The sequence below is a fragment of the Lissotriton helveticus genome, chromosome 7 (assembly GCF_964261635.1).
Source record: "Lissotriton helveticus chromosome 7, aLisHel1.1, whole genome shotgun sequence".
Taxonomy (NCBI): Eukaryota; Metazoa; Chordata; class Amphibia; order Caudata; family Salamandridae; genus Lissotriton; species Lissotriton helveticus.
The window spans coordinates 1,242,175,894-1,242,247,982 of record NC_136068.1 but is presented as its reverse complement, the minus strand read 5'-3'; positions in this window follow the sequence as shown (position 1 = coordinate 1,242,247,982).

Here is a 72,089-nt window from a genome sequence, read left to right as displayed (position 1 = left end):
GTCCATGGCAAGGCACAGAACAGGTACATCTGAGGCAGCACATGAGAGGGGCTAAGTGCATCAACAGTCCATGGCACAGAGCAGGTACATCACAGGCAGCACATGAGAGGGGCTAAGTGCATCAGCAATCCATGGCAAGGCACAGAACAGGTACATCTGAGGTAGCATATGAGAGGGGCACAGAGCATCAACAGTCCAAGGCACAGAGCAGGTACTTCTGAGGCAGCACATGAGAGGGGCACAGAGCATCAACAGTCCATGGCAAGGCACAGGTACATCTGAGGCAGCACATGAGAGGGGCTAAGTGCATCAACAGTCCATGGCACAGAGCAGGTACATCAGAGGCAGCACATGAGAGGGGCTAAGTGCATCAGCAGTGCATGGGAAGGCACAGAACAGGTACAACTGAGGAAGCACATGAGAGGGGCTGAGTGTATCAACAGTCCATGGCACAGAGCAGGTACATCAGAGGCAGCACATGAGAGGGGCTAAGTGCATCAGCAGTCCATGGCAAGGCACGGAATAGGTACATCTGAGGCAGTACATGAAAGTGGTTAAGTGCATCAACAGTCCATGGCAAGGCACAGAACAGGTACATCTGAGGCAGCACATGAGAGGGGCTAAGTGTATCAACAGTCCATGGCACAGAGCAGGTACATCTGGGGCAGCACATAAGAGGGCACAATGCAGTATCATAACAGCAACAGGGCAGTGTTCATAACAGAACAGGTACATCTGAGGCAGCACATGAGAGGGGCACAGAGCATCAACAGTCCAAGGCACAGAGCAGGTACTTCTAAGGCAGCACATGAGAGGGGCTAAGTGCATCAACAGTCCATGGCAAGGCACAGAACAGGTACATCTGAGGCAGCACATGAGAGGGGCTAAGTGCATCAACAGTTCATGGCACAGAGCAGGTACATCTGGGGCAGCACATGAGAGGGCACAATGCAGTATCATAACAGCAACAGGGCAGTGTTTATAACAGAACAGGTACACCTGAGGCAGCATATGAGAGGGCTAAGTGCATCAACGGTCCATGGCACAGAGCAGGTACATCTGAGGCAGCACATGAGTGGGCACAATGCAGTATCATAACAGCAACAGTGCAGTGTTCATAACAGAACAGGTACATCTGAGGCAGCACATGAGAGGGGCACAGAGTATCAACAGTCCAAGGCACAGAGCAGGTACTTCTGAGGCAGCACATGAGAGGGGCTAAGTGAATCAACAGTCCATGGCAAGGCACAGAACAGGTACATCTGAGGCAGCACATGAGAGGGGCTAAGTGCATCCACAGTCCATGGCACAGAGCAGGTACATCACAAGCAGCACATGAGAGGGGCTAAGTGCATCAGCAATCCATGGCAAGGCTCAGAACAGGTACATCTGAGGCAGCATATGAGAGGGGCACAGAGCATCAAAAGTCCAAGGCACAGAACAGGTACTTCTGAGGCAGCACATGAGAGGGGCAAAGGGCATCAACAGTCCATGGCAAGGCACAGGTACATCTGAGGCAGCACATGAGAGGGGCTAAGTGCATCAACAGTCCATGGCACAGAGCAGGTACATCAGAGGCAGCACATGAGAGGGGCTAAGTGCATCAGCAGTGCATGGGAAGGCACAGAACAGGTACATCTGAGGAAGCACATGAGAGGGGCTAAGCGTATCAACAGTCCGTGGCACAGAGCAGGTACATCAGAGGCAGCACATGAGAGGGGCTAAGTGCATCAGCAGTCCATGGCAAGGCACAGAACAGGTACATCTGAGGCAGCACATGAGAGGGGCTAAGTGCATCAACAGTCCATGGCAAGGCACAGAACAGGTACATCAGAGGCAGCACATGAGAGGGGCTAAGCGTATCAACAGTCCATGGCACAGAGCAGGTACATCAGAGGCAGCACATGAGAGGGGCTAAGTGCATCAGCAGTCCATGGCAAGGCACAGAATAGGTACATCTGAGGCAGTACATGAAAGGGGTTAAGTGCATCAACTGTCCATGGCAAGGCACAGAACAGGTACATCTGAGGCAGCACATGAGAGGGGCACAGAGCATCAACAGTCCAAGGCACAGAGCAGGTACTTCTAAGGCAGCACATGAGAGGGGCTAAGTGCATCAACAGTCCATGGCAAGGCACAGAACAGGTACATCTGAGGCAGCACATGAGAGGGGCTAAGTGCATCAACAGTTCATGGCACAGAGCAGGTACATCTGGGGCAGCACATGAGAGGGCACAATGCAGTATCATTACAGCAACAGGGCAGTGTTTATAACAGAACAGGTACACCTGAGGCAGCACATGAGAGGGGCTAAGTGCATCAACGGTCCATGGCACAGAGCAGGTACATCTGAGGCAGCACATGAGAGGGCACAATGCAGTATCATAACAGCAACAGTGCAGTGTTCATAACAGAACAGGTACACCTGAGGCAGCATATGAGAGGGCTAAGTGCATCAACGGTCCATGGCACAGAGCAGGTACATCTGAGGCAGCACATGAGAGGGCACAATGCAGTATCATAACAGCAACAGTGCAGTGTTCATGACAGAACAGGTACATCTGAGGCAGCACATGAGAGGGGCACAGAGCATCAACAGTCCAAGGCACAGAGCAGGTACTTCTGAGGCAGCACATGAGAGGGGCCAAGTGAATCAACAGTCCATGGCAAGGCACCGAACAGGTACAACTGAGGCAGCACATGAGAGGGGCTAAGTGCATCAACAGTCCATGGCACAGAGCAGGTACATCACAGGCAGCACATGAGAGGGGCTAAGTGCATCAGCAATCCATGGCAAGGCACAGAACAGGTACATCTGAGGCAGCATATGAGAGGGGCACAGAGCATCAACAGTCCAAGGCACAGAGCAGGTACTTCTGAGGCAGCACATGAGAGGGGCACAGAGCATCAACAGTCCATGGCAAGGCACAGGTACATCTGAGGCAGCACATGAGAGGGGCTAAGTGCATCAACAGTCCATGGCACAGAGCAGGTACATCAGAGGCAGCACATGAGAGGGGCTAAGTGCATCAGCAGTGCATGGGAAGGCACAGAACAGGTACATCTGAGGAAGCACATGAGAGGGGCTAAGCGTATCAACAGTCCATGGCACAGAGCAGGTACATCAGAGGCAGCACATGAGAGGGGCTAAGTGCATCAGCAGTCCATGGCAAGGCACGGAATAGGTACATCTGAGGCAGTACATGAAAGGGGTTAAGTGCATCAACAGTCCATGGCAAGGCACAGAACAGGTACATTTGAGGCAGCACATGAGAGGGTCTAAGTGCATCAACAGTCCATGGCACAGAGCAGGTACATCTGAGGCAGCACATGAGAGGGGCACAGAGCATCAACTGTCCATGGCAAGGCACAGGTACATCGGAGGCAGCACATGAGAGGGGCTAAGTGTATCAACAGTCCATGGCACAGAGCAGGTACATCTGGGGCAGCACATAAGAGGGCACAATGCAGTATCATAACAGCAACAGGGCAGTGTTCATAACAGAACAGGTACATCTGAGGCAGCACATGAGAGGGGCACAGAGCATCAACAGTCCAAGGCACAGAGCAGGTACTTCTGAGGCAGCACATGAGAGGGGCTAAGTGAATCAACAGTCCATGGCAAGGCACAGAACATGTACATCTGAGGCAGCACATGAGAGGGCACAATGCAGTATCATAACAGCAACAGGCAGTGTTCATAACAGAACAGGTACATCTGAGGCAGCACAAGGACGTGTGTCAAGCGCCCCGTCCCATGGACATTAATAATGCAAGGGTGGTTACAATGGACAATCTAGACACCAAGTACAATGACATGTGAGTGATGGGAACTACACCTCACAGCACAGAATCTGGTGGACTGCTTGACCTAGTAGCCTCGGACACATGGCACGATCTGATACAGGACATGGGAGATACAGCCACAGCTCTAGTGACTGACACATGAGCCATAGACTCAGACACACTGCCAGCACCAGATACAGGAGTGTGAGACACAGCCACAGCTCTAGTGACTGACACATGAGCCATAGACCCAGATACAGGAGTGTGAGACACAGCCACAGCTCTAGTGACTGACACATGAGGCATAGACCCAGACACACTGCCAGGACATGTCACTGTACAGTGACCAACAAATACCATGCCAGCATCTGAGACATGAGAGTGGCGGACACACACAGTGGCAGTACCTGAAACAGGAGAGGGCACAACTGACACAGTGCTACTACATGAGGCATGATAGCAAACAACAGACACAGTGCCACTATCTGACACATGAGAGTGAACTGCAGCTGACCCACTAGGACCAATGAAATGATGAGCCAAAGGGCTGTATGGGCCAGGAGGCAGGGTGGCTCTGGGAGCTGGTGACAGCTGTACTGGAGCGACATTTGGGTGGTCAGGTGTCACTGGTGTGTGCCTCTGTTTCTTTGGGATATGTAAGGGCACACTGGACATGACTGGACTGGTAAGTGGTGTGGCCTCATCAGAAACATCACCCATCAAAGGTGGATCATATGCTGGTGGGAGTCTGCTCTCTGGGGACGTGCTGGACCCTGCTTGACGTTGGCTGTGGCCCTGCCTTCTGCCCTCTGCATCATGTGTAATGGGGGACGCAACAACAGTGTACTCCTTCCTCTGCTTCAGCGGGGTGTGGATAGGAGTAGAGGTATGGGGGGACTCCACCACTGACACATGTGTTTTATGTTCCTTTACCAACACCAGCCTCAGGGGACGCAGGGGTGATGTATGCCTGGCCTTGATGGAGCTCGTGTCCATGGGAGAACCCTTGGCCCTGGGAGGTGCCTTGGCCATAGGAGGTATCCTGTCTATGGAATGTGCCTTATCCGTGGGCGGTGCTCTGTCCCTCGGAGGTGCCCTGTCCTTTGAAGTGTCCTTGTCACTGGGAGTGTCCCTGGGCTTGGGAGGTGCCCTGTCCTTTGAAGTGCCCTTGTCCCTGGGAGTGTCCCTGGCCTTGGGAGGTGCCCTGTCCTTTGAAGTGTCCTTGTCCCTGGGAGTGTCCCTGGCCTTGGGAGGTGCACTGTCCTTTGAAGTGTCCTTGTCCTAGGGAGTGTCCCTGGCCTTGGGAGGTGCCCTGTCCTTTGAAGTGTCCTTATCCTTGGGAGTGTACCGGGCCTTGGGAGGTGCCCTTTCCTTTGAAGTGTCCTTGTCCTTGGGAGTGTCCCTGGCCTTGGGGGGTGCCCTTTCCTTTGTAGTGTCCTTGTCCTTGGGAGTGTCCCTGGCCTTGGGAGGTGCCCTTTCCTTTTAAGGGTCCTTGTCTTTGGGAGTGTCCCTGGCCTTGGGAGGTGCCCTTTCCTTTGAAGTGTCCTAGTCCTTGGCAGTGTCCCTGTCCTTGGGAGGTGCCCTTTCCTTTGAAGTGTCCTTGTCCTTGGGAGTGTCCCTCACCTTGGGGGTACCTTTTGAGAGGGATGCCTGTGTTACATGTGATCCCTGTCCCCCAACACCCCTTGATGATCCTGTGTGTCAACTCCAGGGTAGCTGATGTTGTGTTCTGAGAAAGATTTCCCTGTCCTAGGGGATGGTGTCTGTGCCCTCAGTGCCCCGCCTTGCTGCCTGTGGCTGCTTCTAGTGTAATACCCAGAAATGAGACCTGGTCAGAAATGTCACTCTCCCCTGAGACATCAAGTGGTGTGGATGGGGGAACTGAAGTAGAACCTTGTCCATGCGACTGTTGAATGGCTGCAGACACTGTGTTGGATAATGACTGAACTGTTCTGTGGGGACCAGCAACATCACCATGCATCCCCTCCATGAATGCTACCACCTGCCCCAACTTCCTATCGTGGTCTAGGAAAGCATTGATCATGTTGGTCTGCCCTACACACAGCTGTCGCAGCAGATCAACCGCCTCAGCAGAAATGGCACTTTGTGTCACAGGGACAGGAGCAGCGGTGCCTGCACCGAAGGCCACTCTGCTCCCCCTACTCTGGCGAGCATGAGCAGTACTTGTTGCAGTTGGTGGCAGTGTGGGCCCTGTGTGCTGTGTACCGACTGAAGGTGTAGATTGCCCACTCCCTGTGTCTACCAACAGTGCTGACTCACCATCACTGTCTGATGATGAGGACGATGGTGTCTCCACATGTGAGTCCTCAGGGACAGTTCTGTCCCCCTCTCCGGGGCTGCTCTCTTCAGTCTCAGTCTGCGTGTGTGTGATCTCGGATCCGGATGCATTGCCACCACTGAGCTCTGTCGTGGGTCAGTGCCCTCGGCCAAAGCTGAAAGAGAGAGAAAAGAGGTATACCTAAGTGCCACACTCACGTACTGAAAGTAACTAAATCAAAACTTCCTTGACTGCTGACCAACATGTAGCACCCATCCTGAACACGAAGCACCCCTACCAGACATCCTCATGTCAAAGAACCGGGGGTGCCTGTGAAACATGTACATCAAACAAACAGGACAAGTGCATGCAGACCACCACACATGTGATGCCATAGGGCCACAGACCTCAATGGCATGTCCTGGGCCCCTGCACTACAATGCAACTGGTATGTCCACCTGGCTGACATGGATGCTAACGCTCACTCCCCTAATGGCACCAACATGCAATTGCAGCACAACATACACACCACGGATGTCACTACTGTGTCTGAGCAGCAATACATGCATGCACTCACAAGTCACAAACACATTCAGTGTGCTTACCGCTAGTTTGCTGCTGCTCCCCTCTCAACCGGGTGGACAGGTCAGGATGCGTCACAGCTATGATACGGAGCATTAGAGGGGTCATGGTGCGTCGTTCAAGCCGGGATGATCTTGGAATCAGCCCCAGTGTCATCTCTGCCACATTCTTGCCGAATGACCGGTCAATACACAGGCCGGTCACCCACCGCTGGGTTTGGGCGGTGGGTGACCGCCCTGTGTATTGATGTTACCCTGGCATGGATGGCCATGGCCGGTCACCCACCGCTGGGTGCGGGCGGTGGGTGACCGCCCTGTGTATTGATGTTACCCTGGCATGGATGGCCATGGCCGGTCACCCACCGCCGGGTGCTGGCGTTGGGAGACCGCCCTGTGTATTGATGTTACCCTGGTTTGATGGCCATGGTCGGTCACCCACCGCCGGCCATGGTCGGTCACCCACTGCCGGCCATGGCCGGTCACCCACCGCCGGCCATGGCCAGCCACCCACCGCCGGCTATGACCGGTCACCCACTGCCTGCACCCGGTGGTGGGTGACCGGCCAGTGCCAGCGGTGGGTGACCGGCCATGGCTGGTGGTGGGTGACCGGCCATGGCCGGCGGTGGGTGACCGGCCATGGCCAGCGTTGGGTGACCAGCCATGGCCATCCATGCCAGGGTAACATCAATACACAGGGTGGTCACCCACCGCCAGCACCCGGCGGTGGGTGACCGCCAGCACCCGGCGGTGGGTGACCGCCTGCACCCAGCTGTGGGTGACCGGCCATGGCCATCCATGCCAGGGTAACATCAATACACAGGGCGGTCACCCACCGCCCGCACCCAGCGGTGGTTGACCGGCCATGGCCATCCATGCCTGGGTAACATCAATACACAGGGCGGTCACCCACTGCCAGCACCCGGCGGTGGGTGACCGGCGATGGCAATCCACAACTATGATACGGAGCATTAGAGGGGTCATGGTCCATCGTGCAAGCCGGGATGATCTTGGAATTAGCCCCAGTGTCATCTCCGTCACATTCTTGCTGAGCCCGGAGATGTCGTCCCAGCGATTGTGGCAGTGTGTGTGTCGTCTACTGCACACCCGCACTGCCCGTACATCATGTGCTATGGTCCTCCACACGGCCTTGCGAAGGTGCAGCTTGACCTACCATGATGGGAGACAAGAGTGGAAAGTCAGTGGACAGTTGGCCATTCACACAGATAGGAGCAACACGTATCTTTCAGCAGCCATGCACAGTACAACACATGTGAAGGTTCCACAGCACACCGCCAAGATTGCAGAAGCCAGGAGTCAGTGACCACCTCATGCACATGAACATGTCCCCCACTGCACTTACCACCTGTCCGGGGGCACCGTAGAGCGGTTCATAGTGGCAGAGCACACCGTCCACAAGGACATCCAGCTCCGCTGCGATGAAGGGACGAGACCGGATATCTCGCACTCTCGGCATGGCAAGGTCCATGACTGTGGCACAACAGCAGCAGTTGGTGGATTGCTCAGCAGCAGCAGGTAGAGGTGATGGGTGCAGGCAGCAGTTGGTGGATTGCTCAGCAGCAGGTTGAGGTGATGGGTGCAGGCAGCAGTGGCTGGAAGCAGTGGATGTGTGCTGCTGAAATTCACACATTTATAGGGCCCTGAGCTGATATCAGTGGCACACATCTGCAGCAATTGGTTTTCCCGGGCTGCCTCATTCAAAATGAGCCAATGACTGACTGTGGCGCTGCACGGCTTCCGCTATTTTTTAAATCGCTTACGTGCCCCACGTTACCTGTTTCCATTGGCTACATGTGCAAGGACCATAACGGTCACACACCGGCAACCACATGTGCGCGCTACCGCGATGGTGCATCATTTGAAATTAATCACTCACTGGCGTTGCAATGGCAGAGCACGCATTCGGCGGGGGCGGGGCAGGCTAACGCATACATGTGAATGTGCAAGTGGAAATGGCAGTTGGTACCCCCCCTTACAGTCACATTGCAGCACCCACCGCAGACCGCCAGGTGCGGGCGGTCACCCACAGCCGGCCATGGCCGGTCACCCACCGCCGGCCCCGGCCGGTCACCCTCCGCTGTGTGCGGGTGGTGGGTGACCGCCCTGTGTATTGATGTTACCCTGGCATGGATGGCCATGGCCAGTCACCCAACGCTGGGTGCGGGTGGTGGGTGACCGCCCTGTGTATTGATGTTACCCTGGCATGGATGGCCCTTGCCAGTCAACCACCACCGGGTGCAGCCGGTCACCCACTGCCGGCCATGGCTGGTCACCCACCGCCGGCCCTGGTCGGTCACCCACCGCTGGGTGCGGGCGGTGGGTGACCGCCCTGTGTGTTGATGTTACCCTGGCATGGATGGCCATGGCCGGTCACCCACCGCTGGGTGCGGGCGGTGTGTGACCACCCTGTGTATTGATGTTACCCTGGCATGGATGGCCATGGCCGGTCACCCACCGCTGGGTGTGGGCGGTCACCCACCTCCGGGTGCTGGCGGTGGGAGACCGCCCTGTGAATTGATGTTACCCTGGCATGGATGGCCATGGCCGGTCGCCCACCGCTGGCCATGACCGGTCAACCACCGCCCGCACCCGGCGGTGGGTGACCGGCCATGGCCAGCGGTGGGTGACCAGCCATGGCCATCCATGCCAGGGTAACATCAATACACAGGGCGGTCACCCACCGCCAGCACCTAGTGGTGGGTGACCTCCCGCACCCAGCGGTGGATGACCGGCCATGGCCATCCATGCCAGGGTAACATCAATACACAGGGCGGTCACCCATCGGCTGCACCCGGCAGTGGGTGACCAGCCATGGCCATCCATGCCAGGGTAACATCAATACACAGGGCGGTCACCCAACGCCAGCACCCGGCGGTGGGTGACCGGCCAGGGCCATCCATGCCAGGGTAACATCAATACACAGGGCGGTCACCGACCGCCCGCACCCAGCAGTGGGTGACCGGCCATGGCCGGCAGTGGGTGACCAGCCATGGCTGGCGGTGGGTCACCGGCCATGGCCATCCTTGCCAGGGTAACATCAATACACAGGGCGGTCACTCACTGCCCGCACCCGGTGGTGGCTGACCGCCCGCACCCGGCGGTGGGTGACCGCCCACACCCAGTGGCCTGCGGTGGGTGCTGCTATGTGACTGAAAGGGGGGATACCAACTGCCATTTCAACTTGCACATTCAAATGTATGTGTTAGCCTGCCCTACCCCTGTGGAATGCGTGCTCCGCCATTGCGATGCCAGTGAGTGACGATTTTCAAAAGATGCACCGTTGCGGTAGTGCGCACATGCGGTTGGCGGGGTGTGACCGTGATGGTCCTTGACCATGCAGCAAATGGTATGCACAATTGCAGTATCAAGGATCATCTTCTGTGTTGGGAGAAGGCATACCTGGATGGCGTGTGTACACACACTGCATGTCTCCGCACACATGTAATGTTCATAGTTGTACATGTGTGTCAGGACATGTCCGGAATGCGTCAAGAATGATTATGTAATGTCAATGGCCCGTGTAAACGTGTCTCATTTATGTCCATTAGTTGCATGTCTGGTCATACTATTGACCTTGCCAGTGGTTAACAAAGGCCAGTGATGTGAGCCCAAGTTGCGTCAGATGTCCATGGCTATGTGTTGACGTCTTGGTTTTGAGGTCACACATTTCTATTTGTACACATCTACACAGTACATCAAGGCTGTGTACCCACATTCTGAAGATGTCGTGTGTGGTGTATGTGTGCAAGTAGCAATGATGGGGGTATACATGCATTCTGTGTATGCATATGTGTGTCGCCTGTTGTATGCCCATGCCTGTCATGTGAGGATGCACAGCATTGTAGGTGGGGTCATGGGTGCATGAAGACAAGGAGGGTGTGTTCCATGTTTGTTTTTTGTGTGCACGTCCATGTGTGTCTGTGGGTACGCTTGTCCACACTTGGGCCCTCAGTCATGTGATGTTGGCTGTTCTTTCAACATGTGTGCACGTAACATTGGACATGTTTGCACACAGGATGTTGTTTGTGGGTGAACATTGTGTGTGTAGTTAGCTGTAGTGCCTTATATTTCGGTCACGTCACACATACAATCAGTGTCTGCAACATGTATTATTTGTATTCTGTTGGTCATGATGTGATAGTGCGGTACAGCTGTGCGGTGTTGGTCAATTGACATCTGCTCCCATCTACTCCCACACAGGAGGGCTTCAAATGTGCATCGACCATACACTGTGCTGGAGGACATGGTTGAAGAGAAGGTAATCCGCAAATTCCGGCTTGACCGACGGAGATTGCAGGACCTTATAGCCCAATTGACACCTCATCTGCAGCCACGCAGGCCATATCCAGGAGCTTTTACACCCACAGAAAAGGTGATGGCAGCACTTCACTTCTTCGCAACAGGCACTTTTCAGTACACAGTGGGTCATGCCGGGGGGATGTCCCAATCCATGTTCAGCATGGTACTGTGGGATGTGCTGGATCCCATGATGCGTTACAAGGATGATTACATCCATTTTCTACATCCGGCAGAGCTGGCTGCAGTGAAAGGTGACTTCTATGCCCTGGGCCAGATCCCACACGAAGTGGGTTCCATTGATGGCACACATATTGGTTTGATTCCACCCCAGGCACGTGAATCCGTCTATCGCAATCGGAACCACTAACATTCTAGCAATGTGCAAGTGGTGTGCCTGGCTGACAACATCATCTCCCATGTGTGTGCCAGATTTCCTGGGTCCGCACATGACTCCCACATCCTGCAGAGCAGCATTGTCCCCCAACTGATGGCTAATCTGCGTCAAGAACGTGCGTGGCTTGTAGGTGAGTGTGCTGTGATGACTACTGTGTTGTCTGTGTGCCATGCTGTTCCCACCAATCCTGGTAATGATGTATGTGTCTGTCATACCCCCACCTAGGCGACTCTGCGTACCCAAACCACCCGTGGCTGCTAAGCCTCCTACGGAATCCTACTACCCCAGGTGAAATGCGTTATAATGAGGCCCATGGGAGGACACGTCGGGTGGTGGAACGTACATTTGGACTGCTGAAGTCTAAGTTTCGCTCCCTGGATAAAACCGGAGGGGCCCTGCCATACTCACCCGGCAAAGTATGCAAAATAGTGATTGCCTGCTGCATGCTCCACAACCTGGCCTTACGCAATAATATTGAACTGATCATGGACCTTGCAGACCAACAGGTTGCTCCGCCTCCCATACCACCCATGTCCAGTGATGAGGATAGTGGGGAGAAAGAAGGCGTCAGCTCATTGCTTGCTACTTTCCTTGAATGTGAGTAACTACCTCTTGTGCTGCTGGTCAATGCCTGATGTATGTTTGCTGGTGATGTGTGGATGTGGTGTGTGAATGCTGCCTGTTCTGGTATGTTCTGTTCGCAAATGGGTGTGGGAGATGGTGTACATGCAATGCTCCCTGATATGTGCCCTATGATCCGCTTAATTAGTGATGAGTGTGGTTTGTGGGATGTTGCAGTACGGTGTGGTGTGATGGGTGTGATTCAGTTTCCTGACCTGTGCTTGTTGTTCTCTCATCATCCCTAGGTCAATCCCAGAGAGGCATGATTCTCAAGAACATTGATCCCTGCACCTGGTAATGACAACTACTAAGACAAACCTGTGTTTAAAACATGGAGGTCACACAGCATTGAGTGTTTAGATGGTGTTTATTTACAGGGTGTGCATATTTACAAATAGGTGTTGGGGGAGTGAGAGTTGAAGGTCATGTCAGATGAAAACACTGTGGGGACACCACATTGTGTGATGTACACCCAGTCCAACAGACGTGTGCCAATGCTTGGCATTGTGGGGCAAGATAATTCGCAGAGTGAATGCCAGGCTCAAGGAAGGGTGAAGTCAGTGGCGGCCCCTCTTCGAGCGGGTGGATGGTGCATTACCACTGCTCTCAGCTGGATCCAGCCTCGGACGGCCCCTCCATTTTGGAGCTGGAGGGGAGCCAGCTGGAGGGGCAGGTTGTTCAGGGACGACCTCCCTGTCAGTGGCCTCAGGTGATGGTGGTGATGGTATTGGTGCCCTGTCCCGCTGGGCAGTTGGGGGAGGGGGAGGTGGTGTGGCGCGGGATAACCACTCCCTCCAAAGAGCTGTTTGCTGCCCCATGAGGTCAACAATTTGGCCCATGCGGGTGTCGATGGACCGCAACAGCTGGCAGTTCTGTAGCGAGTCTTGGTGTGTCCGATCTGCCTGTGCCTGCGACCGCTCATAGGAGGCTTGGACTCTGGCGATGGCATCCAAGGTCTCTGTCCCAGGATGAGCTGTGGCCTCACCTGTGTCCTCCCCCGTCCACTCTCCCTGCTAGACTGAGATGTCGATGGCCCATCATCGGATGATGGGTCAGGCAGGGTGGCACAGGCAGGAGTGGTGGTGGTGGTGGTGGTAGCTGCATAGCTCACAATGGCAGGTGTTGGTGTTGTGACACTGGCCAAGGTGGTGGAGGCAGGGATGTCCTGGGAGCCTGATGACCCTGGGAGTGTGCTTGGGCCAGCATCGTCCTCTGCACCCGAGGTGTCCATGGAATCTTCACTGGAGAGTCCTGGCTTTGAGGGGGGGCGACTGGTGCTGGCGTTTGCTGGTTTCGCCTGTCAAGTTGCGATCACCTGAGGGACAAGAATTTAAGAATCAATGCTGTGTACATGACAGGTTAGTTGTTGTTACATAACAAATTACTATGGAATCAGGACATGGTTGTTAGTGTCATCATGTTGGTGTGGTAGACAGTACTAGGCATTATGGTGGTGTGGAGGTGGGGAGACAATACTTGGATATGTGTGGTCCGGTCCTGCTATTGGATGCTGCCCATGTGAAAATGGCTACCTACCTGTAGGTTTGAAGGAGGAGATGCACTGGTCAGCAAATGGTGGGCGGACTCCATCTTGCCCTGGGATGGGACATGGGGGCCTGTTGGGAGTTGTAGTGCTGATCTCTCACCCACCCACACACCCCCACCCTCCCTGTAGACATGGGGGCCTGTTGGGAGTTGTAGTGCTGGACCCCCCCCACCTACCCCCACCCTCCCTGTAGACATGGGGGCCTGTTGGGAGTTGTAGTGCTGGAGACACCCCACCCTCCCTGTAGACATGGGGGCCTGTTGGGAGTTGTAGTGCTGGAGCTACCCTCCCTGTAGACGTGGGGGCCTGTTGGGAGTTGTAGTGCTGGTCTGTCACCCTCCCACCGACCCCCACCCTCCCTGTAGACATGGGGGCCTGTTGGGAGTTGTAGTGCTGGACCCACCCCCCACCCACCCCCACCCTCCCTGTAGACATGGGGGCCTGTTGGGAGTTGTAGTGCTGGTCTCTCACCCACCACCACCCTCCCCATAGACATGGGGGCCTGTTGGGAGCTGTCGTGCTGGTCTCTCACCCCCCCACCCGCCCCCACCCTCCCTGTAGACATGGGGGCCTGTTGGGAGTTGTAGTGCTGGACCCAACCACCCTCCCTGTAGACATGGGGGCCTGTTGGGAGTTGTAGTGCTGGACCCAAGTCCCCACCCACCCCCACCCTCCCTGTAGACATGGGGGCCTGTTGGGAGTTGTAGTGCTGGTCTCTCACCCACCCCCACCCTCCCCGTAGACATGGGGGCCTGTTGGGAGCTGTCGTGCTGGTCTCTCACCCCCCACCCGCCCCCACCCTCCCTGTAGACATGGGTGCCTGTTGGGAGTTGTAGTGCTGGACCCAACCACCCTCCCTGTAGACATGGGGGCCTGTTGGGAGTTGTAGTTCTGGACCCAACCACCCTCCCTGTAGACATGGGGGCCTGTTGGGAGTTGTAGTGCTGGTCTCTCACCCCCCCACCCACCCCACCCTCCCTGTAGACATGGGGGCCTGTTGGGAGTTGTAGTGCTGGTCTCTCACACCCCCACCCACCCCCACCCTCCCTCTAGACATGGGGGCCTGTTGGGAGTTATAGTGCTGGTCTCTGACCGCTCCCACCCACCCCCACCCTCCCTGTAGACATGGGGGCCTGTTGGGAGTTGTAATGATGGACCCACCCCCCACCTACCCCTACCCTCCCTGTAAACATGGGGCCTGTTGGGAGTTGTAGTGCTGGTCTCTCACAACCCCCCACCCACCCTCCCCCTTCCTGTAGACATGGGGGCCTGTTGGGAGTCGTAGTGCTGGATCCACCCCCACACTCTCTGTAGACATGGGGGCCTGTTGGGAGTTGTAGTGCTGGAAATCCCCACCCTCCCTGTAGACATGGGGGCCTGTTGGGAGTTGTAGTGCTGGTCTCTCACTCCCCCACCCACCCCCACCCCCGGTAGACATGGGGGCCTGTTGGGAGTTGTAGTTCTGGACCCACCCCCCCAGCCACCCCCACCCTCCCTGTAGACATGGGGGGCTGTTGGGAGTTGTAGTGCTGGTCTCTCACCCCCATCCTCCCTGTAGACATGGGGGCCTGTTGAGAGTTTTAGTAATGGTCTCTGTAATGGTTGTGTTGGTTGCTTTGACAACATGCAAGCCTGGGAACGTAGGAGGCAACATTTGTGGTTGGTCATGATGGGTGCATTTGAGCCCAGGACGTCACATTTGGGTGACTGTGTGGTCCACATGCATGGATTGGAGCCTGGGAGATGTGTCTTGACAGTTTTACAAGGCAGACCATGACAGTGTGATAGTGGTCATTGGTTTGTACTTACCAGCCTCAAGTCCCTCTTCTATTCCTTCCAGGCTCTCAGGGTACAGTATGCCCAACACCTCGTCCTCCTATTCGGCAAATGGTATAGGCTCCAGGGGAGTGCCGCCGCCAGTGTGTTGTGCCCGCAGGTGGTTCTTGGCCCTGATGCCTTTCACCCTTGCCTTGAGGTCGTGCCACCGCCTCTGGATCTCGTGTTTGATGCGTGGCACGGCCCCTGACGCATTCACTCTGGTCACTATCCTGTCCCACATGTTGGTTTTGGTTGCCACGGTGGTCTGCTGGACAAGGGTACCGAACAGATGTGGTTCGACACGGATGATTTCATCCACCGTGACCTTCAACTCACTCTCTGTGAACTTGGGGTTTTTCTTGGGTGCCATGGTGTGTGATGTGCAAGGTGTTGGTGGGGTAGGGTGGGGTGAGCAGGTGTGTGATATGTAGGGATAGTGTTGTGGGGGTTTGTGTGGAGGGTGTGTTGGTGTGAAGGTTGTATGTGTGTTTGTGTGTGTCTGCTGTTTGTGCTATTCTGCCTCTTTCTTCCAGCTGTGCTGTGATGCAAAGGATTGTGGTAATGGGAGGGATTCATTTTATAGTCTATGTGGTTGTTGTGTCCCAATGGTTGTTGCCAATCAGGTGTTCTGTGGGTGTGGTGACTTGGGTGCTCTTGTTTGCGCTGGGGGGTGTCATTGGGGCATGTAGTTGTTGGGGGTGGGTGTTTCAGGTGGGTGTGTGTCCTGTTTTGTGTGTTTTCTATTTACTTCCGTCCGCCATTTTTGAATCGGTTTGACGGCAAGGGTGATGTTCGTTTGGTCCTTCCGCAGTCATGCTCCGTTTGTCGAACCTTTTTTTCAGCGGCGGTCGAGGAAGGTGGTCAGTTCCGTTGGGATGGCGGGGTTATCCTAATCGTGCGGCCGGACCCTCCGCAGGTTTGGCGGCGGTTGGGCCTGTATCCGCGGTGAATGTGTCCGCGGCGGAGGGTGTTTCTGTGGTACCGTCCGCTAGCGGCGATCTTTCATGTGATCCGTCCGCCGCGGTCGGTGTTTAATGTGATCCGTCCGCCGCGGTCGGTGTTTGATGACAGAAATATCCTAATCGCTACCACGGATTATCCGCGGAGCATTCGGGAGTATTTTTGCGGCGACCATGGCGGGCGGAACATGTTTCCGTCCGCCATCCTAATAGGCCTCATAGTTAGTAGTGCCGCACTACGGACAATATTACATAATTTCCTACTCTGCCACACCTTATATAATGTCTTTTGTATGTATAAATTAGCTTATATATATCTATATTCACTGAAAAAACCATAGGTTATAGACCATATATAGTTAGGAATTAGCATTTAAAAAACCTTATTTTACTCACACAAAACCATTGAAATTCCATATATAGTTAGTTGCACTAACTATATATCGCGCACCCGCAATCCACTGCTGATCATGTCACATATTACATCATTCATGACATGGTCAGTGACATCACTGATGACATCACTGATGGCATCTCAAATGACATCACTGATGACATCACTGATGACAACATCCAGTGACTGTATGTTTCTGTAAAGTTAAAATATGTCTTACATATTGAAGAATGAGTGGATGTATAAGTGTCTGGATGAAGGATTTAGTAGGTGCGTGACTGACTGTATGAGTGAGTGATTAAATGTGTCTCACTGAATGCATGGGTTAGTGACTAAACTGTCTTAATTTGTGCATCATTATGTCTGTTGTGATGTAAACTGCTGCATGTGTTGATCATTAGCTATACGAGAGGCTATATGTGTTATTAATTGGTTGCCCAAGTATTTCTATGGGAGATTGAGTTTGTGTGGGGGTGGCTGGAAGGTGTGTGACTCTATGCATAGATGTGTGAGCAGTTTATTCACTAGGTGTATGAGTTCAAGACTGCATGTGGAAACAGCTACATGGGCAGTTGACTGTGTGCATGAGTGTATTGATGAGTGAATGGATATCTCAATGCTACATGTCATAGTAAGTACATATGTTAAACACAGTACATGTGAGAGTTGGCATATATAAATAACTGTGCATGAGAGCCACTGAATGAGTGAGTGGTTGTATCGATCATTGTGAACTTGTATCAGGGATTGTATAAGAGAGTAAATATGTGTTAGTATATGTTTCAATAAGTAAGGTGTGTTTAACTGTATAGTTGAAGAAATGGAGGTGAGATTGTTTCTTTGCATGACTGACTGGGTGTGTGAGTAACTCCATGGATGAGTGGCAGTGTGTGAGTGTCTGTATACACTGAGTGTATCTAAGGTTATATTAGAGTCTGAAGAGGTTTATCGTATTAGCACAAGAATGATGTCAAATGAGATGTCATCAGTGATGTCATCAGTGATGTCATTTGAGATGTCATCAGTGATGTCATCAGTGATGTCACTGACCATGTCATGAATGATGTAATATGTGACATGATCAGCAGTGGATTGCGGGTGCGCGATATATAGTTAGTGCAACTAACTATATATGGAATTTCAATGGTTTTGTGTGAGTAAAATAAGGTTTTTTAAATGCTAATTCCTAACTATATATGGTCTATAACCTATGGTTTTTTCAGTGAATTTCAATGGTTTTTTAATAGCAAATATCATAAGCTGTCGAATGTCAAGTACGTGGTAAGTAAAAACATTTTCGTGTTTATGCACACTGATCTGCTTTGAATGCTGCCCCCCACCCCTCATTTCTATTAGGAGTACTCTCTCTTTGCAGATAGTGAAGGGTAGTTAACGCAGGCCTTTGCCCCCGTTGCCCCCGTTGTAATCCGTCGTGCCTGCTTCTCTCTCCATTTCATTGATTGTTCTCTTTGGTTCATTCTCTATTTACAAACAAGCACAGAGTCGCAATACTCTGTTTAGTCTTTGCAGATAGCGAAAAATTGTGTAAAAAAACAAAAGGAATCGAGCAAAATCAGTAGGCCACTAATGGGATCTCTTTTTGACCTCCCTAAAATAGAAACATTAGGAACAACCTGTTGATAATACCAATGTCTATGTACATAAGCGGCGTTCATTTGTGTTCACAGTACCCCTTGTTGATTGTTTGAATCGAGCATTGAATTGTTCGAAGTTGATTCTCTTAAGAATCTTCTCTGCCTGCAAACGAGGAAGAATAGGAATATTCTCTCTCCCTTTGCAGATAGTGAAGGGTAGGTAACGCAAACCTTTAACACGTCGTGCCTATTTCGTTCCTCATTGATTGATTGTTTCCCCAAACATTGACTGTTTGGGAATTGGTTCTTTTTGGAGGTAATCCCTGTTTGGAAATATACGTAGGAAAATCTTTGCAAATAGTGAAAGGGTACGTAATGCGGACCTTTCTCCCCCGTTGTAATCTGTCATGCCTATCTACTCCCCACTGATTGATGCACCTGTTTCACCCGGACCATTTACTAGAGATACGTCATCTGGCCCGACCAGAGAGCACCCCTAGTGAAAAGGACATATGCAATAATAACGAAGTGATCACTGTATCCTGTTAACAGAAACTTTAGCATGAAACAACCTGGAAAGAAAAGAATAGGAAAACGAAAATCAGTAGGCCACTGATGAACATGAACTTTTATTAAACAACGAACAAAGAAACGATAACATAACGTAATGATAAAACCTATTAATGTCCTAGAAACAAGAAAACGTTAAAATATGCCAGTGGTGAGAGACCAGAAAAACAGTAAGAGAAACCAAATCACCCCTCGCTGTCCCACCGCCTGCCACGCCAAAAAAATCGATAGACTAGGGAAAATGCAAGTCAGTAGAACATCCGCCCCCACTCTGGAAACTTCCAAGGTGGGGCAGGGTTGCGGCTACGCCCAGCCGGGAGCAGCCCATATAAGGCGGGTCCTGCTGCCACGCCTCGGCCAGGAGATCCTAACGTAGGGTGTAGCCGGAGGAGAGGCCGAGGCCAGCGGGACCCGGCCAGGGGATTGCCTTTACAACGCTGAACAGTTGCAGGGGGGGGGAATGTCTCCTCGACCCTCCCCTCTCTCTCCCAGTCCGGCCGCGGTGGCCCTTGACAGTTTCAGGTAGTCCCGCCACATGCTCTACCGGTCCGGACACCAACGGTCGGGGGGCCGAGGCCGACGGGATCCGGCTGCAGCCGATAAACCAAGAAACCCGTTCATGGGGCCAGAGCCAGGGGCGTCCGGCCGACATCTACCGGAAGCCCGGCCCGAAGACGGACGGGACACTTCTTCTTTCTTGAATAATGGCTGCGACAACACTGGGGGGGGATGTCTTGCACATGCCTCCGACCCCCCCCCCTCGTCCTCATCGCCTGGTCCGGCCATAACAAATCTCAAGCGAGACGCCGTGGGGTGCACTGGGAGGGAGAGACGGTGCGAACAGGCCTCTCCCGCCTCCCCAGGTGGAGGCTTCCCAGCAGCACCCTCAGCGCTCCAGGCGCCCGGAAAAGGGTTCTTCCACTGTGGCCATGCTGCAACGTCTCGCCCGGCAGGGTGGAGCACGTCCGCTCATTTGACCCCGCGATCTCCAGTAGCTACCGAACTCTCAAAATGGCGGTCGACCTGGCAAGAGCGGGCCCAGCATAAAGAAATGGCCCGGTCACTGGTTGACTCCACCACCGTAGTCCTCCACGACCTTGAAGATTCTAGAGGAGCCGCGGGAGTCTCCGACCCCCGATGGGGAATGACTGCCATGATCGCCCGTGGAGTGACGAAACTGTATCCGCGGGACGTCGGCGCTCCCATGCTGGCGCCAGCCTCACTTTGAATTACTAGAATCCTGCAGACCTCAGTTCCAGTGAAAGCACAGTGTGACCCGGTAGGAAAAATTGTTGCACCCCCTCCCCTTTTTGACTGATAGTTCAAACCACCGATCCTTTCCTTTGCCCTTTTAACGGAACTTTGGACTGCCTCCCCCTCTTTAACATTTTCTAGAGAAAACAAAACATTAACCACTACATTAGCATAGCAGTTGACACCAGAACTGTATTCAAATTGAAAACCAACAACATCTTCAACAGAACCATTTTTGTTTCTGCTGTGACCCTGCTACAGCACAGGCATTGTCCCCAGCAGTAATTCTGCAATGCCGGTAAGAATAGCTGTGGTGCCTACTGGACTCACTCACCCCCGCGGCGCCCCACGCCGTTATTTGCTGGGCGGCAACTTACTAGTGATGTCACTGACCATGTCATGAATGATGTAATATGTGACATCATCAGCAGTGGATTGCGGGTGCGCGATATATAGTTAGCGCAACTAACTATATATGCGAATTTCAATGGTTTTGTGCGAGTAAAATAAGGTTTTGTAAATGCTAATCCCTAACTATATATGGTCTATAACCTATGGTTTTTTCAGTGAATTTCAATGGTTTTTTAATAGCAAATATCAAAAGCTGTCGAATGTCAAGTACGTGGTAAGTACAAATATTTTCGTGTTTATGCACACTGATCTGCTTTGAATGCTGCCCCCCCCCTCATTTCTATTAGGAGTACTCTCTCTTTGCAGATAGTGAAGGGTAGTTAACGCAGGCCTTTGCCCCCATTGTAATCCGTCGTGCCTGCTTCTCTCTCCATTTGATTGATTGTTATCCAAGCATTTACTGTTTTAGAATTGGTTCTCTTTGGTTCATTCTCTATTTACAAACAAGCACAGAGTCGCAATACTCTGTTTAGTCTTTGCAGATAGTGAAAAATCGTGTAAAAAACAAAAGGAATCAAGCAAAATCAGTAGGCCACTAATGGGATCTCTTTTTGACCCCGCTAAAATAGAAACATTAGGAACAACCCCTCATGAGAAATACGAAACTAGTGAGATGAACTGAGCTCCACACCATGATGGCTGCAAGACAGCTCGGCTCCGCCACCCACCCCGCCCAAAATAACGATAAACTCTATGCAAATATTACAAATATATACAACACACCAGCAAAGTAACAGGGTAAAACATTTTATTAAATAACTATTTACATAACTATTTTATACTTCCGATCCGGCTAGCTCAATTGATCGAGCATGAAACTCATGCACTCTGATAGTTCAAAGTTTTGAGGAGTGCTTGTTAGACTGTCTGAAGCTTATTTGCACCTGCTACGGCTTCCCCCACTCAATGTAAGTGGGGGTTGTTTGAGGACGTGACTGCATTTGAAAACAATGTGATGCTGTGCCTCCCTGAACCGCTTGACGGAGGCCCCCGAGGGACGGTGTGATGGCGCGGACTCGGAAGGGGCGCTTGGCTCCGGCCCCCTCCCCAAGTCGTGTTGCCCGGGTGTGGCCTGAGATCGCCCCCGACATAGGTGGCCGGCTCCCGGGGTCAAGCGGAACTTTTTTGCCTTTTGGTGACTCTTCCATTCTTGACCTTGTCCCACAATTCGTTTGACCTAAAGACACGCTGTAGTGGGGCGCCCCTTTACCGTTTCACTTGCCATTCCGCCCGCTTTTGCTACACTGTGCCTCTTCCGCTATTCAGCTGTTTACCGCCCGCTCTTGCGACTACAGCGTCTCGCTCACCATGTAGTTGAGTTGCTCCCGCTCTTGCGGTGCAGCGATAGGCGGCTGCCACAGGACTCTCAAAATGGCGGCCGGCTCTTCAGATTTGGGCGTGGTCCACTAAAATGGCCCTGCGACACCTTGGAACTCGGACGCTTGTCTGCTAGGGCTTGGGCTCCATTCTCGAAAGCGTCCCCTCAGCCTTGAAGATTCTACAAAAGTCTTGGGGGCCCCCGACTCCCGCAGGCTTCTGGTGGGGAGCGGCTGCCTTGATTGCTTGTGGAATGGCCACGACGGACCTACGAGATGGTGGTGCTCTCATGCTGACGCCAGCTTCAGTCTGAAACATCCAGAAACACTGTAGACTACCAATTCGATCAGTTCCGGTACCGCCCCAACGTGACCCGGTAGAGAAGAACTTGCCCTCCCCTCTTTGACTGATGGTTCTTGTTGCCTGTCCCTTCTGTTGTCATTTAACAGAACTATTTAGCCTGCTGAAAGGGGTTGTGTTCCGACCGCTGGTTGGTGGAGACATTTTGACTATATTCTGGACCTGCGTTGTCGCGTAATGCGTCATATGACGCGCCGCGTTAGCGCATCCGGAAGTGCTCCGGTGCGCGAAGCGCAGCTTCCCGGAAGCGATCCGGGGCGCGGCGCGCAGCGCGTAACGTAAGCATAACAGGTCATGTGACTTGTTATTAAAACTTTTCATTGGTTCATTTTACTTTTCTTATTCTAATGATGAAAGGCTTGGTCATATGACCTAAAAATTACACTTTTTATTACTTTCGAACATTATTTTTTCTTAAACATATATGTTATAATGTTCCAAGCTAATGTACTTTCCCGGAAAATTTACAACTGTCCTGCAAGTAAAATATATTCCTTTTTCGAGAAAAAGGATGTTTCTTCGTCCCATGACGGAGCCGTTGAGCAATAGAGGCTCGGCCTGCTGTCTTAGTCGCCGATACGCCTGAATATCAGATTCTTATCGATCACTTTATGTTGCAGGAGTAGAAAACACAACAGCCCTTGACCATTTATCTTTACTGCGTTCCTGCGTATTATACCTTTTACCCTTCATGTAATTGGACTGCTTTATTTCACTTTCCTTTTACTGATTCGAAAACAGTGACTATTATTAAAAACTTTACCAATGTAAATATTACTACCATGTTTTCTTTTAAAAACCTTTATTGTGAAAATGTCAGTATACAAATACGGGCCTATAACCACGTGGGCCGGCCACGGAGCAAACTGTAATCGTATATGATGAGGAGACATTTACACTGTAGAGGAACGTAACGGGCGGGCCATTAGGTTGCAAGAACTAAGGTGTCTAACAGTTGCGGAATCGGTGGACGTACATTTTATAATTAAAATACGACAGGGCCAGTTACAATAAAATTATCTAGATATACATTTGCGGGCAAGTACCATGGGTGACGTTAATTCGAACTTTCAATAGTACAGTAATCAATAACACATCAGAACTTAATATCAATAGGGATGTCGAAATATTCAATCAATTCTCGTCCCCGCCCGCCATGTGCTTCAAAACTGCATACGTATCTTGTGATATCAAGGTTGTGCAACCAGTACACAACAAGGAGTTACGAGTCCCATTTATTCCGGCGCCATTTTGGGCGAGGACGGGCAGGTCCAGGATATAGTCAAAATGTCTCCACCAACCATCGACTATGATGATGTTCATATGCTGTATTTATTAGAGTAACACTCATCTGTCCACATGAAATTAATTTGCCACAATCTAAACATGTAATTTTAATCTTTCCAAAGTTCTTCTGAATATTTGGGACCGTTTCCCTTGCCTCTCATGCTGTCATTGCCACTTCTTTGGTGAATGTACTGGCAGGTCGGGGGTTGTCCTCCAAATCTCTCTTTTGTGCAGCACTATAATTAATCGGTGCCACCTCTCCATATGACGATGCATGGTATAATTACCATAACTATATTTTTTTTCGGTTCTTCTGGAGAGTACATCGTGGCAGATGAGGCAGGTAACGTACCGGGCATTTACCTTTTTCGCATGTAGAGGAAAGGAAAAAAAATTCGAGCGTCCGAGTTCTAAGGTGTCCCAGGGTCATTTTAGTGGACCAGGCCCAAAGCCAAAGAACAGACCGCCATTTTGAGAGTCCTGTTGCAGCCACCTGTCGCTGTAGCAGCAAGAGCGGGCGAAACTCAGCTAGACGGCGCTCCACTGCAGATGAAGTGCCTCAACCTGGAGAGGCGGGAGAGGCTTGTTTGCGCCGGCTCCCCCCCCCCTTCGGGCACCCCACGCCGTCTTTCGGCGCAGCATTGTAGGATGGCCACACCAGTGCGGCAACTTGCTAGACACCACCTCGGTGCCATCCGGATCTCGGCGCCCCACTGCAGATGAAGTGCCTCCACATGGGGAAGCGGGAGAGGCTCGTTTGCGCCGCCTCCCCCCCCCCTTCGGGCACCCCACGCCGACTTTCGGCGCAGCATTGTAGGATGGCCACACCAGTGCGGCAACTTGCTGGACACCACCTCGGTGCCAACCGAATCTCAGCGCCTTGTGGTGTCTTCCATTCCGAAAATATTGTTGGCAGCATTTTGAAAGGAAAGATAAACAGCCGTTTGTGGCCCTCACTACACCGTTCTCCTAGTGACTCTCACATTGTTACATTTAGGAAGTATAGCATCAGCAGCAACGCTTGAGTCAGCTTTGTGTGAAGCCGCCATTTTGATTCAATCAATAGGGTCCCCCTGCACACATTCAGGGACCTGGTCGTGTCTTCAGGTCAAACGGATTGTGGGACAAGATGCACAAAGGAAAAGGAAAAAAGTTCAGCCGGACCCCGGGAGGCGGCCGCCTATGTCATGGGCAATCTTAGGCCACACCAGGGCAATAGTGAAGCTGCAGCAGGTGCAAATAAGCTTCAGACAGTGTTACAAGCGCTGCTCAGAACTCTCAACTATGACACCACCTCGGTGCCATCCGGATCTTGGCGCCTTGTGCTGGTTCCGGCCTATTCACACATCGGTCCGCTACTGACGCCACCTCACAGGCCAACGGGGCACCCCACGCCGACTTTCGGTGCAGCATTGTAGGATGGCCACACCAGTGCGGCAACTTGCTGGACACCACCTCGGTGCCATCCAGATCTCGGCGCGTTGTGCTGCCTTCAGCCTATTCACCGCAAGTGCGCACGCAACTCAGCTGCATAGCGAGTGAAACACCAAGGGGCGCCCCACTGCAGCCGAGGAACCTCCATCTTGGGGGCGACGCACAGCATCACATTGCTTTCCAATGCAGTCAGATCCTCAAACAGCCCCCACTGACTGACGCGAACTCACAGGCCAACGGGGCGCCCCACGCCGACTTTCGGCGCAGCATTGTAGGATGGCCACACCAGTGCAGCAACTTGCTGGACACCACCTCGGTGCCATCCGGATCTTGGCGCGTTGTGCTGCCGGCGGCCTATTCGCACATCGGTCCGCTACTGACACCGCCTCACGTGCCAACGGATTCGGGCCACCCCACGCCGACTTTCGGCGCAGCATTGTAGGATGGCCACACCAGTGAGCAACTTGCTGGACACCACCTCGGTGCCATCCAGATCTCGGCGCGTTGTGCTGCCTTCGGCCTATTCGCCGCAAGTGCGCACGCAACTCAGCTGCATAGCGAGTGAAACACCAAGGGGCGCCCCACTGCAGCCGAGGAACCTCCATCTTGGGGGCGACGCACAGCATCACATTGCTTTCCAATGCAGTCAGATCCTCAAACAGCCCCCACTGACTGACGCGAACTCACAGGCCAACGGGGCGCCCCACGCCGACTTTCGGCGCAGCATTGTAGGATGGCCACACCAGTGCAGCAACTTGCTGGACACCACCTCGGTGCCATCCGGATCTTGGTGCGTTGTGCTGCCTTCGGCCTATTCGCACATCGGTCCGCTACTGACGCCGCCTCACGTGCCAATGGATTTTCTACGCTTTTTATAGCCCTATGACGCATAACAGGTCATGTGACTTGTTTATAAAACTTTTCATTGGTTCATTTTACTTTTGGTTTCCTAATGATGGAAGGCTTGATCATATGACCTAAAAATAACACTTTTCATTGGATTAAAACATTTTTTTTTCCCAAACGATGAAAGCCCCACCTTGTTTCTGGATGTTTCAGACTGAAGCTGGCGTCAGCATGAAAGCACCACCATCTCATGGCTCCGTCGTGTTCATTCCGCGAGCAATCATGGCAGCCGCTCCCCACCGGAAGCCTGCAGGAGTCAGGGGCCCCCAAGACTTTTGTAGAATCTTCAAGGCTGAGGGGACGCTTTCGAGAATGGGGTCCAAGACCTAGCAGACAAGCGTCCGAGTTCCAAGGTGTCCCAGGGCCATTTCAGTGGACCACGCCCAAAAAGTAAAGAGCCTGCCGCCATTTTGAGAGTCCTGTGGCAGCCGCCTATCGCTGCACCGCAAGAGTGGGCGCAACTCAGCTGAATGGCGGATTTTGGCACAGTGTACCAAAAGCGGGCGGAATGGCAACTGAAACGGTAAAGGGGCGCCCCACTACAGCAGACGAGCCTCCACCTGGGGAGGCCCGTTCACGCCGCCTCACCCCCCCACCCCCCGGGGCGCCCCACGCCGTTATTCGGAGCAGCATTGTAGGATACCAAAACCAGTGCGGCAACTTACTGGACATCACCTGGGTGCCATCCACATCTCAGCGCGTTCTGCTGCCTTGGGACTATTCGCACAACAGACCGCTACTGACGAGGCCTCCCCCCGCACCCCCGGGACGCCCCACGACGTTTTTCGGAGCTGCATTGTAGGATACCAAAAACCAGTGCGGCACCCAGGTAACATCACCTGGGTGCCGTCCAGAACTCAGCACGTTGTGCTGCCTTGGGACTATTCGCACAAAACACAGCTACTGACCATTGTTGCTTCTTTTTTCAACATTTTTTTTAAATGTATTTACTGTTTTTGTTGCGTTGTATATATTTATAAGTTATTAAAGTTTTATAATCCTACTACTTTGTTGGAGTGCTATATATTTTTAATGTGACACATAATTGTAAAAACTTTGATGTACAAAGAGGCATCCCTGGAATCTTCCGCTTCAGGCTCAGTCCCCTCCCCAATCACAATACAGGATGGTTTTCACATAGTAGGAACGCGTGTGGTGTGACGGATCTCATCGGGTGGGGGCCTTGATCTACTGTAACTCCTTTGAAGAGGGGTGATTCTTTACAGCTGGGGCCATAAACTACATCTGCAAGGCTAGGTGATAGCCTGGGACCGGCCTGGACAATCGGACACAGAGGAAGAGGAGTGTCAGAGGGTGCGGTAGTGAATAGGGCAAAAGGGAGGTGTAAGTAGGTAATATATATATATTACCTACTGGCGGTCGCCAGTAGGTATATATAGTTAGGATTTTTTCTCTATGGGTTTTTTGAAAATTCTATGTCTAATAACTTTGGCGTTTGTGGACGGAATTGGCTGAAATTTTCAGGAAAATGGCACATTTTGTTTCTGAGCAGCCCTTGAAAATTTGGGGGGGGTTCGTCCAGTGGGGGCCGAGAAAAAAGGGGGGTCCCAAAACGTGTTTTTAACATTGAGTTTTCCATAGGGCGGTTGGCCTCACTTTTAGCCCGAACGGCTGAATGGATTTGCACGAAACTTGGCAAAATTGTAGGGACTGGTAGCCCGATGTGCCTTTTGTAGGTCTCAATATATGTGCTCCAGTGGATTTTGAGAAATTAACGTTTAAAAAAAGATATATATCTGTAACAGCGGACCGGGCAGCGCTCTGGTTCGCGAACCTTTCGCGCAACGGAGCTTTGTGAAGCGAAGCTGATTGGTTCTCCGGCGTCTGTCAACATTCCAAACAGTCCGTAGCGGCCGCCATCTTGTCTCTCGGTAGGATCGAGAGACAAGAGGAGGCCGAAGCGAAGGGGCAAATGACCATAAGGGGGCATAGTACATTGTCGCTCACCCCCTAGGTTTGATGTGGAGGTTTTAAAAGGGCCCCGCGGGGCAAAAAAAAATAAAAATAATAATAATCGAACAGCTGAATGGATTTGCACGAAACTTGGCAAAATTGTAGGGACTGGTAGCCCGATGTGCCTTTGCTAGATCTCAATATATGTGCTCCAGTGGATTTTGAGAAATTAACGTTCAAAAAAAGGTATATATCTGTAACAGCGCACCGCTTCGCGTACTTTTCGCGTTACGGAGCTTTGCGAAGCGAAGCTGATTGGCTCTCCGGTGTCTGTAAACATTCCAAACAGTCCGTAGCGGCCGCCATCTTGTCTCTCGGTAGGATCGAACAGCTGAATGGATTTGCACGAAACTTGGCAAAATTGTAGGGACTGGTAGCCCGATGTGCCTTTGCTAGGTCTCAATATATGTGCTTCAGTGCATTTTGAGAAATTAACGTTCAGAAACAAGATATATATCTGTAACAGCGCTCCGCTTCGCGGAGATAAAATTATATGTGTATTACCTAGCTGTTGCTAACACCAGTTAGCGACGGCTAGTAGAAGATAGCGACCATCTTGGGCCCCACTTTGCATGTGAGTGATATTTATCACTAATGACATGCAAAGTGGGCATGCCAAGATGTTAGCGACTGGAAACAGTCGCTAACATCGCTATCTCCTATTATCAACTTTTGGAAATATTCGAGATAAGGGCGAATATCTCTAAAAGCTACCACCTGCCCTGAGCAGTTCTTAGCCATGTTATCCAATGGGAGGTGGATAACATGGCTAAGAGCATTAGCTCGGTAATGCATGAATATCGCTGAGTTTTCAGCGATATTAATGCATTGCGGTCGTTTTTTATCGTATTTCCGATAAACCTTGATAATAGCAAGGTTTATCTGCGATAATTTCTGACGGTAAAAAAATCGTTGCTAAGCATCGTTAGGGATAAATATCGCTTAACTTTGGTAATATGCCCCAACGTCTGTTAACGTTCGATTCGAAGGAAATCAGGAAGTGTTGAAAAACATTGTCTGCGCCATCTTGTCTTTTTTCAAATGCCACACTTTTGTCGTGCACGGCAGCCATTTTAGATGCCTTGACCAGACCCACTCTGTGCACGCTGTCGATCCTTAGCATGGCTCCCCACCCTCGCAAACATCTCCCCCAGGCAGTGGTCACCCCCGCTCTCTGTCTTATGCATGGGTAATAAACCTCCCCCATCTGCGCTGCTGTTCCCTGAGAATCACACCCTGTGCCCGCCCGACACCTCCCTTTCGCCCTATTCACTACCGCACCCTCTGACACTCCTTTTCCTCTGTGTCCGATTGTCCAGGCTGGTCCTAGGGTATCAGCTAGCCCTGCAGATGTAGTTTATGGCCACAGCTGTAAAGAATCACCCCTCTTCAAAGGAGTTATAGTAGATCAAGGCCCACACTCGATGAGATTCGTCACAGCAGAAGCGTTGCTATTATCTGAAAACCATCCTGTATTGTGATTGGGGAGGGGACCGAGCCTGAAGCGGAAGATTCCAGGGATGACTGTTTGTACATCAAAGTTTTTACAATTATGTGTCACATTAAAAATATATAGCACTCCGACAAAGTAGTAAGATTATAAAACTTTAATAATTTATAAATATATACAAGAAAACAAAAATAGTAATAACATATAAACATTTTTAGGGAAAAACAACGAAGTAGCGGTCGGCTGTGTGAATAGTCCCAACGCAGCACAACGTCCAGATTTCCGGCGTGGGGCGTCGCGGGGGGTGGGTCATCAGTAGCAAACTGTTGTGCGAATAGTTCCAAGGCAGCAGAACGCGTTGAAATCTAGATGACACGAAAGTGATGTCTAGTAAGTTGCCACCCAGCAAATAACGGCATGGGGCGTCGCGGGGGGTGGGTCATCAGTAGCAAACTGTTGCGCGAATAGTTCCAAGGCAGCAGAACGATGGCACCAAGGTGATGTCCAGTAAGTTGCCGCACTGGTTTTGGTATCCTACAATGCTGCTCCGAATAACGGCGTGGAGCGCCCCGGGGGAGGCGGCGTGAACGGGCCTCTCCAGGTGGAGTGTCATCTGTTGTAGTGGGGCGCCCCTTTACCGTTTCAGTTGCCATTCCGTCCGTTTTTGGTCCACTGTGTCAAAAGCCGCAATTCAGCTGAGTTGCGCCCACTCTTGCGGTGCAGCGATAGGCGGCTGTCACAGGACTCTCAAAATGGCGGCAGGCTGTTTCCTTTTTGGGCCTGGTCCACTGAAATGGCCCTGGGACACCTTGGAAATCGGACGCTTGTCTGCTAGGTCTTGGACCTCATTCTCGAAAGCGTCCCCTCCGCCTTGAGAATTCATCAAAAGTTTTGGGGGCTCCGACTCCTGCAGGCTTCTGGTGGGGAGCGGCTGCCATGATTGCCCGCGGAATGACCACGACTGAGCTACGAGATGGTGGTGCTTTCATGCTGACGCCAGCTTCAGTCTGAAACATCCAGAAACAAGGTGGGGCTTTCATCGTTTGGGGAAAAAAAAAAGTTTTCATCCTATGAAAAGTGTTGTTTTTAGGTCACATGATCAAGCCTTCCATCATTAGGAAACCAAAAGTAAAATGAACCAATGAAAAGTTTTATAAACAAGTCACATGACCTGTTATGCGGCATAGGGTGTAAAATTAGGAGAAAATACGTTGGCACGTGAGGCGGCGTCAGTAGCGGACCGATGTGCGAATAGGCCGAAGGCAACACAACGCGCCAAGATCTGGATGGCACCGAGGTGGTGTCCAGCAAGTTGCAGCACTGGTGTGGCCATCCTACAATGCTGAAAGTCGGCGTGGGGCGCCCCGTTGGCCTGTGAGTTTGCGTCAGTAGCGGACCGATGTGCGAATAGGCCGAAGGCAGCACAACGCGCCAAGATCCGGATGGCACCGAGGTGGTGTCTAGTAAGTTGTCGCACTGGTGTGGCCATCCAACAATGCTGAAAGTCGGCGTGGGGCGCCCCGTTGGCCTGTGAGTTTGCGTCAGTAGCGGACCGATGTGCGAATAGGCCGAAGGCAGCACAACGCGCCAAGATCCGGATGGCACCGAGGTGGTGTCTAGTAAGTTGCCGCACTGGTGTGGCCATCCTACAATGCTGAAAGTCGGCGTGGGGCGCCCCGTTGGCCTGTGAGTTTGCGTCAGTAGCGGACCGATGTGCGAATAGGTCGAAGGCAGCACAACGCGCCAAGATCCGGATGGCACCGAGGTGGTGTCTAGTAAGTTGTCGCACTTCTGTGGCCATCCTACAATGTTGAAAGTCGGCGTGGGGCGCCCCGTTGGCCTGTGAGATTGCGTCAGTAGCGGACCGATGTGCGAATGGGGCCAAAGGCAGCGCAACAATATTTTCTGATTTGAAGACACCACAAGGCGCTGAGATGCCAAGATCCGGATGGCACCGAGGTGGTGTCTAGCAAGTTGTGGCACTGGTGTGGCCATCGTACAATGGTAAAAGTCGGCGTGGGGCGCCCTGTTGGCCTGTGAGATGGTGTCAGTAGCGGACTGATGTGTGAATGGGGCCAAAGGCAGCGCAACAATATTTTCTACTATATTTTCGGAGTAGAAGACACCACAAGGCGCTGAGATGCCAAGATCCGGATGGCACCGAGGTGATGTGTAAGTTGCGGACGGATGTGCGAATGGGGCCAAAGGCAGCTCAACAATATTTTCTGAAGAGAATACACCACAAGGCGCTGAGATGCCAAGATCCGGATGGCACCGAGGTGATGTCTAAGTTGCGGACCGATGTGCGAATGGGGCCAAAGGTAGCGTAACAAGATTTTCTGTATGGAAGATACCACTAGGCGTTGAGATGCCAAGATTCGGATGGCACCGAGGTGATGTCTAGGAAGTTGTGCCACTGGTGTGGCCATCGTACAATGGTAAAAGTCGGCGTGGGGCGCCCTATTGGCCTGTGAGATGGTGTCAGTAGCGGACTGATGTGCGAATGGGGCCAAAGGCAGCGCAACAATATTTTCTGACTGACACCACAAGGCGCTGAGATGCCAAGATCCGGATGGCATCGAGGTGATGTCTAAGTTGCGGACTGATGTGCGAATGGGGCCAAAGGCAGCGTAACAATATTTTCTGTATGGAAGATACCACTAGGCGTTGAGATGCCAAGATTCGGATGGCACCGAGGTGATGTCTAGCAAGTTGGTGTGGTCATCCTACAATGCTGAAACTCGGCGTGGGTCACCCCATTAGCCTGTGAGATGGCGTCAGTAGCGGACCGATGTGCGAATAGGCCGAAGGCAGCACAACGCGCCAAGATCCGGATGTCACCGTGGTGGTTTCATAGTTGAGAGGCACTTCATCTGCAGTGGGGCGCCGAGGTCCGGATGGCACCGAGGTGATGTCTAGCAAGTTGCTGTACTTGTGTGGTCATCCTACAATGCTGAAACTCGGCGTGGGTCGCCCCATTAGCCTGTGAGATAGCTGTTCTTTGGATTTGGGCCTGGTCCACTAAAATGGCCCTGGGACACCTAAGAACTCGAACGCTCGATTTTTTTTTCCTTTCCTGTACATGCAAAAAAAGGTAAATGCCCGGTATGTTACACGCTTCATCTGCCACGATGAACTCTCCAGAGGAACCGAAAAAATATATAGTTGTGGTAACTATACCATGCATCGTCATATGGAGAGGTGGCACCAATTAATTATAGTGCTGCATAAAAGAGAGATTTGGAGGAGAACCCCTGACCTGCTAGTACATTCATCAAAGAAGTGGCACTGAGAGCTTCAGAGGCAAGGGAAACGGTCCCAAATATTTAGAAGAACTTTGGAAAGATTAAAATGACATGTTTAGATTGTGGTAAATTAATTTCATGTGGGCAGATGAGTGTTACTCTAATAAATACAGCATATGAACATCATCATAGTCGATGGTTGGTAGAGACATTTTGACTATATCCTGGACCTGCCCGTCCTCGCCCAAAATGGCGCCGGAATAAATGGGACTCGTAACTCCTTGTTGTGTACTGGTTGCAGAACCTTGAAATCACGAGATACGTATGCAGTTTTGAAGCACATGGCGGGCGGGGACGAGAATTGATTGAATATTTCGACATCCCTATTGATATTAAGTTCTGATGTGTTATTGATTACTGTACTGTTGAAAATTCGAATTAACGTCACCCATGGTACTTGCCCGCAAATGTATATCTAGATAATTTTATTGTAACTGGCCCTGTCGTATTTTAATTATAAAATGTACGTCCACCGATTCCGTAACTGTTAGACACCTTAGTTTTTGCAACCTAATGGCCCGCCCGTTACGTTCCTCTACAGTGTAAATGTCTATTCATCATATACGATTACAGTTTGCTCCGTGGCAGGCCCACGTGGTAATAGGCTCGTATTTGTATAATGAAATTTTCACAATAAAGGTTTTTAAAAGAAAACATGGTAGTAGTGTATACATTGGTAAAGTTTTTAATAATAGTCACTGTTTTAGAATCATTAAAAGGCAAGTGAACTAAAGCAGACCAATTACATGAAGGGTAAAAGGTATAATACGAAGGAACGCAGTAAAGATAAATGGTCAAGGGCTGTTGTGTTTTCTATTCCTGCAACATAAATTGATCGATAAGAATCTCATATTCAGGCGTATCGGCGACTAAGACAGCAGGTCGACCCTCTTTTGCTCAACGGCTCCGTCATGGGACGAAGAAACGCTCTTTTTCTCGAAAAAAGAATATATTTTACTTGCAGGACAGTTGTAAAATTTCCGGGAAAGTACATTAGCCTGGAACATTATAACATATATTTAAGAGAAAATAATGTTCGGAAGTAATTAAAAGCGTAATTTTTAGGTGATATGACCAAGGCTTTCATCATTAGAATAAGAAAAGTAAAATGAACCAATGAAAAGTTTTATTAACAAGTCACATGACTTGTTATGCTTACGTTACGCGCTGCGCGCCCCGGATGACTTCCGGATGCGCTAACGCGGCGCGTCATATGACGCATTACGCAACAACGCAGGTCCAGAATATAGTCAAAATGTCTCCACCAACCAGCGGTCGAAACACAACCCCTTTCAGCAGGCTAAATAGTTCTGTTAAATGACAACAGAAAGGACAGGCAACAAGAACCATCAGTCAAAGAGGGGAGGGCTAGTTCTTCTCTACCGGGTTACATTGGGGCGCTACCGGAACTGATCGAATTGGTAGTCTACAGTGTTTCTGGATGTTTCAGACCGAAGCTGGGGTTAGCACGAGAGCAGCACCATTTCGTAGCTCCGTTGTGGCCATTCCGCAACCAATCATGGCAGCCGCTCTTTATCGTTATTTTGGGCGGGGTGGGTGGCGGAGCCGAGCTGTTTTGCAGCCATCATTGTGTGGAGTTCAGTTCATCTCACTAGTTTTGTATTTGTCATGAGGGGTTGTTCCTAATGTTTCTATTTTAGCGAGGTCAAAAAGAGATCCCATTAGTGGCCTACTGATTTTGCTCGATTCCTTTTCTTTTTTTTTACACGATTTTTCGTTATCTGCAAAGACTAAACAGAGTATTGCGACTCTGTGTTTGTTTGTAAATAGAGAATGAACCAAAGAGAACTAATTCTAAAACAGTAAATACTTGGATAACAATCAATCAAATGGAGAGAGAAGCAGGCACGACGGATTACAACGGGGGCAAAGGCCAGCGTTAACTACCTTTCACTATCTGCAAAGAGAGAGTACTCCTAATAGAAATGAGGGGGGGGGGCACCATTCAAAGCAGATCAGTGTGCATAAACACGAAAATGTTTTCACTTACCACGTACTTGACATTCGACAGCTTATGATATTTGCTATTAAAAAACCATTGAAATTCACTGAAAAAACCATAGGTTATAGACCATATATAGTTAGGAATTAGCATTTACAAAACCTTGAAAATTCACTGAAAAAACCATAGGTTATACACCATATATAGTTAGGAATTAGCATTTAAAAAACCTTATTTTACTCACACAAAACCATTGAAATTCCATATATAGTTAGTTGCACTAACTATATATCGCGCACCCGCAATCCACTGCTGATCATGTCACATATTACATCATTCATGACATGGTCAGTGACATCACTGATGACATCACTGATGACATCTCAAATGACATCACTGATGAGATCACTGATGACATCTCATTTGACATCAATGACCACATCACTGATGATATCATTCATGTGACAATACAATGCATCTCCTCACGTTTTAATATAACCTCTGTTTCACCCAGTGTTAAATACAGAGTATAATTTTTGAAACCATTGACACACCAATACTAGTTACTACATACGTACTCACTGATTCCTACGTCTACACACACATTCACTCATTCACCCATACAATCATTCATACATACAATCACTCATCTTTACAACACTATCATATGCACTCATACACCTATACAGACACTTACACTCTGCCACTCATCCATGGAGTTACTCACACACCTAGTCAGTCCTGTAAAGAATCAATCACACTTCCATTTTCTTGTCTATACAGTTAAACATAGAGCACCTTACATTTTCAAACATATACTAACACATACTTACTTTCTTATACAATCATTGATACAAGTACACATTGATCTGCACAGAGTCACACACCTCCCAGCCAGCCACACACACACTCAGTCTCCTATACAAATACTTGGACAATCAATCAATAACCCATATAGTTAATCATATAGCTACTGATCAACACATGCAGCAGTTTACAGAACAACAGACATAATGATGCACAAATTAAGACAGTTTACTCACTAACCCATGCACTCAGTGAGACACATTTAATCACTCACTCATACATTCAGTCATGCACCTACTAAATCCTTCGTCCAGACACTTATACATCTACTCATTCTTCAATATGTAAAACATATTTAAACTTTACAGAAACACACAGTCACTGGATGATGTCATCAGTGATCTCATCAGTGATGTCATTTGAGATGTCATCAGTGATGTCATCAGTGATGTCCTTTGAGATGTCATCAGTGATGTCATTTGAGATGTCATCAGTGATGTCATCAGTGATGTCACTGACCATGTCATGAATGATGTAATATGTGACATGATCAGCAGTGGATTGCGGGTGCGCGATATATAGTTAGTGCAACTAACTATATATGGAATTTCAATGGTTTTGTGTGAGTAAAATAAGGTTTTTTAAATGCTAATTCCTAACTATATATGGTGTATAACCTATGGTTTTTTCAGTGAATTTTCAAGGTTTTGTAAATGCTAATTCCTAACTATATATGGTCTATAACCTATGGTTTTTTCAGTGAATATATATATAGATAGATAGAAAGATAGATCGATAGATAGATAGATAGATAGATAGATAGATAGATAGATAGATAGATATATAGATAGATAGATAGATAGATAGATAGATAGATAGATAGATAGATAGATAGATAGATAGATAGATAGATAGATAGATAGATAGATAGATAGATAGATAGATTGATAGATAGATAGATAGATAGATAGATAGATAGATAGATAGATAGATAGATAGATAGATAGATAGATAGATAGATAGATAGATAGATAGATAGATAGATAGATAGATAGATAGATAGATAGATAGATAGATAGATAGATAGATAGATAGACAGACAGATAGATAGATAGATAGATATATATTACCTACTCTACTGCCGGTCGCCAGTAGGTAGTTATAGTTAGGACCTGGTTACTATTCAAAAGCGTTTTTTTTTTCCAATAACTTCGTCGCCGGTTGACGAACGTTCGCAAAATTCTCAAAACTAGTGGGGTGCTCCGGTCAGCTCCTATCTTGCAAGTTTCCGGTTGATTCGGCAAGCGGGGGCGAGAAAAAAGGGGGTCCCAAAAAGTGGTTTCTCTACTTTAAGTCCCATAGGAAACTTTAGACACAGCCCGAACTGCTGAACGGAATTACACCAAATTTTGCAAAAAGGTAGCCTTCATTTCAGAAAGAACTCTTTTTGTTAAATGGTGTAAATCCATTTAGTAATTCCTGAGAAATGCAAGAAAAAGAGGTGAAAAAATGGATTTCCCATAGGAAACTTTAGACAAGGCTACAGCTGGAACTGCTGAATGGAATTACACCAAATTTAACAGAAAGGTAATGCTTGGTTCAGAGAGCACTCTTTTTTGTAAATGGTGTAAATCTGTTCAGTAGATGCTGAGAAACAAAAAAAAAAATCGATATATAGAAGCACGGAGGATCCACTCACCCTCTCGATCACAAGCTTCATTGTAATTGGCTGTCAACACTTCAAACCAGGAAGTGTTGGCAGCCATCTTGTGCCTCGGTAGAACCGAGGAACAAGAAAGCAGTAAAAGAAACACGCAAAATGAGAAAAGGGGGCAGGGTAGAAACACCCTGACCCACTAGGCCTGCTCAGGGGGTCCCACAAGGACCCTCAGGGCCTAAAAAAGCATTTTTTTTTTAAATCAGCCAAATTCGAGATGGGTGTGTGAATCCGGCAGTGAAAATAAAGAAAAACGAAGTGCGGTCTCCCACGCTTCGTTTAATTTAAGCACCCTGTCCTGGGGGCAGTGAAAAACGTGTGTGGGGAGCCCCATTCCCCCCTCACTGCCTCATGGACCACCACCCTGGGGCTTTGTGTATATTTGCAGGGGCCACACAGCCCCACACAGCCCCGGGGAATGCCACTCCCCGGGGCTTTGTTTTTATAGTTTGGGGGGGCTCTAAGGCCCCCCAAGCCCAGGGGACCGCCACCCCCGTGGATCTCCATAAATAAATTCACTGGAGCACAGTGCCCCCCGCAGCCCCGGGGACCGCCACCCGGGGCCCCCCACACGCCCCGGGTACGCCACCTCCACTACAAATTTGGGGGTCTGTTACAGAGCTCTGAGCTCCGGGGACCATCACCTCCCCGGGGCTGTGCCATAGGTGGGAGGGGCCATGCGGCCCCCCTCTTGGAGCCAGTGATGGACCTGGGGCCCACCCCGGGACACTGCTGTTTGCAATGACAGAGTGGGAGCCTCGGGGCTCCCGGCCTGTCATTGCAAACTATGGTTTGGTTTTTGGAAGTGAGAGCAGGAAACCTGCTCTCTCTTCCAAAATCCAAACCAGATTGCTTTTTCAGACGGCGAGCTGCATGTCAGCAGCTCCCCATGTGGAAAAGCAATGCCAACTCCCGCAGGAGGTGGGCAGCCGGCGGGACCGTGGAGAAATTAGGGACCCCTCCACGGTCCCCAATGAGAGGCCAGACCCCGGGGGATTGGGTACCCGGTGCCATGATTGGCCCGGGAGGGGGGTCACGCGGCCCCCCTCCCCCATAATATTATTTTTTTTAAATCACACACAGGCTGGCCCCAGGAGATGGTGTTCCTGGGGCCAAATATGACCTTGGGAGGGGGCTATGCCGCCCCCTTCCATTTACAAAAAACAAAAAAGATAGGGGTCAGGCCCTTGGTGATGGGGTCCCCAGGGCCAATAAAATAGGAAAGAAAGGGGGGCCACACAGCCCCCTTCTTAATTTTTTTTTTTAAAAGACCGGCTACGCACCGGAGGCTCCACCCACTCCCTGCTGCACTATGCAAACGCGCCCCCTGGTGCGTTGTAAGATGAGGAACTAATTCCCCTTGAATACTGGGGGGCCTTGGGGTCCACCTAGCCCACCATGTACCTCCAGTAAGCGCCACAGGGCTGTGTTGCAGAGAGTTGTAAAAAGGGGCATGGCCTCTGAACAGCTCTCTGCAACACAGCTCCTTGGCGCATACTGGAGGTTCCTGGTGGGCTAGTTAGCCCCAGGGACCTCAGGATTGAAGAGGACGTCATCAGCTGCACAATGCACAGCTTATCACGTCACATATTACATTATTCATGACATGGTCAGTGACCTCACTGTTGACATCTCAAATGGCATCACTGATGACATCATCCACGTGATAATCTGATACACGTCCTCACACCCTAATATAACCTTTGATACACCCACTCGAAAATACAGACTACCATTTTCGAAACCATAGACACACCAATACCAGTTACTACATACCCACTCACTGATTCCTAGGTCTACACATGTCGACTCATTCGTCCATACAGGCATTCATACATGCAGTCACTTATCAATACACCACTATCATTTGCACTCATACTAGTATACAGACACTCCCCCACCTAGTCAATCCTGCAAAGAATTATTCACACTCCCATTTACTCAACTGTACACCACATCACTTATTCATACAGATACTAACACATAATTACTCTATTTTACAATCACTGATACAAAAACACACTCATCCATACAGCCACTCTCACAAACACTCACTCTCACATGTTGTCATTTATATACTACAACACTCATACATACTGCCTTTCACATATGTAGTTATTCACACATGTACTACTGAGACATCCATTCACTCACCAACACACCCATATACACACTCACCCACCCATACAGCCCCTCACAAATGCACTCTTGAAACTTTAGTGACAGATGCGCTGAATGGGTGTGGTGTGGGTGTATACCACCATGAGGGAGTATGTGTGTCGATCTGACAACTAGACCTGCAACTAAGAAATCACTACAATGGAAATTTGGGCCTTGTACTGTTGTTGTGTTTTCCCGGTACCATAAGAGTGTCATGGAAGTCGTCCCATAAGCGTACTGAAGGAAGAAAAATAAGAATATTTTTCAGATATTTATGAAGTGTATGTACTTAGATGTTGTGTGGCTCTAAAAAGAGCCCTTGTGTTTATTGGGAGATTTTAGTACCTACAAGTAAGTACCAATGCAGAGTCTAAAGTTCAAGAGGAAGACTCTGTTACCCTCATCTGTAAAATGTACACCGTCTCTCCTATAGATGTCATGCATATTGAAACGCAGATTGTTGTGGTAGATGGACCCCATTCGATAGTCTTGGAGAAAGGCAGAAACAGATTTATTCACGTTTCTTAGCTTTCTCAATCTGTTTACAATAGTGGTTGGACCAGTTCCATTTCTGCCTTTGGCATATAATAGAATCGACAAAGGCAGTTTTGGGGAAAAGTGTCATCAATTGTGCAAAGGTGTCCTCCATAAGCATTTCCAGACCTACCCCTGTCAAAGGGCCTAGGTCATTGCCACCACAGTGCACAATTATGAGGTCAGGGTGTTGGAGATATAAAAAGGATTTTACCAATGGCATCAATTGGTGCCACTTTAATCCTCCCTGTCCAATCCATTTAATGTCTACATTTGGTAAACGTAGGTCATTGTGAATTCTTTTCTGTTCTGCGTACCTTAGGCTTCAGAAAATATAGCTGTGTCCCACAATCCACACTGTAAGCATCTTGAAGAGAGGTTTGGATGCACTGTGATGGTCTCTATCCCTGAAATGGCAGTTTGAAAAGTAAGATTTTTCTAAAATGGTGGACAACATGCAGTTTTGAAAAAAGAAAAGAAATGATTAGTTGTTTGACAACATTCTACACAGAGGTAGGATGCATGTTTCTGTTTTTTAAAAGCCTGATTTTTATTGGTTAAGAAAAACTGATAGAAAAGAACGTTACATAAAATAAGCTGGTATATTCTCAAGTCAAGTACACTTGCTGTTTTAATTTGCAACAATGTATGATGAACTTTTCACCTGTGTGCTCAGTTAGGTGTTCCCTGAAGTGTTTCCATGGTGACTGGGAGAATGTGGAATGGGGGAAGGGTTGAAAGTTTTGTCAGTTTGAAAGGGTGCAAAAGTTCAAGCAATATAAGTGTGTTTCGTTTTGATTTAATATGGGAATAAATGTGATTTTGTATTTAATTGTATATGTGTGTAGATTGAGTGTGTAGATTGACAGGAAAAGTTTGCTATTTGCTATATGACTTCCTGACCCCCTATGACTGCTTAGGGGTTTTTAAAATGATCCCCAAGGTCAAAATCTTTGATGGCCTTTGTTGAGCCTTTGATGGCCCTGGGGAGCACCACCTTCGAGGTCCTGCTCCTGTAGTGTTATGGGGTGCCTATTCCCTGGACACTGCTGTTTGCTATGGTAGGGCAAGAGTTCTCTTTCAAGTAGGAAAGCAGATTGCTTTTCGTCTGAGAGAGCAGCATGTAAGCTTGTCTCTCTGACAAAAAGCAATGACGGCTCCCAAAGGACGCAGGGAGCCGTCTGGGACCGTGGGGGTTTGGGGGCTCCCCACACGGTCCTGAATGTTATATTGAGCCCCGGGAGATGGGGTCCCTGGGGATTGTAAAAAATTTGTGATAGATGCAATTTTTTTTTTACTGTATATCTACTGTACGCGTGCAGTGCGAATTCTGAAAGTCGTTCCATAAGCGTACGTAAGGAAGAAAAAATCAATAAAAAATATATATTTTACAGATATCTACCAAGTCTATGTGTTTATATGTTGGTTGCTTCTAATGAGACCTTTTCTCTTTATTGGTACTTATAAGTAAGTGCTTATGCATAGTCTAAATTTGTTGAGGAGCAGTGTTTTATAGAGTGCTGAACTTTTGACCTCTGGTGACAGTTGACTGTTGCATGATCTGTTGGGGGTAGGGTGGAAAGTTATGTCAGTTGGAAAGGTTTGAAATGTTGAACCAATAGAAATGTGTGTTTCGTTTTTAATTAATGTGTGAAGGATTGTAATTGGTTATTTACATGTATGTATGTGTAAAATGAGAGGGAATATTTCCCATTTCGCGGTTCTGCTGCAAACACTGAACTAGAGAGATTCTGTATAAGAATATCTACTGTGTGAGTGGCATTCTTGTTAATCTACAAATAAATTTGAAAGGTGAGTTGATAAGTTGTATGGGAATGTATGTGGTGCATCTTTGTACATTAGGGAATTCTATTCGTGCCTTTTTAAATGTTTTATAGAAGTAAATGTGTTTTGCTATTATGCATGGTGTTATGTTTTTTTGTTTAATATTACATTGTGCAGGTGTGTACATTAAGGAATTATATTTGTCCCTTTTTCCATAATTTCTAGCCTCTCTTTTTATACTCCCCTCTCTCTCCTCTTACTCCTTCCTCTCTCTCTCGGTTCTACTCTCTTTTTCTTATATTGTCCTCTATGCTCATATTGCTCTTCTTTGTCTTTATATTTTCCTGTCTCTCCTCTTATTCCTTCTGTCTCCTCATTTTCTTCCCTCTCTCTTCATATTTCATTTTTTTCTTGATACTCCCTGTTCTGTCCTCTTTATTGTTTCTCTCCCTCTGTATATACTCTGGGCAGATTTACACGACCCCTTGTGCGTCTTTGTTTTTTTATTGTGATCGTTTTTTTGATGTAATAGTGGCAGAAATAATGTAGTAAATTGCATATGTATTTGGAAAATGAGTCAGTGTTGTTCACTGAAATGTAGTAAGTATATACATGGAATATATATAGTCACTTAAAAGTTTTTCAGGAGTAAATGGTAAAATGCATGGTCTCATATTTTTTTGTCTAATATCATGCTGTGCATGTGTGTACATTAAGGAATTATGGGGCATATTATCAAGCCTGGACGATAAAATTATCGCCACTTTATTGGCAGGAAACTGCTGATAAAGTGGCGATAATGGGCTTGATAATATGCTCTATGGAATTCCAATCGAAGCTCTTGTTAGATGTCCTTCATGTGTGTGAAACCAATGGTTTTTTCAGTGAATATATATATATATATATATATATATATATATATATATATATATATATGTATATATATACATATATATATATATATATATATTTATATACATATATATATATATATATGCAAAAAAGAAGGAGAGAACTCTGGGTAGGTCTCAGTTTAGGTGGAAAGCAGCTCCTTTTAGAGCACTCTCCACACCAGCGACACTCTAGATCTGCTCACCTCAAATGTCTGTTTTTCTATCAAAGTTTTTTAGCATAGGATTAGACAGTGCTATCCATGCCGAGATAGAAAATGACAAAGTCTTTCGCCATTTAAACAGCAAAGTCTTTAAGCATAGGACTAGTACAGTGCAGTCCTTGCCGAGCTGTCAAATAACAAAAGCCATTTATCACTCCAGGCACAATATTACAGCTTTGAATTGGTAAAATACCAACTCAAGCCAACCTGAAATGATTAAAAGCAACCCCTGACACAGTGTTTCGCTCTAATTAGAGCTCTTCAGAGAGGTATAGCTTTGTCCAGACACAAGGGAGCACCCAGTATTAAGTCAAAACAAAACCCTTTCAGGCATAGAGTGACGCATAAATTATGCAAAAAAGAAGGAGAGAACTCTGGGCAGGTCTCAGTTTAGGTGGAAAGCAGCTCCTTTTAGAGCACTCTCCACACCAGCGACACTCTAGATCTGCTCACCTCAAATGTCTGTTTTTCTATCAAAGTTTTTTAGCATAGGATTAGACAGTGCTATCCATGCCGAGATAGAAAATGACAAAGTCTTTCGCCATTTAAACAGCAAAGTCTTTAAGCATAGGACTAGTACAGTGCAGTCCTTGCCGAGCTGTCAAATAACAAAAGCCATTTATCACTCCAGGCACAATATTACAGCTTTGAATTGGTAAAATACCAACTCAAGCCAACCTGAAATGAGTAAAAGCAACCCCTGACACAGTGTTTCGCTCTAATTAGAGCTCTTCAGAGAGGTATAGCTTTGTCCAGACACAAGGGAGCACCCAGTATTAAGTCAAAACAAAACCCTTTCAGGCATAGAGTGACGCATAAATTATGCAAAAAAGAAGGAGAGAACTCTGGGTAGGTCTCAGTTTAGGTGGAAAGCAGCTCCTTTTAGAGCACTCTCCACACCAGCGACACTCTAGATCTGCTCACCTCAAATGTCTGTTTTTCTATCAAAGTTTTTTAGCATAGGATTAGACAGTGCTATCCATGCCGAGATAGAAAATGACAAAGTCTTTCGCCATTTAAACAGCAAAGTCTTTAAGCATAGGACTAGTACAGTGCAGTCCTTGCCGAGCTGTCAAATAACAAAAGCCATTTATCACTCCAGGCACAATATTACAGCTTTGAATTGGTAAAATACCAACTCAAGCCAACCTGAAATGATTAAAAGCAACCCCTGACACAGTGTTTCGCTCTAATTAGAGCTCTTCAGAGAGGTATAGCTTTGTCCAGACACAAGGGAGCACCCAGTATTAAGTCAAAACAAAACCCTTTCAGGCATAGAGTGACGCATAAATTATGCAAAAAAGAAGGAGAGAACTCTGGGCAGGTCTCAGTTTAGGTGGAAAGCAGCTCCTTTTAGAGCACTCTCCACACCAGCGACACTCTAGATCTGCTCACCTCAAATGTCTGTTTTTCTATCAAAGTTTTTTAGCATAGGATTAGACAGTGCTATCCATGCCGAGATAGAAAATGACAAAGTCTTTCGCCATTTAAACAGCAAAGTCTTTAAGCATAGGACTAGTACAGTGCAGTCCTTGCCGAGCTGTCAAATAACAAAAGCCATTTATCACTCCAGGCACAATATTACAGCTTTGAATTGGTAAAATACCAACTCAAGCCAACCTGAAATGAGTAAAAGCAACCCCTGACACAGTGTTTCGCTCTAATTAGAGCTCTTCAGAGAGGTATAGCTTTGTCCAGACACAAGGGAGCACCCAGTATTAAGTCAAAACAAAACCCTTTCAGGCATAGAGTGACGCATAAATTATGCAAAAAAGAAGGAGAGAACTCTGGGTAGGTCTCAGTTTAGGTGGAAAGCAGCTCCTTTTAGAGCACTCTCCACACCAGCGACACTCTAGATCTGCTCACCTCAAATGTCTGTTTTTCTATCAAAGTTTTTTAGCATAGGATTAGACAGTGCTATCCATGCCGAGATAGAAAATGACAAAGTCTTTTGCCATTTAAACAGCAAAGTCTTTAAGCATAGGACTAGTACAGTGCAGTCCTTGCCGAGCTGTCAAATAACAAAAGCCATTTATCACTCCAGGCACAATATTACAGCTTTGAAGTGGTAAAATACCAACTCAAGCCAACCTGAAATGATTAAAAGCAACCCCTGACATGCGTCACTCTATGCCTGAAAGGGTTTTGTTTTGATATGTATATATATATATATATATATATATATATATATATATATATATATATATATATATATATATATATATATTCACTGAAAAAACCATAGGTTATACACCATATATAGTTAGGAATTAGCATTTAAAAAACCTTATTTTACTCACACAAAACCATTGAAATTCCATATATAGTTAGTTGTACTAACTATATATCGCGCACCCGCAATCCACTGCTGATCATGTCACATATTACATCATTCATGACATGGTCAGTGACATCACTGATGACATCACTGATGACATCTCAAATGACATCACTGATGACATCACTGATGACAACATCCAGTGACTGTATGTTTCTGTAAAGTTAAAATATGTCTTACATATTGAAGAATGAGTGGATGTAGAAGTGTCTGAACAAAGGATTTAGTAGGTGCATGACTGACTGTATGAGTGAGTGATTAAATGTGTCTCACTGAGTGCATGGGTTAGTGACTAAACTGTCTTAATTTGTGCATCATTATGTCTGTTGTTCTGTAAACTGCTGCATGTGTTGATCAGTAGCTATATGATTAACTATATGGGTTATTGATTGGTTGCCCAAGTATTTGTATGGGAGACTGAGAGTGTGTATGGGTGGCTGGGAGGTGTATGACTCTCTGCATAGATGTATGGGTTCAAAAGTGCATGTGGAAACAGCTGTATGGGTGGTTGACTGTGTGCATGACTGTATTGGTGAGTGAATAGATATCTCAGTGTTACATGTCAAAGTAAGTACATATGTAAAATACAGTACATGTGAGAATTGACATTTATAAATAACTGTGCATAAGAGCCACTGAATGTGTGAGTGGATGTATGGATCATTGTGAACTTGTATCCAGGATTGTATAAGTGAGTAAATATGTTTTAGTATATGTTTGAATAAGTAAGGTGTGTTTAACTGTATAGTTAAGGAAATGGAGGTGTGATTGATTGTTTGCATGACTGACTAGGTGTGTGTGTAACTTCATGGATGAGTGACAATCTGCGAGTCTGTGTTTACACTGAGTGTATCTAAGGTTATATTAGAGTCTGAAGAGGTTCATCGTATTATCACATGAATGATGTCATCAGTGATGTGATCAGTAATGTCAAATGAGATGTCATCAGTGATGTCATTTGAGATGTCATTTGAGATGTTATCAGTGATGTCATCAGTGATGTCATTAGTGATGTCATCAATGATGTCATTTGAGATGTCATCAGTGATGTCATTTGAGATGTCATCAGTGATGTTATTTGAGATGTCATCAGTGATGTCATCAGTGATGTCATCAGTGATGTCATTTGAGATGTCATCAGTGATGTCATCAGTGATGTCATTTGAGATGTCATCAGTGATGTCATCAGTGATGTCACTGACCATGTCATGAATGATGTAATATGTGACATGATCAGCAGTGGATTGCGGGTGCGCGATATATAGTTAGTACAACTAACTATATATGGAATTTCAATGGTTTTGTGTGAGTAAAATAAGGTTTTTTAAATGCTAATTCCTAACTATATATGGTGTATAACCTATGGTTTTTTCGGTGAATTTTCAAGCTTTTGTAAATGCTAATTCCTAACTATATATGGTCTATAACCTATGGTTTTTTCAGTGAATTTCATTGGTTTTTTAAAAGCTAATATCTATAGCTGTAAAATGTATTCTTCTTTAAATCCAAAAATATATTTTATATGTTTATTAATAATTTTTTTTAAATATTTTTTTTGTTTCGCTCCCGGTCCGCGAACCGGGAAGCTTCCCGTTAGCTCAATTTAATGCCGCGACCCGGTCCGCGAACCGGTAAGAAATCAACATAGTGACGGTATCGCGTTGCCGCGTAATGCGTCTTATGACGTACTGCGTTAGCGCACCCGGAAGTGCCCCGGGGCGCGGACCGAGGCGCGAAACGCAGCTCCCCGGAAGCGATCCGCGAGGCGCGTCGCGAAAACGCGACGTATCGCGTTGCCGCGTAATGCGTCTTGTGACGTACCGCGTTAGCGCACCCGGAAGTGCCCCGGGGCGCGGACCGAGGCGCGAAGCGCAGCGACCCGGAAGCTATCCGGGGCGCGGACCGGAGCGCGTAACGTAAGCATAACAGGTCATGTGACTTGTTAATAACACTTTTCATTGGTTCATTTCACTTTTGGTTTCATAATGATGTAAGGCTAGGTCAGGTGACCTAAAAATAACCCTTTTCATTGGTTGAGAAGTATTGTTTTTCCCAAATGATGAAAACCCCTCCTTCTTTCCTCACTCTGACTTTCATCATTGTGAGAGGAAGACCTTTACTACTATATGAGAAATGGCTTCATTGGTAGCTTCAGCTGGTGGACCCCCACCACCACCTCCACCTCCTCATGGGAAGAGAGGACCACCTCCCCAGGTCATTACCAACACTGAGGAGGAAGATGAAGAAATGGATGAGGAGGGAGAAGAACCACAGTTCTTAGAAGAGGTGCCCCGGGTTTCCAGAAAGAAAGCCAGTTTCATCTGGCAGTTTTATTCGATCCCTCGTGGCCAAAAAAAAGTCAATGCGAGGTATGTCACCTGCCGCATATGCAAAGAACAATTATCAAGAGGGACGGACAAGAAATATAGTTACGGAAATCACACAATGCACAGGCACATGACAAGGAAGCATCCACTAAATTACAGCCGGGCGGAAATAAGGGATATGCAGGACAATCCAAGACCAACTCCTGTGGCCAGACCAAGATTACCAATTTCATTAACACCAGAAGAGGCACGGGAAACTGTGCCAAATATACAAGAAAATTTTGGCCACATGATACACTCTTGTATGCACTGTCGTGCGTTGTTAGCGTGTGGCAACATGAGCATCAATGCTATAAACCTGGCGTATGAACACCATGATTGCCCTAACCGCCCCCAGTAATTTTTTTTTTGCTCCTGTTGAGCCCTTTTCAACGCCTGTTTTTTGTTGTTTCCCCCCCCAAAAAAAACCCCCAAAAAATATAAAATCGTTCAAAAAATACAAAAAAAACAAAAAATGTTCAAAAAAAAAAAAATATATAAAACAACAAAAATATAAAAAAAAAGTTCTTTTCAGAACTACATTCCCTTTCAATAAAAAATTGCTAGAATGTTTAGCACTCTGGCAAGCTCTATTTCTTTTGGTTCGCTCCCGGGTTAGCTTCCCGGTACGCGGACCGGGAGCTAACCCAAAAATTTTTTTTTTTAAAAAAAGAGTAAGTATAAGGAAAGTAAACAGAGAGTGATGTTAAAAGAAAGACAGCTATAGGGAGTAAAGAAGAGATACTGTTTAATAGATCTATTTACCGAAGAAAAGACGGAAGAGGGTATAATTGTGAAAAACAAAATAGATAACGAAGTGAAAGAAAAAAAAAGAGAGTATAACATTAACAAAGAAGAGTTTCTTGGAGAATGTGAGTGAATGTTCAAAATAAGATTAAAACATGAGGAATAACAGAGAGAAAAAATAGAAAACAGAAAACAAAAAATAACAGAAAAAGATTAATTGAAACAGCAAAGAAATGTAAGTAACATAGAGCCATATCATCAACATAGGCAATAAAAGTTTTGCAGCTTTTATTGGCAGAAATGTGTCGCTAAAGCTGCTTTTGCGGCAGAAAACTGCCGCTAAAACCACTTTTGCACCAGTTTTCTGCCAATAAAAAGAGCAATAATTTTATTGGCTGTATTCATAATATGCCCCTTAGTGTGCTTCAACTACACAGAGAAAGCATTATGAACAAGTAGTGATAGAGTGATCAGTCAAAGACACTAAGAGTAATAGAGACGGAGTGAGTGAACAAGAGTGAGGAACTATGAGAAGAGAGGGACTGAGAAAAAGAGTGGAAGGAGTTGAGTAAGTAGGTAATAGAGAAAGGAATGAGGGAAGTAGCAAAGGCAGGAAACTGAGGGTTAAAGAAATGAAGCAGTGGAACTAATAGTAGGTGAATGTGATAGAAATGTAACAAAAAGAGTACAAAGCATTTACCTTATAATTGTCGTTAAATTACTCACTTTTTGTTTTTATACTTTCAATCTGTGAAAGAGAGAACAAACATTTCAAAAATATTAAAACATGTATTTAAAAATTACAAAAGACAAGGGAAAAGATTGAAGGACAAACAGTTTTTCAACAACTTTGACACTTACAGAAGCTTCTGCTTCTCCAGGCCCCCTACACAGTCCTAAAGATATACATTTTAAACTAACAGTATCTTGATGCAGATGAAGTGAGGCCTATCTTAAAACATGGTGCATCTTTTGCATTGCTGTTGTCTCAGAAAAGTGTCGCAAGACACTAAAATTTTAAATAATTGCTTCAGGATGCCAATAAGATGTGTCCTATCCAGAGGTTTGTTTGAGGTGAGGCCTACTCAGGGTTGCAGATGAAATTTCGAGTTGTTGAAGAGAATAGAGGACATAATACATGTGAAGGTCTACCAATGAAGTGAGTCATGTCCACTGCACTCTTGAACAAAGTCCAAACCTCCTATGTTTCCCTGGACAGACCTAAACTTGATCTGCACAATGTGATTCGTAATGATAGGAAACACAGGTGATGTAATTGAAATACGTGCAATTTATTTTGCTCATTTCACAATCACATCACTTGTGTTTCCTTTGCTTAGGTATCTCATTGTGCAGATGTAGTCTAGCATATGAAAGAATACGCAGAAGTGCAGCACTGCATGCAACAACTTTCACACTTACAGAAGCCTCACCTTCTCCATGCCTCCTACACAGTTCTACATATACATCATAAATGCAAACAGTACAGAATTAATTATACATGTTAAATGGTTTATTTTTGCTGTTCTCAGAATGTATCAAAATTCACTAAAAACAGTGACTTGAAGGTATTCATCATATAACAGCGGGGAAAAAAAACACAATCAAAATGATTGTGTTTAAAAAACCCATACAACATAAGAAATCAGAATTCAGAACTCCTTAAAGTTAACTTACTTTCCATGACGTCAAAGGATGTCCTATGAACAGCTTACACTCTTTTGTGCTGTTATTACTTTCAGCCCGCCACTTTCTGAAAGAAAATCTCCATCGTTTTTAAAAACATGTTACATGCAATAAATGACTTCTTGCTCTCTACCACAAGTTTCCACAAGGCCAAATCTTGTCAGACCCATTTATAACTCTTGGATTTCTTGTAAGCCAATCCCGTCATTTGGCATTTCCGCAACTTTCAGAATTAAAATGTTGAAGATCATTTTCACAATCCTGGAATAGTAATATCTTCCCCTTCTTGCTCAGTCATGTTCTACATTTCCTATGACACTGATACTGCTTACTATGAAGCAGACTTACACTAACTCTATGACTACTACAATTATTTAATTCTCTACATCACTTTCAATCACAAAGCAATGTAAAACAGTAGACAGCGTTGCAGACTTACATTCCCTCTACTCTATGTTTTGATTGGCTGCTTCAATTAGCTTATAAAAAGAAATAGTTTTTCTGAACTCATTCAAAGTGCATGTATTTCTCCATGACGTCCAGTGTTATGGTAAAAAGTTATGTCTCTGTACTACACTTATCCTCAAGGCCAAATAGTGTAGGAGCCATTAGAACTTCTTGAAATTCCTCAGAGCACATCCCGAGATTCTTTCCCTAAAATTTTGGTTTTAAAAACACCAGGTAAGAGTTTTTAAGGTCATATGGCAATTTCTTTTTGAAAATTAAAACAGAATCATTGCAGAATGACCAGCCATTTCTACACTTTAAATAAGCTGTATAATGTCCTGATGTTATTGAAGGGCCGTCATGATATATAATTGCTGCAGTTACAAAAGTCCTTCCTGATATTGACAACTGCGAAGCTACAAAATTTTTAATTAAAGTTGTCAATTTTGTTCCATCAGGCCTACATCGTTGGAACATTAAAATGACATACTGGCCATATGTTCGTATAAATAATGTGGACATCATTTCAGATTTACATTGGCTACACTCCATGTTGTGATCAGCTGCTTTTACTAGCTTATTAAAGGAGACTGATTTACTGTCTGGCAAAGTTAAATATATAAATCTTTCTGAGTCTACACTAGTAGTACTTGATACCATACAGTTCTCGCAGTCATGCTGCCATTGATAAGAAAGCCCAAACAGCTGATCTACATCTACACCTTCAGCATGCAATACATCAAGCATATACATTAAAAACTCCTGACAATCTTGCTGAATATTTTGAGAGAATTGTGTTTGGCCTGAACATCTGTCTAACAGATTTCGAATTTCAGACACACTTTCTATGTTTCTTCTATCAGTGCTACATTTCTCTAACACAGAATTAAACAAACTGCAAAATCTTTGATCAGAATTGACCACAATCTCTTCTTTTACATTTTCTAGAGAAAACAAAACATTAACCACTACATTAGCATAGCAGTTGACACCAGAACTGTTTTCAAATTGAAAACCAACAACATCTTCAATAGAATCCTTTTTGTTTCTGCTTGTAATTTTAGGTTCATCGACTTTTCGTCTTTTTGCTACAACCTCCCCAGTATTGGTCACATTTCTTCGTTTCCGGCCTACCACACGTTTCTCAAACAAAGGATACTGAGGCAAATGTGACGCATACTCTCTTCTTAACCTATTGTATTCCTTAACACAATCTAGATCCGCACAAATGTTTGTGACATCACACTCAATCAAGTACAATCCCGATAAAGTTCTAACTCGTGACAATGCCACGTATGCCATACCCTCCTTGAACACAGAACTGCCAATATTCACCAATGCACAGTCTACACTTAAACCTTGCGATTTATGGATTGTCACCGCATATGCCAAGCAAACAGGAAACTGCTTACGGCGAACATATAAGTCTTTTACAAGCAAAAATCTAGCAGAGCAACGACCAATTAGCTGTACTTCCTCAATGCCATCAAATTTAATTTTTAAAAATTCAATTCCATCTCTATTTCTGTATTTTACAAAATCAACAACATTACCCATTGATGCATTTACCAGACCTCTTTCAACATGTAAATTCCTTCTTAAAATTATACGGCAGTTCAAGCACACATTCAGAGTCTTTTCAAAACCTGCAGTTTTAGATATACTCTTCTCTAATGAATCCAATTTTGTTTTCAGATTCTCAGACAAAATAATTGTTGATCCCATATGCTCTACTCTGTCAATAGCTTCCAGTTTCACAATGTCTTGCTTTTCTAAATGCAACATTTTGTTGTTGAATTTGGCACATTCTGCAAGAGTTGGCATCAAACATATTCCAGATTTCTTATCAGTAATTTTCTGAAAAATATTCTCAGGCACAACATCTTGTTCTGGATATAAATTTGACAGTAATCGTGCATGTAAAGCTTCTTTCCCATGCTCGGTCACTTTTCCAATTCTAACATCTTGTAGAATAGTCTTGTAAACTTCATCCTTCGCCTGACGCATATTTTCATGCAGTTCAGCATAATTGAAGTTTAACCATATATTGACGTTGCCAATGCTGCCTAGGCACTTCCTGGTATCTTCATGCGTGAGCATTTTGAACACAGGTTGCCCTTTCACTGGTGTCAGCTGCAGAAGATCTCCGAAAACAATGATGTGTTTGCCACCAAATAACACATCATACTCTGTTTTGAGAACTTCTTGCATTCTCAAATGCACAAAGGCAAGCATGACATTGGAAACCATGCTTACTTCGTCAATGATAAGAAGTTTCATTTTCCTCAAGATTCTTGAAACTTCAAAACAAGCATCTCCAGATAGCTTGTGATATTGTAATTTGTTGTCATGCTCCACTGGCAGCATCAGTAAACGATGTAAAGTAATCCCTTTAATGTTATGTGCTGCCAGTCCAGTTGGAGCGGTGACAACACAAGACAGCGATGACTCTGTCCTTTCCTGCAAATAGCATGAAATTGCTTAAATGAGGAAACTTTTTCCAGTTCCCGCTTCTCCACTCACGTACAGTCGGACAGGCTTCAACGACGTACATGAGCACTCTTTCTTGTCATGACTTAATCCATGATCAATTTGCATGGTAACTTCGTCATATATTTTCCTCTGCTCAACGTTAAGTTGTCTTTCCAACTCTTCTAAGTTAACCGCATCCTCCTGAGCATGTGCCATGGCTCTTTCCACTTCATTCATGGCAGTGGCAGCTTCATTTTCGATAACAGGTCCTCCTAGTGGATCCTGACTCAATGAAGCAGAACTCTGACTGTCCTGAGAACTGTCTCTGGCAATCTCGCCTGCAATCGTTGCTTCCTGCTCAATTTCCGCATTCAACATTTCTACATATTTGGGAAAAGCAGGACATTCTATGGTCTCCTTGGCGGCATTGAAAGAGTCTTCATAACAGAGGAAATCTCCAAGCAGTTCCTCTTCTGCACGCCAAGGCTTGAAAAGTTGCAAAAGTGCTAAATAGAAAAACTCCTTTTTTTCAGGAGATTCGCCACTCAATTTTCGATGGTTTACCAAGTGGCATTTTCTTTGCTTGACCAGACATCCCTCACTTCCTATTACAGCATACACTCCTTTCTCAGTATCTTCTTTGATGTTCCTCTTGAATATGTAATTTTGAAGAACCTCATACAGACAAACATTGTCGAGGTGACTGCTTCTATTTGGATAATATGTATCCAACATGTTGGTCTTCAAAATGTCGGTACTGTTTGGCTCCTTTTCCGCCAAATACTCAATTTCCCGCACAGGTTTCAGAACTCGATTACGCGTTGCAGCAAGACCAAGACTCGCCCAAACGATACTCCTGGACTTGGCATAGAGACTTGCTGAAGACAACCGGTCAGAGCATTCGTAAGCTCCAATTTCTCGATGCGACAACATCTTCAGACTGAAACTGTACAACTTCTTGCTGAGGCTCTTTTCATGGGAAATGTCCTCCCACATATCCTTCAATTCTGTCTTCTCTTTTTTGGTGATGTAAGACGTCACATACCGAGCCACAGCCATACAGTTATCAGCCACAAACTGTATATCCATGTTAGCATTCCACATGGACAAAATCACCGGGTTGTAGTCGTTGATGTACTTGGACTCTTCGTTCCTCTTCAAATTGTATGTGTTTTTAGGTGATTTCTTCATGACATTATGTCGCAGCGAAGACATCAAACTGTTTACTCTTCCTTTAGAAATCACCGGTCGTGGAAAGCCGAAACGACATTTGGTGTAGAACTTGTCCTTGTTTCGGAATTTACGACGGCAGTACTTTCCACATCGATGGCTTTGGAAACGCAGAACTTTTTCTCTTAGGCTTTTCTTCTCCTTTGCATTTGGAACAGCACACGTAGAATACTGTTGGATGAAACTCATCACTGAGTCTTCTGGATCCGTTCCAAATTTAGGTGCATCCTTGATCCACAGCAACATATGTATATGAGGAGCACCTCTTGCTTGGTACTCCTTTCTCCAGAAGAAATCCAACACCTCTCCAAGAGGTGGATTCTTCTTATTCATGATGAAAGACATCATAGCTTCAAATCTATGATTGAAGTACCTACATACATTGACTGGATCCAAAGAGCACAGTTCTCCGGGTGTCTTGAATTCGATGTTATCTACGTTAGCATTTGCCTCTCGTAGAAATTCAAGTAAGTCTTCCCAGCCATACTCGGCACAGCTCAGAGTGAGGAACCATGTGGGAGTACCTAAGTTCCTCAGCATACATTTTAAATCACCATGACGACGGTACCAGTACTCATTAGTACCACGCTGACACGCCATGAGATTAATCAGGTGAGAATCCAAAATACTGTCTTGGACATTGACTTTATCCATAAAGTCACTTGCCGAGATGTTTTGCATGTGTATACCACTTTTCAAGATGTGGTTCACTGCATATGACAGTCCAGACAGATCGCTTTCAAACAGGAGATGAAACAAATAGGGAATGCATTGTCGAAACCTAGCATCTCCTGCATACAATCGCAAAGTCCGGTATTCAGAAGCAGGAATTTGATGAGGTCGCTCATCATATCTTCCTCCCTGACCTGTTGGAAAAAGCTGTGGGAAACACCGAGCTTCCAAACTTTCCTCCCAAACACTAATGGGACTCCCTTTGGCTTGTTTCATTTGAAACAACTCAATAGCATTCCCCATGACTTCCTTGGAATGCAAAGGATGAACACTATAATGTTCATATATTTCTTCACTAGTAGAGGGTTCTACTTTCTCAATTTGACCAGCACACAAATCGCTATCCTCTTCCTCACTTACTTCCTCTTCTGCAACATATACATTCTTATAGTATTTATTATTTTTTTTCAAATACGTTGCGTTTTTAACTTTCCTAACATCTACTAAATCTTGCCATATTTTCTTATTCTTTGTCGGAACCCCATTAACTAAGATAACCAGAGGTTCCTCTTCCACTTTTTCTACTCCAATTGTGTTAATGTTTTTCTTCAAATCTAGAGGCAAATAAACAACTCTTCCCTTTAATCCTCTCTGTAAATCTGATGGAGGCAATTTCCCTGTCTTTGGCTCCATTCTTACAATAGCCTGAAAGGGATGGATAATTTGAATCAAAATAGATTCATAAGTATTTAAATCCTTCAATTCAGAAGGAATCTCAACCAATTCCAGATTATTATGAACTGCTCTAGCAGGCATCTGGTTTTGATTTAATTTGCAGCAACAATAAGTACACACACGTTGATCAAATCCCAAATCAAAACATTTTCTACCATCAAGTATGTTGCAAAATCCTTCCATTCACTATTATTTTCCCTTTCACTTTTTGCATATAAATCCACTAACTTAGTCTGATTCTTATAATAAGTGCGTCGACAACACACACAAGTGAAATTAGGCCTCTCACTTGATTTCACCTGAAACGTCGCAATTTCCCTCTGGAAATTATCTGTACTGGAAACCTGTACACTATCTTCCACATTACCCTCTTCTTCTGGGTCAATTTCAACATTCTCCTCTTTACTTCCAAAGTAACAAAACTCAATTTCTTCACATATGTTCTTCACATCTATTTCAGAACCATGCAAAAGAGCAGCACATAATTGTTTAAGCATATTTGCTGGACTCTTAGCATAATACAACATTCTAACTAATTTCCTCACTTTATTATGATGCACTGCTAGCATCCTGAAATGATGAAAAACACTCTGGCATACTCTCCTGGAAAGACAAGCCAGTGAATGACCATGCAAACCTGTCACTTCTCTCACTCTGCAAGGATCTAATTCTTGCAACAACCTTATTTTCTGCTTCAAACTTTTCTTATTAAATGACCGTACAAAATCACAAAGCAAATTGATGGAATCCTGTCGCACACTGCAAATACTACTACACTTCCAGGTGTACACAGGACCCTTAGCACGTCTTCCTAAAACCTCATTACCTAACACCTCTTCTGTCTCTGTTGTCACAAGTTTTTCTTTTTCAACTGGACAACCATCTTTCACTTCATAAGCACGACCACTGGTGTCAACTGCATGCACCAAATCATTATCCTGGAAATAACTCTCCTCATTAAAAAATGCCTCACAGCTTGAACTATGCATCCATTCTCCAGAAAAAACTTCACAAAAATTACTACGATTAACTATTCTCTTCCATCTACTATTTCTTTTGAAATCATAAATTGCCTTGTTTAGCTTCCTAATTCTATTGATTATCAAAATAAATAACTTACGTTTAATTTCAAATGCCTGATCAATAACTTTCTCAACTTTTTTTTTTCTCTTATAAAAAACCAGTTTCTGTTGACCTTTCTTAATATTTTTTAACAAATTGCCAATTATCCTGTTGCGGAACATTCGTTTACGAATGTCCCTAAACTGTTGTTTCCTTCTACTATCATGCACAGACTTATCTCTTGCTCTAGCAGTAACATTTTTGATTGGCCTTTCCTTTCCATTTGATTTGCTTCTCTTTTTATGGACTGAAACATTTTCTGTAGTAATATTTTTTTTACTACACATATTTCTTATGAAATATTTTGTGCTCTTACCCGGTGCTTTCTTCGTGACTTGACAAATATTTTTGTTAGAGGACTGCTGCTTATTTTGTTTCACCTGCTGTCTTTGACGTTTTGCAGCCTTTCTCTGTCTTTCTATTGTTGGCATGGTGAAATCTTGAAATGATCTGCAGTTGAATCTGTGGTAAAATATAATAAAAAATGTTATTAACCATTATTACCAAACAGTAAATCAATAACAATGATCAAAAACTTAACACACTACTTGACATTTTAAATAGAAGATTTTTTAGTCCTTGGCAAATTTACAATACAGAAATAGCAGAAAAGAAATGACATTTATATTTATGTTACCTGTGCTATTTTATATGTGAATCTGATCTAATTTTATGAGCATATTTTAATATTTTATTGAAGACACTACACATAACCTGTTTTTGAAGGTGTCTTTATTTTTAAATTAAACGGTTTACATTTTTACTTTTCATTAATTATACATTTTAAAAATAAATGTTTATATTTCCATAGGCTCAAGCAGGTCAGCTTCCCACCCTATGTCATATAATTCGGACAAATCTGCATCCTCATCACGCTCTTCTTCATCCTCAGGATTTAAATCATCCAATGGATCAACATCCACTGATGTTTCAATTACAAGTTCAATGATGAGGTCAAAATCAACTGATTGCAGATTGTCACTCATGTTGATGTTGTCTTTATCTTTAAAGAAAGATAACAACAATGAGATGTTGCAGAGTAAGAGACAAATCTCAGAGATTATAATAGTAAAATTGTTTAACAAGAGTAATATTTTGCAGCTATTATTTAGCCATGTCCAGCAATGCTGATCAGGTGAAGACTATGTCTAATTTTTCAGTGAACAGGACTCATCTCTTCTAAACCTTGGATAAGCCTCACCGACTCTGTGTGTCCTGCACATACTTAAATGTAAAGGGGCAGATTTATGTTAAATGGCACATCCCCAGGCATGCACCAGTTAACGTGCACCGCTGCTCTGCCACCCATGGTGTGCCGTATTTACAATCAGATAGGAGAAAGCTGCGTCAAAACCCTGCGCCTGCTTTAAGCAGGCATAGGTATTGACGCAACATTGTGGAGATGGGGCACCCCTGAGCCTTGCTTGAGCTGCATCGCACTTGCGATACAACTCCAGCAATCACTACCTTTACAGCACAGATACATCACGCATCTGTGCCATTTTTGCCCCATGATGCCCCGCATTGTACATGCAGCACACCATGGGTGGCGGAACAGCGGCGCAGGATGACTGACACATCCCTGGTGATGCACCAGTCATCATAAATCTATCCCTAATCTTCTTATCTTGTTACAGATGAACCGCCATATGTACCATCAAACTATTTTGCATTTCCTAAATAGCGAATTTTAAGGAATAAATAGCAATTCTTTACCATTCCTAATTTGCAATGAGCAAATTGCTAATTGCAAGTTACCCATTCATTTCCATGGGCTAGGAGCCTCATAGGAATGAAGGTTTAATTTGCAATTAGCAATTTGCTCATCACAAATTAGGAATTTTTCCAAGGGTGCAGGGGTGTCTCAAGAACACCCTGCTGCACCCCTGAAAAAGAAATTTGGGGGCATATGGCACACATACATGCCCTAAGGGCATGTGTTGGCGTCATATGGGACCTTTTGTTTTTTTGAAAAAAAGCTTTTTGAAAAGAATTCACAAATTACCACCAATTTACCACAATAGTTTCCAAATCCTTAATGTCATTTTTTACATATTTTTTGTTTGATACATTGCATTTAAGTAATCGCAAAATTTGCAAATGCTTCAGTGCAATCGCAAAATAAGGAATAGCAAATTTTGCTACTCCTTATTTTGCATCAAACTTGTTTGATACATACCATTTGTCTAATTAACATTCGCAAAGGCCGAAATTCGCAGAATTTTGATCTTTGCGAATGCTAATTAGCTTGATACATATGGCCCCAAGTGAGGCCTGTCTTGCAACATGGTGCATGTTTTGCATCACTGCTGCATCGGTTTCATGTGGTACGTTTTTTTTACACCATGACATATCTGCCTAAATGCATCAATTTGTAATTTTGTCGCCTCATAGCAAATCTTTTGCACCGCCGCTGCATCATAAAAGTGACGCACAGTGGCGCAAAAGAGGCATACACCTATCATAAATTTGTCCCTAGCATTTTAAATGATTAATCCAGGATGACGATAAGGTGTGGCCTACCCAAAGGTTTGTTTAAGGTGAGGCCTACTCAGGATTGCAGATTAAAGTTACGCTTGATGAAGAATACAGAGGAGATAATACATGTAAAGGCCTACCAATGAAGTAAGTGTTTTGCACTTTATTTTGCCAGTCATCATAAATGTATCCCTAAGCTTCTTATCTTGTTACAGATGAACCACCATATGTACCATCAAAATATTTTGCATTTCCTAAATAGCGAATTTTAAGGAATAAATAGCGATTCTTTACCATTCCTAATTTGCAATGAGCAAATTGCTAATTGCAAATTACCCATTCATTTCCATGGGCTAGGAGGCTCATAGGAATGAAGGTGCAATTTGCGATTAGCAATTAGCTCATCACAAAATAGGAATTTTTCCAAGGGTGCAGGGGTGTCTCAAGAACACCCTGCTGCACCCCCTGAAAAAGAAATTTGGGGGCATATGGCGCACATACATGCCCTAAGGGCATGTATGGGCGTCATATGGCACCTTTTGTTTTTTGGAAAAAAAGCTTTTTGAAAAGAATTCACAAATTACCACCAACTAGAAGTTGGTGGTAGTTTCCAAATCCTTAATGTCATTTTTTTACATATTTTTTGTTTGATACATTGCATTTAAGTAATCGCAAAATTTGCAAATCCTTCAGTGCAATCGCAAAATAAGGAATAGCAAATTTTGCTATTCCTTATTTTGCATCAAACTTGTTTGATACATACCATTTGTCTAATTAGCATTCGCAAAGGCCGAAATTCGCAGAATTTTGATCTTTGCGAATGCCAAATAGCTTGATACATATGGCCCCAAGTGAGGCCTGTCTTGCAACATGGTGCATCTTTTGCATCACTGCTGCATCGGTTTCATGTGGTACGTTTTTTTTACACCATGACATATCTGCCTAAAAGCATCAATTTGTAATTTTGTCGCCTCATAGCAAATCTTTTGCACCGCCGCTGCATCATAAAAGTGACGCACAGTGGCGCAAAAGAGGCATACACCTATCATAAATCTGTCCCTAGCATTTTAAATGATTAATCCAGGATGACGATAAGGTGTGGCCTATCCAGAGGTTTGTTTAAGGTGAGGCCTACTCAGGATTGCAGATTAAAGTTACGCTTGATGAAGAATACAGAAGAGATAATACATGTAAAGGCCTACCAATGAAGTAAGTGATTTGCACTTTATTTTGCCAGTCATCATAAATGTATCCCTAAGCTTCTTATCTTGTTACAGATGAACCACCATATGTACCATCAAACTATTTTGCATTTCCTAAATAGCGAATTTTAAGGAATAAATAGCAATTCTTTACCATTCCTAATTTGCAATGAGCAAATTGCTAATTGCAAATTACCCATTCATTTCCATGGGCTAGGAGGCTCATAGGAATGAAGGTTGTAATTTGCGATTAGCAATTACCTCATCACAAAATAGGAATTTTTTCAAGGGTGCAGGGGTATCTCAAGAACACCCTGCTGCACCCCTGAAAAAGAAATTTGGGGGCATATGGCGCACATACAAGCCCTAAGGGCATGTATGGGCGTCATATGGCACCTTTTGTTTTTTGGAAAAAAATGCTTTTTGAAAAGAATTCGCAAATTACCACAAACTAGAAGTTGGTGGTAGTTTCCAAATCCTTAATGTCATTTTTTACATATTTTTTGTTTGATACATTGCATTTAAGGAATCGCAAAATTTGCAAATCCTTCAGTGCAATCGCAAAATAAGGAATAGCAAATTTTGAATTAAGGACATTTTTAGTCATTTCCACATGTGCAGTGTTTTCAAATTATGATTTGAAAATCGTTTTTGGGGAAAAGTAATGGTTTGCAAATTTATGACAAGGACATAATGGTGTATGCTTCTCTATAAGGCATTTCAGTGTCTCTGATGTCATTTTTCCCATATTACATTATAAGACCTTTCCCCATGGAGCACATTCCTTGTAAATATGCTCCCACCTGTGCATGGTGAATTTAGATTTTGACTGTTTGAGTCACATAGCCATGTTAAAAGTGACCCAAAAAAATTGCAAACGCTTTAAAAAAACACATTCATGTGTCTTAAGGACATTTTAAGTCATTTCCCCATGGACAGTGTTTTGTAAGTGGCGCAAAAGAGGCATACACCTATCATAAATCTGTCCCTAGCATTTTAAATGATTAATTCAGGATGACGATAAGATGTGGCCTATCCAGAGGTTTGTTTAAGGTGAGGCCTAGTCAGGATTGCAGATTAAAGTTACGCTTGATGAAGAATACAGAGGACATAATACATGTAAAGCTCTACCAATGAAGTAAGTGATGTCCACTTCATTGCGCCAGTCATCATAAATGTATCCCTAAGCTTCTTATCTTGTTAGACATCAACCGCCATATGTATCATATAACTATTTTGCATTTCCAAAATAGCGAATTTTAAGGAATAAATAGCGATTCTTTACCATTCCAAATTTGGGATGAGCAAATTGCTAATTGCAAATTACCCATTCATTTCCATGCGCCAGGATGCCCATATGAAAGAAGGTGCAATTTGCAATTAGCAATTAGCTCATCGCAAATTAGGAATTTTTCCAAAGGTGTAGGGGTGTCTCAATAACACCCTGCTGCACCCCTGAAAAAGAAATTTGGGGGCATATGGTGCACATAAATTTTAACAACATTCCTTTACCTCAAAAACGATTTTCAATTCATAATTTGAAAACACTGCCCACAGGGAAATTACTTAAAATGTCCTTAAGACACATGAAAGTGTTTTTATTGCCTTTCCAGCATGGTTGGGTCACTTTTAACATGGCTATGTAACACAAACATTTAAAATCTAAATTTGCCATGCACAGGTGGGAGCATATTTACAAGCAATTTGCGCCACAGAGAAAGGTCTTACATTAAAATGGGAAAAATAACATCAGGGACAGTCAATTGCCTTATAAAGAAGCATACACCATTTTGTCCTTGTCATAAATTTAAAAACAATTCCTTTTCCCCAAAAACGATTTTCAAATCATAATTTCAAAACACTGCACATGGGAAAATTACTTAAAATGTCCTTAAGACACATAAAAGCGTTTTTTAATTGCCTTTGCAGCATGTTTGTATCACTTTTAACATGGCTATGTAACACAAACATTAAAAATCTAAATTTTCCTTGCACAGGTGGGAGCATATTTACAAGCAATTTGCGCCACATAATTCATAATTTTCTCCTTAAAGCACACTATTCTCTATCTAAATTAAAGAAATATTTTCTCACCTTAGCAAATACTTTGAGTTTGAAAACAGTCTCAGAAACACACCAATTTGTCTTCAGCAGAGCAAAAGGTATGCACTCCAGAGTCTGCAGCTATCAAAAGCACAGAAATGCTGTAATTCTTCACACATATCTCTCATGTCACCCAATCAAAACTCTTCCCTCACTTTTTTTCAAATGAAAACCCTTCCCCCCTCTGCCCTTTCTGCCTTTTCTGCATGGCAACCACCTCTTGGAAGACTTCTGGTGTTTGCAAGTTCACACAACAATGTTGCAATTGAACTCTGAACTCTCAGTGCACCTGCATATCCAGTGCATTCTTTCATTTAATGATTTTTTATTGACCATTCAAAATACATCTTTCAAATAACTCATCCGTGCACCCTAACTTTCTGTTTTCAGCAATCAAAATCCACCAATCACTGTTACTGCTTCATGAACACAGAAACTCCACAGTTTTTTTCATTTTAAACTCTCATTTTTTCAACTGCCATTTCATTGCCACACTTCATCTGACTGCAGGAGAACCTTCTCTCACCATGTTTTCTGTCTGGATTGTTGGACATAGTTATATTCACTGGGCTCAAAGGTACACTGAAAACAGGAATTTACCTAACCTCAATTTACAAGATGTGGAAATTAAGTGGTTTGGCCACAGAGGATTAAAATGTCACCAATTGATACCATTGGTGAAAACCTTTATGCATTTGCCCAAACCTGACCTGTTAATTGTGCACTGTGGAGGTAATGACTTGGGCACTTTGACTGGTGTAGGTCTGGAAATGCTTTTAAAGGACACCTTTGAGCAATTAATGGCACTTTTTCCTCAGACTGCCTTGGTATATTCAAATATATGCCAAAGACAGAAATGGAGGTGGTCAAACCAATTTTGTCCACAAATTGAGAAGTCGAGGAAGCATGTAAACAAATCTGTTTCAGCTTACATGAGAGACCATGGAATGGGCTCCCTGTACAACAATAACTTGCGTTACTACATGCAAGATATCTACAGAGGAGATGGAGTTCACTTCTCAGATGAGGGCAACAGAATTTTCACTCTGAATTTAAGAATGTGCATTGGTACCTACTTATAAGTACCTAAATGTACCATAAACCCAAAAGCTCTTCTCAGAGCTACCCTACATCTGATCACTCACAATTATTATTTTACTCTAACATTTTTCACTAATTTTCAACAAAGTACGCTCCCTGGGGCGCTACCCGGTACGCGAACCGGGAGCTAACCTCGCGAAATTTTAAAAAAAAATGTTTTTTTTTCGCACATATGGGCCTCCTCAGCCACCCTCACAAAACCTAGGGGGTCAAGATAAGTCTACCGTGCCCCCTTCTACCCATTCTGAACATTATTTGCCCTCCATCTTGTATCTTTATTCGACCGAAACACAAAATGGTGGACTCCCGTTACGCTTAAGGTTCGCGAACCGGGGCGCTCAACGGTTCGCGTACCGGGTCGCTCCCTGGGAAGCGCACCATCAAAAAAGGTGGGAAAGTAGTTCACAGAAAAGCCACTGGAGACAATTTCACCAAATATAGACTAGCTCATACTACATACCAATCCCTACCATTTTCACAAATTTGATTGGAATTCCATTTAGCCATTTAGCCTGTAGACCTCTCTAAATACCGTGAGGTAAATTACTTCACAAAACACATCTGAAGTGTTGGAATTGACAACCAATTAAAATGTTACTTTCATTTTCTACTTTTTTTACCTGACATTTGATTGGTTATATACCTGAATATATATAAAGGAAGAGAAGAAAACACAGCCATTTTGACTACTACTTCTTGGTGTACATTTCAATAGGATTTTCACTAATTCCTTCAACTTCTTTCTAAAGGTAAGTTTTTATTTTTAAAACTGAAGTATATTGTGCACTATAAGTTAATATGGTAAACTTTTTCTGGAGTTAGGCTTCTCTTGTATAATTATGAATTTACTTACGTTAAATCACATACACTTTTTTATATTCCTACTTCCACTCTGATACTATACACTGCCCAAAATTAATCCCAACAGTGCCCTATCTCTACTAATATATATTTTTTTAATCTAAATTTCAGGCAAAATGGAAGGCGAACAGAAAGTTGAATTTCAAATTGTCCTGCAAGAGAGCAGCCAAGAAATCAATGATGAAAATGATATTGAATTTTTCGATGAAACTTTAGACAAAGAACTACTGCAATGTGTACAAGCAGTAGATAACCTCCTTGAAAATGAGGACATTTTACACCCTCAGAGACTACAATGTATATTCAATGATAATTATGAAATTTCTGACAATGAAATGTTAGAAAGTTTAATAAATTATGAAACACAATCACAATAAAAAAAAATGCTTAAAAAATAAAGAAAATAAAAAATAATCAACAAAACCAACAATCAATTAACATACAGCATTTGAAAAGTCTATCATTCATTTTTCATTGCAGTACGCTGCCCAGAACGCTTCCCGGTTCGCGGACCGGGCGCTCCCCACGCAAACAAAAACAAAAAAAATGTTTTGTTTTTTTTGCCCTGCGGGGCCCTTTTAAAACCTCCACATTAAACCTAGGGGGTCAGGGAGGATCTAGTATGCCCCCTTATGGTTATTTCCCCCTTTGTTTTGGCCTCCTCTTGTCTCTCAATCCTACCGAGAGACAAGATGGCGGCCGCTCCGGACTGTTTAGAATGTTGACAGACACCGGAGAGCCAATCAGCTTAGCTACGCGAAGTTCCGGTACGCTTAAGGCCCGCGGACCGGAGCGCTGCCCAGAGCGCGCTTACAGATATATATCTTTTTTTAAACGTTAATTTCTCAAAATCCACTGGAGCACATATATTGAGACCTACAAAAGGCACATCGGGCTACCAGTCCCTACAATTTTGCCAAGTTTCATGCAAATCCATTCAGCCGTTCGGGCTAAAAGTGAGGCCAACCGCCCTATGGAAAACTCAATGTTAAAAACACGTTTTGGGACCCCCCTTTTTTCTCGACCCCCCCTGGACGACCCCCCCCCAATTTTCCAGGGGCTGCTCAGAAACAAAATGTTCCATTTTCCAGAAAATTTCAGCCAATTCCGTCCACAAACGCCAAAGTTATTAGACATAGAATCTTCAAAAATCCCATAGGGAAAAAATCCTAACTATATATACCTACTGGCGACCGCCAGTAGGTAATATATATATATATATATAATATATATTAATATATAATATATATATATATGTATATATATATATGTTTACTGAAAAAAACATATGTATTAGGGGTATTATAGTTAGCTGGATATTTCACTCATACAAAACCATTGAAATTCCTCCATTATAGTTAGTTATACTAACTGTAACACTCGCGCCCACAATCCACTGGTGATGATATCACATATTACATCACTCATGACATGGTCAGTTACATCATTCATGACATCACTGATGACGTCTCAAATGACATCATCGAGTGAATGTGTGTCTTGCTGATGAGGTCACATATTACATCACAGTTGTAAATGTGTTTTGGTAAAATGCATGGCCTTATAATTTTTTGGGTAATATCACACTGTGCATCTGTGTACACTAAGGAATTATATTCGCCCCTTTTTGCATATTTTCTACAATCTCTTGTCATACTCCCTCCTCTCTCGTCTTACTCCTTCCTCTCTCATTATACTATCTTCTTTTTCTTATATTCTGCTCTCTTTTTATACCTCTAATTTTCACTTAGAGGATCACGCAAATCACGATATCCACATTTTGTTAGAATGTATGAAGGGTTATGGTCTTACTCAATTAGTGACCACCTCTATCCATATTGCGGGCAATACCCTTGATGGGCTCTTTTCAAATGATGATCACCTACTAGTGGGCTCGTCCCTTCCCCTTTCTTGGTCCGACCACTTCGCAGTTTCTTTTGCTTCTCGGGCTATCTCCCTGGCTAACACTGAGAGCTTAAGGAGCCCCTAGGAGGTAGGCGCGAGATCCCAGCGCTTTGCTAACACTCTGCTAACACTCTGCTTGACTTCAGATCACGCTAGGAGCCATTCAGAGCTACTGCGTGCAACTCGTTTGATTTTAAAAACGCCGAATTTTAAATTGCAGAATTTTCATACTGTTTGCACTCAGCATACTTGGCACTCACTAGGCACTTTTTTCGCCGTGTTCTGACGATCCCAGCCGATTTTAGGGCTGTAGATCGAGGGGCAGTGATCACATCATCTACGGCGGCCATCTTGAGTGAGGGGGCGAGAGTGGTGAGAGCGCTCTAGTGTCCTGTACTTAAGGAGCCCCTAGGAGGCAGGCGCGAGATCCCAGCGCTTTGCTAACACTCTGCTAACACTCTGCTTGACTTCAGATCACGCTAGGAGCCATTTAGAGCTACTGCGTGCAACTCGTTAGATTTTAAAACGCCGAATTTTAAATTGCAGAATTTTCATACTGTTTGCACTCAGCATACTTGGCACTCACTAGGCACTATTTTTGCCGTGTTCTGACTATCCCAGCCGATTTTAGGGCTGTAGCTCGAGGGGCAGTGATCACATCATCCACGGCGGCCATCTTGAGTGAGGGGGCGAGAGTGGTGAGAGCGCTCTAGTGTCCTGTACTTAAGGAGCCCCTAGGAGGCAGGCGCGAGATCCCAGCGCTTTGCTAACACTCTGCTAACACTCTGCTTGACTTCAGATCACGCTAGGAGCCATTTAGAGCTACTGCGTGCAACTCATTTGATTTTAAAAACGCCGAATTTTAAATTGCAGAATTTCTATACTGTTTGCACTCAGCATACTTGGCACTCACTAGGCACTATTTTCGCCGTGTTCTGACGATCCCAGACGATTTTAGGGCTGTAGATCGAGGGGCAGTGATCACATCATCTACGGCGGCCATCTTGAGTGAGGGGGCGAGAGTGGTGAGAGCGCTCTAGTGTCCTGTACTTAAGGAAACGGTTGTCCTCCGCGCTAGCGGTCGCGTTTGCGGACGCGCCTCCGCAGCGCCGGAGTCACGCCAGAGTCAGCCCGTCTGCGCCCGTCCGTGCCTGATCGCTGCCAGCTGTCTGGTCACTATCTTCCACGTATTTCCGGCTGTCACACTTTCCGTGGTCCCAAAAATGACTTCTTGTACTCCGACCTCCATCAGGTATTCACGACAAGACTTGCTGGCTCTAAATCGCTCTCCCCTAGAGATATCAGACAAATTAAAAACCGATCTTTTAAATGCTCCTAATGATTGCATTAAGGTGGTCGGTGTCCAAACCAAACTTAGTTCCACTTTTGGAAATTATACCGCTATATATCTGAATGCCAGATCTATTCCAAAACATGCTATGGAAATATGGAGTCTCCTCAATTCTGAAGAACCTGAACTATGCTTTATCACGGAAACATGGCTGCATGAACATGCGACTCCAGATCTCAATAGCGCTTTTCCTCCACAATACTCTATAATCAGACGAGATAGAACAGGAGGAAAAGGAGGTGGGGTACTTATAGCAGCTACAAAGAACATAAATGTTCAAATTATAGACAGCATAGCGGTAAATGATACAGAAATTCTATTCTTTACAATTAGCAAGTTAAAAAAGGAAGGCATCTGGAAAGGGGCTTTATTATATCGCCCTCCAGGAAATAAAGGAGATTTCGCCAACACCTTACTAGAAATTATCGCTCCACATGTACTGACGTCAGATTATTTTCTATTATTAGGGGATTTCAATTACCATGTGGATGATCAGTCCAAGGCGGACACAGAAAAACTGATCTCTACAATGAATACCCTTAACCTGATACAAAAAGTTACCGGCCCCACCCACCAAGCAGGTCATACTCTTGATCTTTTATTCACAAACTCGCCTAATGTCTAATTAAAGACTCCCATTCCATTATTATGGACTGACCATTTTTTGGTGAAATTCTCTATAAATGGACACAAATCCAAAACCATAATAAACAAAAGTCAAAAAGCATGTAGAAATATGAAAAAGATTACTTTGGCTTCCTTTTCTGAAAATTTTAAAATAGATCATATAAACCTCAAGGAAAATGTACACCTTGGAGCTACACATCTGGAGTCCGCTATCCACGAAACACTAGATAAGATAGCCCCCTTACGAACGGTGTACTGTAGGGAAAAAACCTCACCATGGTTTACCGATCAATTAAAACATCTTAAAACTCACACAAGAAATGCTGAAAAGACCTGGCGTAAAACTAAAAACCCCAATGATCGCAAAATTTACCAAACCCTACACAATAAATACATGAGGAAAATCAAGGCGGCAAAAAGAACTCATATAGCGGAACGAATAAATAAAGCTGAAAACTCGTCTAAAGAGCTTCATCACATTTTAAAAGAACTTACGTCCGTCAAAAGTCCGCAAGAGACCCCAAAAACCAAAGAATGGATGGAAGATCTTTCAATGTTCTTAGAAGACAAAATTACAAAAATATGTCAACCATTTACTACAGAAAATATATCTCTTCCACACCTTGATAAAGAGCTATACATGATTCAAGATGTCTCTCTTTCTAATTGGTCCACTTTTGAATTATTAAACGATGAAAAAATCCTACGTCTAGGACAGAAAATTAAATCTGGATCCCCCTGCGATTACCTAACATCCAAACTATTTACCAAACTTGCTCCTACGCTGGTCCACCCCCTTTCCTGCCTTCTAAACACATCCCTGATAGAAGCAGAATTCCCTAAAATCTGGAAGGCGGCTAGAGTAAAACCATTACTAAAAAAGCCCGGTGCGGATGTAAACACCTTTTCAAATTACCGCCCCATCTCCTTACTACCTTTCTCAGGGAAAGTGCTGGAGGCATTTGTAAACGAGCAGCTGATAGGCTATCTCGAGAGGAATAACCTACTCGACACCTCTCAGTCAGGTTTCCGTGCCGCACATAGCACGGAGACAGCCCTGATCGAGGTAACTGACAACATCAGATGTGCCCTTGACAAACGTCAGTCTTGCATTTTGGTACTTTTAGACCTATCGGCTGCCTTTGACACCATCTCCCATCACATCTTGGTCAGAAGGCTGTGGGAGTATGGTGTCAAAGGGCAGGTTCTAAGGTGGTTCATCAGTTATTTGTCAAATCGAACAACTACATTGCAACAGATGAAACCTTAGCCAGCACACGGCCAGTTACAAGGGGTGTGCCACAAGGCTCCATCCTCAGTCCGTCGCTTTTCAATGTTTATATGGCCCCTTTGGCCAATCTCATTAGGGCACATGGATTTGATGTGTTATCTTATGTGGATGACACACAAATACTTGTTACCCTGGGCCACAACATTGATGATACCAAAAAACGTTTTAAAAAATGTTTGATGGAGGTTAAAAACTGGATGAGTCTGAACCACCTACAACTAAATTGTGCAAAATCTGAAATAATGACTTTTGGTCAAGCCAGTGTACACTGGACTCAGGACTTGTGGCCCCCGGAAATGGGGGAATGTCCGGTCCCAAAAGAATCCGTTCGCAATCTTGGTATCCACATGGATAATAAATTATCCATGAAGGACCATGTGAACCACACTGTTGGGACATGTTTTGGAATCATGCGAAGCCTACGCAGAGCTTTCAAATGGATACCAAAAGAAGCACGCAAGGTATTAGTGCAGGGCCTCATAATAAATAGGCTAGACTATTGCAATTCCATCCTGCTCGCCATAAATGAATTCCACATAAAGAAACTACAAGTTGTCCAAAACACTGCTGCCCGTCTGACTTTGGGACTCCCAAAACGATCCCCTTCCCTACCAAGCCTAAAAAACCTGCATTGGCTCCCCATAAAAAAAAGAGCCATTTTTAAAACCATGTGTCTAGTGCACAAACATATGTATGGTACTGGACCAAAATACTGGAACCGAAAACTGACTTGGTACCAGCCTGGACGAGAACTGAGATCTAGCTCTAAGTCCCAACTCACGCCATCCAGAGTACAAACTGTCAGAAATGGTGGACGTGCTTTTTCTTATATGGCACCATTTCTGTGGAACAAACTTCCCTTAAATATCCGTGCAACGGTCGAACACATGAGTTTCCGAAAGTTGTTGAAAACATGGCTTTTTAGCTAGGTCTTTCTTCGTAGGATTTTTCACCTTTTCTTTTCTGGGATTGTCCGCATGCGCCATGAGACTCCCTCACGGGATGTGATATGTCTGCGCAATACAAATATCCAGACTAGACTAGAAAACGATCCAAAAGCAAAATGTTACTTGGATATCTAACAAGGAAGTCATGACTGCCTTTGTGGACTTTCAGCAACCAGTCCCTCTTAATGTAGACACGGCAGCAGAGTTTCTCTCAAATAAAATCACGGCGGTGATGGACTCGCTGGCTCCGTAATATGAGACAAGAGTGCAGAAGGGTGGAAAGACACTGGCGGAAGGACCTGGCATCCGCTGGCAGGGAATCCCATAAGAAATGCCTGAAAGCATATAAAGCAGCTATAATGGAGGGAATGGAAATACACTACTCAAAGATCACGGGGGCTATTACTTCCCCCAAGGAGCTTTTTACATTTTGTAACTCCTTAGTGCCTCCGACAGTCTTGGATAAAGTAGAACCGTCACAGGAGCAATGTGATCGTTTATCCTCTTTTTTCTGCTCCAAAATTTCCGACATCTACGATCAACTGAAGTTTCTTAATGCCAATTTGGATTTGGATGTCCCTACCAAGGACTGACTGAACAGCTCTTCTAACAGCCTCATTTCGGCAGGTCTCTGCGACTTTCCCAAGTTATCACCTACCTCGGTTAACCTTTTGCTTGAAGTCATTAAGTCTGGCTCACCCTTGGACCCCTGTCCCCCAAAAGTTATAAAAATAGCTAAAGAAGCCTTTATCCCACATCTTATGATGGTCCTGAATTTAGCCATCTCTTCGGGCCACTATCCTGCAACCTGGAAGGCTGCGGTGGTCAGGCCCATCCTTAAGAAACCTTCGAAGACCCACAAAATCTTAAAAACTTTCGCCCTATCTCCTTGCTGCCTCTCCCTGCAAAAATTCTTGAATCCCATCTGAACTCACATTTGAGTGTTTACCTGAGGGACCATAATCTCCTTGATGGTTCCAACATGGCTTCAGGCGGGCGCATAGCACGGTGACGGCTCTTACCACAGTGTTGGACAACATAAGAGTGCAGGTAGATGCAGGTTATACCACTCTCCTCATCCTACTCGATCTTACTGCTGCATTCGACACCCTCTGTCCTTTGAGGCTGGTGGAGCGTCTCAGTGAGATAGGGGTGGGTGGACGGGCCCTGGACCTTCTTGCTTCCTTTCTTACCCAACGGTCTCAAACCGTTAGATTGGGTGATTTTTACTCAGAATCCTGCCACCTGGTCTGCGGAGTGCCTCAGGGCTCTTCTTTGAGTCCTACCCCTTTTAATATCTACGTGGCCCCGCTGGCCAGGGTGGTGCAATCTTTTGGACTTGAGGTGTTGTCCTATGCGGACGACACACAGATTATGGTATCTATCACCCAAAATCCCAGTGATGCTGCGCTCAATTTTAAGAACTGCAGGACTGCTGTCTCCACTTGGATGGTTTCAAATTATTTGAAACTTAACAGTGAGAAGACGGAGATTCTGATTTTTGGGGACAGGCCGGATATCTGGTCCAGTAATTGGTGGCCCATCTCCCTTGGTCTCAGCCCCACCCCTGTCTCTCAGGGAAAAAATCTAGGAGTGATGCTTGATACTGGCCTCTCTATGTTTCGCCAGGTATCCAGAACAGTCGCTACCTGCCTTGGTCTTATTCGGGTGATTAGAAAGATCTCTCAGTTTCTGTCCATTGAAGCCCGAAAAAAGGTTGTGGTGGCTTTAATTTTAGCCAGACTGGACTATTGTAACGCCGCGGCTAGGC